This window comes from Aotus nancymaae, unplaced genomic scaffold (genome assembly GCF_030222135.1).
Source record: "Aotus nancymaae isolate 86718 unplaced genomic scaffold, 86718_ANA_hifiasm-v0.15.2.pri h1tg000028l, whole genome shotgun sequence".
Classification (NCBI taxonomy): Eukaryota; Metazoa; Chordata; class Mammalia; order Primates; family Aotidae; genus Aotus; species Aotus nancymaae.
Window position 1 is genome coordinate 8,984,310 of NW_026988441.1, and position 70,954 is coordinate 9,055,263.

At 50.0% G+C, this 70,954-nt stretch overlaps 2 protein-coding genes across 3 annotated transcripts; both read left to right on the forward strand.

Annotated features, from left to right (window-relative positions):
• The first annotated feature begins 6,994 nt into the window (after window positions 1-6,994).
• NOVA2 (NOVA alternative splicing regulator 2) lies at window positions 6,995-41,478 on the forward strand. Of its 2 annotated transcripts, none has more exons than XM_021668527.2 (4): window positions 6,995-7,585; window positions 19,824-19,967; window positions 26,412-26,578; window positions 40,046-41,478. In XM_021668527.2, exons 1-4 carry the CDS (start codon window positions 7,309-7,311, stop codon window positions 41,126-41,128), a joined length of 1,671 nt encoding a protein of 556 aa, XP_021524202.2. In that variant the 5' UTR covers window positions 6,995-7,308; the 3' UTR covers window positions 41,129-41,478. The 2 variants fall into 2 exon arrangements, with proteins under 2 accessions (XP_021524202.2, XP_064237214.1); XM_064381144.1 differs by lacking the exon at window positions 6,995-7,585 and adding an exon at window positions 8,121-8,532.
• A 25,237-nt stretch (window positions 41,479-66,715) lies between these two features.
• NANOS2 (nanos C2HC-type zinc finger 2) lies at window positions 66,716-68,241 on the forward strand. Its single transcript, XM_064380676.1, has one exon. The coding sequence runs from the start codon at window positions 66,800-66,802 to the stop codon at window positions 67,211-67,213; it is 414 nt and encodes a 137-aa protein (XP_064236746.1). The 5' UTR covers window positions 66,716-66,799; the 3' UTR covers window positions 67,214-68,241.
• Window positions 68,242-70,954: the final 2,713 nt, after the last annotated feature.

Here is a 70,954-nt window from a genome sequence, read left to right on the forward strand (position 1 = left end):
CAGGTGCAAGACACTGTGTGTGGCTGAATTTTTTTTTTTTAAGAGATGTGTTCTCACTGTGTTGCCCAGGCTGGTCTTGAACTCCTGACCTCACACAAGCCTCCTGCCTCTGCCCCAAAGTGCTGGGATTATAGGCATGAGCCATTGTGCCTGGCCAGAAATCCCATTTTTATTTCTTTCAGATACAACACAGGGTGTGATCTGACTCACCTTTGAAAAGGATGACTCTGAGCCAGGTGCAGTGGCGCACGCCTCTAGCCCCAGCCCTTTGGGAGGCCAAGGTGGGCAGATCATTTAAGGTCAGGAGTTTGAGACCAGCCTGGCCAGCATGGTGAAACCCCATCTCTACTAAACATACAAAAATTAGCCAGGTGTGGTGGCACACCTGTTGTCCCAGCTACTCTGGAGGCTGAGGCAGAAGAATCACTTGAACCCAGGAGGCTGCAGTGAGCTGTGATTGAGCTGCTGCACTCTGGCCTTGGCAAGAGAGCAAGACTCCGTTTCAATAAAAAAAAAAAAAAAAAGTCGGTGGGGGGGCCAGGAACAGTGGCTCACGCCTGTAATCCCAGCACTTTGGGAGGCCAAGGCGGGCAGATCTTGAGGTCAGGACTTCGAGACTGGCCTGGCTAACATAGTGAAACCCTGTCTCCACTAAAAATACAACAAATTAGCCAGGCGTGGGGGCACACACCTGTAATCCAAGCTACTTGGGAGGCTGAGGCAGGAGAATCATGTAAACCTGGGAGGCAGAGGTTGCAGTGAGCTGAGATCACACCATTGCACTCCAGCCCAGGTGACAATGTGAGACTCTGATTCAAAAAAAGAAAAAAAAAAAAAAGGATGACTCTGGTTGCCGGTGGGAAAGGGTAGGCCTGTGTGGAAGTTGGGGGCTGAGGGAGGAGGCTCCTGCGAGAGTCCATGTGGGAGTTAGTGGATCCCCCACTCGGTGGTGCTGTTGGAGGTAGGGAGATGGAGTGAGATTTGGAACTCGAGGTAGAGCAGAAAGGGTTTGCTGATGGAGTGGATGTGGTTGTGAGGAAGAAACGAGTGTCAAGGGCAACTGCAAGGTTTTGGCCTGAGCAACCGGGAGAGTTTGGAATTTCTCCCAGAGGCAGCAGGGAGTCATAGGAAGATGTTGAGGCTGGAGCGGGGGAGGGGACTCAGTCAGTTGCCAAAATCACCAAGGTAGCAGCCAGGACGGAGAACACAGGGCTGAGAAACAGGAGGCTGGGATGGATTTCTAGCCCTGGCTCAGCCCCCAACTCACGGCGGGCTCCTGGGCAAGCTAACACCCCTCACTGGACTTCAATCTTCCCCTACTACAGTGAGGCTATTAGGAAGAAAAAGCCCTGACTCGAATATCCCCAGGATCAGATAAACACACAGTCAGCACACAAGATTAAATCTCTTCTCCTTATCCTTCTCCCCAAAGCCCACCTGTGCACTACTGGGCAAGGTACAGAAGCACCCTGATCCAGGAGCCTCGAGGATAAAATTAGTGACAATGGGCCGGGCATGGTGGCTCACACCTGTAATCCCAGCACTTTGGGAGGCCAAGGCAGGCATGAGTTTCAGACCAGCCTGGCCAAAATGGCGAACCCCCGTCTCTATTAAAAATACAAAAATTAGCCAGGCATGGTGGCGCACACCTGTAATTCCAGCTACTGGGGAGGCTGAGGCAGGGGAATCGCTTGAACCGGGGAGGCTGAGGTTGTAGTGAACCGAGATCGCATCATAGCACATTAGCCTGGGCAACAGAGGGAGACTCCTTCTCAAGAACAATAACAAAAAAATTAGTGACAATGGCAGTCAGCACTTGTGCCAGGCACTATTCACACTCAGTGAAATTAAGACCATGCAGGAGCCCTGTGAGGTGGGAGCTTTATTATCATCTTCATCTGTAAATAGGGAAACAGGCTCTGAAAAGACTTGCCCAGAGTCACAGGGGAGAACTGGGATTCCAAGACATCTTCCTACCAGCACTGCTATCTCACATCCTGGTCCAACCACCAGCACCTCTCACCTGGATGGTCCAAGTCACCTCCTATTGGACTCCTTACTTCTGCCTGATACTATGTTCTTCATACACAGCCAGGATTCCTCCCGCTGCATTTTTTATTTATTTTTATTTTTTTGAGACAGAGTCTTACTCTTGTCATCCAGACTGGATGCAGATGGATCACCTGAGGTCAGGAGTTCCAGACCAGCCTGACCAACATGGTGAAACCCCATCTCTACAAAAATACAAAAATTAGCTGGGCATGATGGCAGGTGCCTGTAATCCCAGCTCGCTTTAACGTGGTAGGTTGAGGTTGCAGTGAGCCGAGATTGCACCATTGCACTCCAGCCTGGACAACTGAGCAAGACTCCGTGTCAAAAAAAAAAAAAAAAAAAAAAGAATAGATCAGAGTCTGTTCATGTAGTGTCGACATAATGTAGACTAAGATAGGCATGAAGCGTGGCTTCATGAAACTTTTATTTCAGTTGTATTGGGTTGGTGCAAATGTAACTGTGGTTTTTGCCGTTGCCTTAGATGACAAAAACCGCAATGAATTTTGCACCAACCTAATACACGCATTGCATCATGATGTAAGTATATTTCTCACTGTGAGTCAACAAAGTTTGCAAAAACCCTGCAAGATAGTTTGCAGTCCTGCCTCTCCTAAATCCTATATACTGAGTGGTTGGATGATATTAATAGCAGCTCAGATTTATCTCTTTGCTGAGATCCATGCCAAGTGGTTTTGCCTGCTTGGCTCACGGACTCCTTGTCACACCCTGAGTATGGTCATGGTTCCCATTTGACAGATGATGAGACTGAGGCTTAAGCTGGAGACAGCCCATGCCTGAGATCACCAGGCTGGGAAAGCTGAGCTTGAGCCAAAGCGAGCCTCCCTCCTGAGCCTGCACAGGTAATGCTTGCCCATTTGCCCACTCGCTCGGCCCCTTCTGATCTGCGCTGCACCTACAAAGGCATCAGGGGCGCCAGCCCATCCTCAGAGCCCAACAGATGCAAACTGCTTCATCGATCCTCCCGATACGCCAGTCAGCAGTATCATTTCAACCTCCATTCTGCAGGCTAGAAGACTGAGGCCTTTTATCCCAGAAAACAAAAGCTAGAAAGTATCTCCAAGGATCCACCATTCCATCACCCCTCTCCAAACTGCCCTCTTTGCCAAATTAAAGAACTTTGAACTTTGCATGTATTCTTATTTCAGTCTTATTCAGAGTCTCTCTCTGTTGCCTAGGCTGGAGTGTAGTGACGCAATCTCAGCTCACTGCAACCTCCACCTCCTAGGTTCAAGTGATTCTTGTACCTCAGCCTCCTGAGTAGCTGGGATTACAGGCATGCACCATGACCCCTGGCTAATTTTTGTATTTTTAGTAGAGATGGGTTTCCCCCTGTTGGCCAGGCTGGTCTTGAACTCCTGGCCTCAAGTGATCTTCCTACCTTGGCCTCCCATCCTTCTAAACTTTGTAGCTATGTGACACTAGGCAAGCTCTTTGGGTGTCAGTTTCCTTTTCTGAAAGATGGGTATGAGAATAGTAATCTACCCATAAAGCCATGTTTAAGACTGAAATAAGTTGGAATACATGCAAAGTTCTTAGGACAGTGGCCATACCCCTTGGCTAGGGAATCTTTCCAGCAGCCCAATGTAGTTGGACTATTTACTCATGAGACTTGTCAAAGAGAGGGGAAGGCCCTTGCCTGAGTTCACATGGCTAAGTGGGAAAGCCAGAATCTGGAGGTACATCTGCCTGGACTTTTAACCACCAAATCATAACAGTCATTTAAAAGGGGTATTGGCCAGGCTGGAGGCTCACGCCTGTAATCCTAGCATTTTGCGAGGCTGAGGTGGGTGGACCACCTGAGGTCAAGAGTCTGAGACCCACCTAGCCAACGTGGTGAAACCCTGTCTCTACTAAAAATACCAAAAAATGAAAATAAAAATAAAGGGGGTATTAACAGCAACATTTTCCAAACTAAAGAATTTGTTTGGAAATTCAGGGCGAGACTCAGAGAGGGTAAGGACAGCCCAAGTCACACAGCATGTAAGTGGCAGAGCCAGAACTCAAACCCAGGCTTGTGCAGGCTGACCTTCACTCTGCCGAGCCCCTCCATACAGCTCCTGCCAGGGTTGAAGGAAAAGGCAAGTTCAGGGATGCCCCTACCCCAGCTTGGTCTGAGTCTCTGTTGTTCCTGACTCTGGCCCCTGTCCAGACTAGGGTGACTGCTCCCCTGAAAGCTCTGGGGTGGGGACGCAGAGGTGGCACGGATGATGGCAAGGGTGCAACAGCCCCCTCTGCCAGCCTCTGATTGGGGCCCTGCAGTCCCCCAGGATTTGGTGCTTGGAAAGCTGACGTTGGGTTGCTATGGTGATGGGTTTGGGGCGGTTGCCATGGCAGCAGAACTAGCCTGGGTTTAAAAATATCTAGCAGGAGGTTTGTGTTTGTGTGTGAGTGTGAGTGCGTGACCGACCGTGCTGTTGCGTGTGTCCAAACGGGAGGGCTCGATGGGGAAGCGGAGGGTTGGGGCTGCAGGCATGACTCGGAGGTGGGGGCTGAGCGGCACACAGCATTCCATGTGTGTTGTGCGTGTCACTGAGTGGCCCGTGAAGTCCGGTTATTATGTGTGTTAGCCTATGTGGGCCGTGTATCTAAATGTGTGTGTTTACCCAATTTGTGTGCAAGGCATGACTGAGTCTGTTCATCAGTCTATACATCACATGTTGCTGATATGTCTTATGTAACATAGGCCGTGGATGTCCTGTGGCTTTGATCATGGATTTGTAACTTTTCAGCATGTGCGGGGCCAAGTGTGGAGCTGTCATGGCTCTGAATATGAGCACCTGGGGCGTACCTGCATATTAGATGTGTGTGTGTCTATTTGTGCATGAGAGCCTGTGTTGTGGCTTTGCATCTGCGTGATTGAATGTGCATTAGAGATGAGTATGTATGAGTGTGTGTGTGTATGTGCCTATCCTCTGTGAGTGTGTCTATGAAACTGTGTTGAGACGGTGCACCTGTGTACCTGCAGCAGGGCCAGTGTGACTCTGTGTGTGGCACACAGAAGGGGAAACTTCACAGCTAACTTCATGGATGTTGGGATATGTACCTGTGTGGTGTGAGGCTATTTAACTCAAAGGGACTAAGGTGTGGAACTCAGCCTGACCCCCGTATGTCCCTACATCCCTCTTGTCTCTTCCTTGTCTCCATGGCAACCAGCTCCTCCGCTCCCTCCAGGAAGATGGAGGGGGAGGATCCAGACTGCAGTGGACCACAGCCCCTTCCCATCCCCCTTGTCTCTGGGGACAATGAGGGGGAGGGGACAGATGGGTAGCCACCCCATCCACCCCAGGCCATCTGCTACCCCCCTCATCCTGGGGACCTGAGAGCATGGCAAGGGAGGAGCAGGGAGCGGGTTAGAGCCGATCCCCCTCCCACAGATCCCACAGTGGCCACAATTACCCACATCCAGACCCCCTCAGAGCCTAATCTTGCCTCTGACCAACCCAGGAAGGAAAGATTCCTTGGAGATTAGGAATCCAGGAAGAAGAAAATTATTATATCAAGGAACACAGAATATTAGCAATGGTCCATTCCAAAGAAAGGCCCCTAGTTGTGATCACTTCGGGCTCTGAAATTGGACTTGTCCTGCATTCAAATCCCAGTTTCTCTCTCTCAAGCTGTGTGCCCTTGGACAAGCCATACTCAATGTTCCCAGGCCTCCACTTTGTCATCTGAAAACTAATTTTTCTTAATGACATGAGTAGTAATACTGTACAAGGGCCAAGGCTGTTTTGTTCCTTGTTGTATAGCAGCATCAGGGACAGTACCTGGCGCTTAGTAGGTAGGCTCTAAGGGCTGTTGATTGAATGGAGAGCCAGGTGTGCCCCAGGCTTGGTGCTGCACGCTTCAACTTCAGCTCAGTGAATTCAGTCCTCTGAGCCCTTTCAGCATCATGGTGCGGATTCTTCAAAGGATGGATGAAAGATCTGAAGGGGAATTTCCCAGCTGAAAGGATTGAAAGAGAGTGAAGCGAAATATTTTTCTTTCTCTCTATTTCTTTCTTCTTTCTTTCTTTTCTTTTCTCTTTCTTTCTTTCTCTTTCTTTCTCTCTTTCTCTCTCTTTCTTTCTTTTTGACAAGGTCTTGCTCTGTCTCCCAGGTTTGAATCCACTGGCTTGATTATGGCTGACTGAAGCCTCAAACTCCTCGGCTCAAGCAATCCTCCCACCTCAGCCTCCAGAGTATCTGGAACTACAAGCTTGTGCTATCACGCCCAGCTAATTAAAAAGCTTTTTTTTTTTTTTTTTTTTTTTTTTTTTGTAGAGATGGGGTCTCACTATGTTGTTGCCCAGCGGGTATCAAACTCCTGGGCTCAAGCGATTCTTACGCCTCAGCATCCCAAAGTGCTGGGATGACAGGCATGAACCACCGCACCCAGCCAAAATTTCTTATCTTGACCGAGTGAACTCAAGTAAGTTCCCGAAGCTGTTTCCTCATCTGTTAAACAGGGATAATAAGTGTACCTCACAGAGCTGGTCGCTCTGGGGATTAAATGCGATAACGTCTGTGACGTGCTTGCTTGGAACCGGACCTGGCACACAGTAAGTGCTCAATAAACGTTCATTCAAGGTGGCGGCTTGGAGGGGTCCGGGTTCCTCCCAGCAGCCTGGGGGAGTCCGGTCCAGATCTCTGCCGCCGGGAGGGGCGTGGCCAACTCCGAGAGACTTGGTCCAGGCTTCAAGGCTGGACCAATGGGGGCGCCGAAGGGCGTGGCCCTACCCGGCATGGGCGTGACCTCGCGGGGTAGGAGGGGCCAGGCGCTGTGGGAGCCTCCGGGAAGAAGATGCTCGGGCCAGCAGCCACCGCCAGCCCCGTCGCTGCCGCCGACCGCGCCCGCCGCCCCCCGGGCCCCCACTAGCGGCCGCCTCCACTTCCCACCTCCAGCCACGCTCCTCCGGCCCCCCACCCCGAGAAGGGTTTGGGGGGCTCGGTCCTCTTGCCCCGGGGAGCCAAGAAGAGAGGGGGTTCCCGTCCCCCCAGTGGCGCGTCCAGTCCCCAGCCTCTGTGGTCCCAGGAGAGACCCCACCCCTCAGTTCTCTCCCGGCCCTTTCGGAGACCCCCCCGGGCCCTGCCATCCTGCTCACAGCCGCTCTCCAGGCTCTGTCAGCCCCCCGAGAACCGGCTCCCCCCCACCCCCGCCTTCCCTCTCCGGGGCTCCCCCTCCCCCACCCCTCCACCTCCCCCTCCCACCTCCCCTCCCCTCCCCCGCCCCCGCCCCCCGCCCCCCGCCCCCCCCACCATGAGGATGATGGCCGCCGGCGCGGTGCACGGCCTCTTCACGGCCTCCGCGGCCCCGCAGCCGCCGCCGCCCCCGCCGCCGCCGCCGCCGCAACCCCAGCCTCCCCAGCAGCCGTCGCCGCCGCCACAGCAGCCACCGCCGCCGCCGCCGCAGCCGCCGCAGCAGCAGCAGCCGCCGCCCCAGGCCCCCCCCATGGAGCCCGAGGCCCCGGATTCCCGCAAGAGGCCCCTCGAAACGCCCCCCGAGGTGGTCTGCACCAAGCGCAGCAACACGGGAGGTGAGAAAAGGCTGCGGCTCGGGGCGGGGGAGCGGGCTGGGGACCTCGCCTTTCTCCATCCTTCCCCCCCTTCGCGTGGCAGGTGCAAGGGCTCTGGGGAGGGGAGAGACACCCCTCCCCGAGGCTGGGGACATAGCGGGGAGTTGAGGAGGGGGCCGGACCTCCTCCTCCTCTCGCCGAGGCCCGGGGCTGGGAGCTTTGTCTGCGAGGAGAGAAGTTGGGGGGGAGGGGGTGATAAGTGTCCTTGGGGGGCGCAGAGGATGGGGGGCGTGGGAGCCTCAGGGTGGGTGTCTGTGTGTCCTTGAGGGGTGTGTGATGTGACCCTTTCGGGACAGGGGTGTTCCTGGGGCTCGCATGTCCTAGCTGGGGGAGGGGAAGGAGTAGAGGCCTGTGGACCGGGAGCTTCCCAGCCTCCCTCCCTGGGGATGTCCTGAACATGGGTTGTCCCGGAGGGAGGCTTGTGTGGCCCTGGCAGGATCGTGCGTGGGGACCGGCTGGGTGGGTGTGTGTGGTGAAATGGAGGAAAGGGTGGGTGTGTAAAGCTAGGTGGGAGAATGTGAGGCTAGGACAGGTGTGTGTGTGTTTGCGTGTGTGTGTGTGTGCCCTCTACGGCCTGGATGTTTGACATTAGGGATCAGGAATATGACAGCGTAGAGGAGGTGTGTGAGAGAGACAGGGGCAAGAGGACAGGGGCTGGGCTCCGTGTTTGAGACCCTCCAGCGGGTACGTGTGACAAGGGAAGGTGTGTGCTTGTCACCCCCTAGGGGGCTGTGGCAGAGAGTGTGACACATGAGTGAGAGGGTGTGTTAGATGCAAGGAGGTGTGTGGGGGATGCCGAATGGGCTGGCCCTGGGCGTGAGCCAGAAGAGGCCGTGTGGCTCAGAGGAAAGGGGTTCAGTGTGTGTGACACAGGCGTGGCTGGGGCAGGATGGGACCTGAAGAAGCTGGTGAGGGGCTGTGACAAAAAAAGGGTGTGGGTGTGACTCCAGAGAGGCTGTGGCTGGGTGTGACACATGGAGGTGTGCAACAGTGACATCAGAGGGGGTGTGTGCAATAGGGAAGGTGGGTGTATGACGAGGGAAAGGCCGGGGCTTGTGGGTGAAATGCACGAGGGTGTGTAAAAGGGAGAAGGAAGGATGGGTCCCCATGTGACAGGGCACGTGTGTGTATGACACCAAGCTCTGTGTATGGGTGTAACAAGGAGAGGTGTGTGTGTGTGAAATGGCTGTGTGTGACACCAGAGATGTGGGGACGATTCTGCCTGTGTTTGACAAGGGAGGGTGTGTGTGTCCATGTGTGTACTGGAGATTGCCGAATGTTTGACACCACAGAAGGCGGTGTGAGGGACAAGAGGGGACCTCCCTGGGTGTGTGACCGAAGGAGGTGTGCGTACCAGAGAAGAAAAAGCCCAGCTGGGAACTCTAGGTTCATGTCCTAGAGTTCATGGGGGGCTCAGGAAGAGATGGGGTTTGTTGGGGTCCTCAGAGCCCAGCCCTCTAGCTCCCTGGTAGGAGGGAGACCCCAGAGCAGACAAGCCCCTCCCCGCGGTCACCTTGCCAAAATCTCCACTTCCTCTGGCCTTTTCCTCCGGATGGGAGAGGGATGGCTTCAGGCAGAGTGCACCCTTTCCTCTCCACCAGGCCTAGTAGTGGGTGGGGTGGGGGCCTCCCACCTCCTGCCTGCAATTGAATACAAGTCGACTTTCTTCCTCCCATCCTAGCCTTCCCCCACCTACATCCAGGTGGGACAGGAATCAGGGACCCCCTGGATGCCCATGTGGGTGTCCGGCAGAAATTGGAGGAAAGGGAAGTTGGGGGAGGGGATGGGAGGGAGTTTCCTGTCCTTCTGCTCCCCCACCACCAGCACACACATGAATATGTCCCCGACTTCCTTCCCTCCTTCCTGCCTCACTGCCGTTCCCAGTCCTGGAGAGATCAGGGACCCAGGAGGTCCCTGAGCCCAGCTAGACTGTCTAGCCCTCCACCCACCGGCCTCCAGAGGGTAGGGGGTTCCCACCTTTCTCTTAAAGGGGCTGAGATGCTCAAAATCTGATCACTTCAAAGCACAACTTAACACTGACGCCACTGCTGCTAATAACAGTCACACCTGCCTACTTGGCAACTACTATTCTGAGATATGGGTTATAGACTAGACCCCTGGGAGGGATGATTTGAGCATCTTTTAACAGATGAGGAAAACTAAGGCTCAGCAAAATGAAACCACTTGCCCAAGGTCACACGGTTTCTAAGTGATGGAGCTAGAATTTATCCAAGCCTGGGCTGCCTGGTTCTGGAGCTCCTGGATGTAACCACTGTGCTATCCTGCCTCCCTCCACAGCAGGGAAACTAGGACAAGCCTTTAGGGACTGTCTCCTCCAGACTGTCTCCCACCCCACTTCTGTTTACCCATGGGAAAACTGAGGCCGGGAGATGCAGAGGGATGGGCCTCCACTGACAGAAACACACTCAGGGGCAGGGCTGGGCAAGGGTCCAAAATTGAGGGCTCCTTTTGATAATATACATTCATAGCTGGGGAATGCTAGGTCAACCCATTCCCTTTCCTGAGCCTCAGTGTCCTCATCTGCCATATGGGCACATAAAAATGACCACAAGGGGCCGGGTGCAGTGGCTCTTGTCTGCAATCTCAGCACTTTGGGAGGCTGAGACAGGTGGATCATTTGAGGTCAGGAGTTCGAGACCAGCTTGGCCAATATGGGGAGACCCCCATGTCTACTAAAAATACAAAAATTAGCAGGACATGGTGTCAGGCACCTGTAGTCCCATCTACTCAGGAGGCTGAGGCAGGAGAATCGCTTGAACCTAGGAGGCAGAGGTTGCAGTGAGCCAAGATCACACCACTGCACTCCAGCCTAGGTGACAGAGCAAGACTCTGCCTCAAAAAAAATGACCACAAGGAAAATAGTAACAATAGCTACTTATATTATTGTTTCATGCCTTACATGCAATTTCATATCATTCTCCCAACATGCAATGGTGGAATAATAATAATCAGTTGTAATCGTGGCTAGCACATATGATACTACAATACACCTTGAATTATTATGGGAACTGCTTGACATGGATCAGTTTCTTAATCCTTACAATTCTATCTTGTTAACCCATGTTACGGATGAAAAACTGAGGCACAGAGAGGTTAAGTCACTTGCCCAATGTCACTCAGCTGATAAGCAGCAGAACCATGAGGTGAATGCAGGCAGCTGTCTCCATTGTGTGGGTAGACACTAGAATGGACCCTATTTTCAGATGGGGAAACTGAGGCTGAGAGGGGTGAGGGCTTTTCCTGGGCGTCCCAGCAAGCAGTGGCAGACTGGACAGATGAGATCCTTGCCCCTCCTGCCTGCTTCTGGGAGCAGATGGGAGAAGTGGAGGAGACGCTGGCGGTTCACACTCGCTTCTGGGCACCGTGAGTGGCTGGCAGATGCTGCTGGGAGGAAAACAAGGCACCAAAGGCAGGAAGACTTGGGTGAAGAGGTTGGATGGAAACTCCAGTCAGCGACTCTGCAGAAATAAATGACCCCAGTCTGGCGGGACAATAACAAACAGTGCCCCCTTGATACAGATCCTAACTTTTACGCTGCCACTGTGACCCCTGTACTCCTGACTGTATGCCCGCCTCTGTCAACCCTCCGAAAATAAAAACCCATATGCAGACACACATAACATATCTCACACCCTCAGCATAGCTTACACCAGACAGATCTTGCTCCTAACATCCCTCTTATTTTTGTTTTTTGTTGTTTTTTTTTTGAGACAGGGTCTCACTCTGTCACCCAGGCTTGGAGTGCAGTAGTGCGATCATGGCTGACTGCAACCTTGACATCTCCGGCTCAGGTGATGCTCCCACCTCAACTTCCCCAGGAGCTGGAACTACAGGTGTGCACCACCACGCCCACTAATTCTTTGTATTTTTTTGTAGAGACAGGGTCTTGCTATGTTGCCCAGGCTGGTCTCAAATTCCTGAGCTCAAGCGACCCACCCACCTCAGCCTCCCAAGGTGCTGGGATGACAGGTGTGAGCCACCATTCCCAGCCACATCCCTCATTCTTTTTGTTGTTGTTGTTTGTTTTGTTTTGTTTTTTGAGACAGTTTCGCTGTGTCTCCCAGGCTGGAGTGCAATTTAGCTATCTCGGCTCACTGCAACCTCTGCCTCCTGGGTTATTAAAGCGATTCTTGTATCTCAGCCTCCCGAGTAGCTGGGGTTGCAGGCATGCACCACCACACCTGGCTAATTTTTTTATTTTTAGTAGAGACTGAGTTTCACGATGTTGGTCAGGCTGATCTTGAACTCCTGACCTCAGGTGATCCACCCGCCTTAGCCTCCCAAATTGCTAGGATTACAGGTGTGAACCAGCACGCCCAGCCACATTCTTTATCACAAAGTCAACATCACCAGGGTTAAGAGCCCCCTCCTAGAATGAGATCTTTCAAGATTCGCATCTCGCCACTGTCATGTGCTTGGTGTAGAATCCTCAGGTGAGTTATTTCACTGCTCTGAGCCTCAGCCTGCTTGTCTGGAATATGGAGGCAGAAAGATCCACCTCTCTGGGTTGTGTGTGTTAGATGAGATTGCGTATGTGAAGCACATAGCGTAAGGCCTGATAGATGGTAAGTGCTCAGTAAACAGTCGCTATCATTTGCATTATTATTATTATTATTAGTGCCACTGAGAATGTCATTTTCCCTTTCACCATCCAAGGGTGATTCACTCCAAGAAATCCGTGGCCCATCTGCCTTTCTCTCACTCAGAGACAGTCACAACTCAAGGCAGCATCACACCTTTCAGCATCTCATCCCTACAGAAGCACACTCTGGTTGTATTGCATTTCACACCAAATAGGCAACACCGCCATTCACAGAAACACATCACACACCTGAAGTCCCGCCCCTCCTCAGCGGCACTGCTCCCACCCCACACCCTCACCATCCTCTGCCAGCAGCATCCCTACAGGCTCCCGATGACAATACCAATGTCAAACCCCAGCCTCCTCGGACCCCCAAAGAACATGCCAGCTCTCCCATCCCAGCCCCCAAACAAAACCGTGAGGTGCCGTGATGGCAATGCCACAACATCAATGTTGTCTTCAGACAGACGAACACCAAAAACAACACCTCGACAACCCACACCCCTTCAGCTTTCCTTTTGTCATTCATCACCCCCAAATCAAAGCCGCCTTACAGGGTGAACTCTCTGACACTAAAATAGGCCACTCTTATAACACCCCAAATCTCTTGGGTAGGTAACTATTATTTATGGAAGGGGGAAGGGAGTACTGGCTGATTATTTTTTTCATTTTTGAGATGGAGTCTTGCTGTGCGGCCCAGGCTGGAGTGCAGTGGCACAGTCTGAGCTCATTGCAGCCTCTGCCTCCCGGGTTCAAGCAATCCTCCTGCCTCAGCCTCCCAAGTAGCTGAGATTGCAGTTGTACACCACCATGCCTGGCTAATTTTTGTATTTTCAGTAGAGACAGGGCTTCACCTTGTCTGCCAGGCTGGTCTCAAACTCCTGACCTCAAGTGATCCGCCTGCCTCAGGCTCCCAAAGTGCTAGGATTTTTGAAAGCCTTCAGAAGCATCCCTGAGGGGGTGGATACAGAAGGGGCAAGGGCAGAGACTCAGAGACTAGAAGGGGAAAGATGGCACCTTTCCAAGGTGGAAATGTTTGAAATTCCTCCAGGAAATTAATCAGGAGACCTGAACTTGCTCTCTTCAGTTCTTCAGACTCTGCCATTGGGTAGAGGGAGCTGCCTGGACACAAGGGAAGCGCGAAGAGTGGGGTGGGAACAGGTGGGTGCAGAGTTCTGGCACGTATATTCTGCCTCACTAGAAGGAAGAACTTTCTCACAAGCAGTGCCTTGGTTGTTCAAACAGGGTAGGCGTGCGTGGTGGCTGAGGGCTCCGAGTTCGGCTTAGATCACGTGTCTGCCCTTGCCTCAAGGAGGGCTGGTCAATAGAGACCTGGTTTCTTTCTGGGGAGGTAGGATTCACGTGGTGGGGAACTCCCCCAAACAGAAAAGATGTGCAGAGCATTCTGGGAAGGGCCAGCACAGACTGATGCTGACAGTGAGGGCTCCTGGGGATTCAAGTGCTGAGTATCTACAGGTGGGACGTGTTAGCCAATCGGTGTCCGTAGGAGACTCACTTGAAGAGGGAGTTCAGGGGCCAGATTTGCACTGGTCTGATACAGGGACCACCAAGCCACCCACAAGATGATTTAAGGTGGTCCTTAGACAAACTATTTTTTTCATTTGTGGACATTTTATGTTTATATTAATGTATGTTAGGGAGAACAAAAATGTAACCAGCGCTTCAAGCTCCAATTATTAGCAATGATTTTTTAATTTCTTATTTATTTTTGAGACCGAGTTTCGCTCTTGTTGCCCAGGCTGGAGTGCAATGGCCCAATTTCACCTCACTGCAACTTCCACCTCCCAGGTTCAAGCAATTCTCTCCGACTTCAGCCTCCCAAGTAGCTGGGATTACAGGCATGTACCACCACACCCGGCTAATTTTTTGTACTTAGTAGAGACGGGGTTTCGCCATGTTGGTCAGGCTGGTGTCAAACTTCTGACCTCAGGTGATCCACTCGCTTTGGCCTCCCAAAGTGCTGAGATTACTGGTATGAGCCTCCGTGCCCGGCCTAATTTCTTCCTTAAATTGATGCATTTAGGCTGGGTGCAGTGGCTCACACCTATTATCTCAGCTCTTCGGGAGGCCGAGGCGGGGCGGATTCCTTGAGCCCACAAGTTCAAGACCACCCTGGGCAATATGGTGAAACCCCACTCTACTAAAAATATGATAAATAAATAAGTAAAGAAGTGGAAATTTAAAAGGAATTCAAAAGAAAGAGATCTTGTATGTGAGGTTCCCTGCTATATTCCCAGCACCTGAAGCAAGGACTGGAAGGTCATGCGTGCTCAGGAAGGATTTGTTGGAGGAAGAAAGTGAAGAAGGAGAGAAGAAAGAATAATTGCAGCACAGAAGGACATAAAAAGGGCAGAATTCTAGACAGTGGCATAAGAAAGACAGGAATTAGAGAGAGAGGCTGAGGGTGGAGAATGGAAACAAGGTCTCGGTTGTATCAGTGAGAGAACATTTCTCCTCCAAGAAGCAGGAAAATGTTTGGGACAGCCTGCTAGGGGGATGGGTGATTAAGGAAGTGAGATCGCCCCTCCTTCTCCTACCTCTCAACCCAACCCCCAAGCCCCGAGTATTGGGAGCTTGCTGTGTGTCTGATGCTGTGATAAGCACTGAACTTGTGTTCATGGTGTGGGCAATACTGATAATGATGATAGCTAACATTTCTCAAATGCTCTATGTTCCTGGGACCGTCCCCAGTACCTTTCTTTACATTTTGTCATTTAATTAATCACAATAACCCCATGAGGTAGCACTATCATGATTCCCATTTTATAGATGAGGAAAACTGAGGCCCAAAGAGGTAAGGTGACTTGCCCAAGGCCATAGAGCCCATCCGTGGCAAAATTCACTCCTTTTTTTTTTTTTTGAAACGGAGTTTCACTCTGTCATCCAGGCTGGAATGCAATGGCACAATCTTGGCTCACTGCAACCTCTGTCTCCCGGGCTGAAGTGATTCTCCTGCCACAGCCTCCCGAGTACCTGGGAGTACAGGCGCACACCACCACGCCCAGCTAAATTTTGTAGTTTTAGTAGAGACGGGGTTTCACCATGTTGGCCAGGCTGGTCTCGAACTCCTGACCTCAAGTGATCCACCCACCTCAGTCTTGCAAAGTGCTAGGATTACAGGCGTGAGCCACCATGGCCAGCCACAAATGTCATTCCTAGTCTAGGGTTGTTTCTGCTGTTTCATACAAAAATTCTCAGGCACAGTTTGAAGAAGTACAAGAGAGAGGGGGCAGAAAATGGGGAAGAGGGTGACACCAGTTTTCTTCAGAGAAGATGAATAACCTTCCACCCTTAGAGGGAAGCGAGGGAAGATGCTCTGGCTCGAGAGAAGATGGGGAGTGAAATTGAAGAAGCAGAGAGAGGATGGAGTCTTAGGGATTAGTGAGAATTACCTATGCACCTTTCTGAGCCTTCCAGAGATAAAGGACCCCGTATCTGTGACAAGTTTAGGGTCGGGGTGGGGAACAGGACATCTCCGTGAATCCGTGGAAGAGAATGAATTCAGTAGGGGTCAGAATGATTGGTAGGAAGGCACCAGAGAGGGGTTAATTAGCTAATAGGCTTATGGTCTGATTAAGCAAGTTTAAGAGGATTGCCTTGGTTTCAGGCAAAGTCCTTCATTCTGGACCCTTCCCCATGCCTGCAAAGCCACGTCTAGCCCCTCTTACCACAACCCCATCTTAAACACATAAGGGAATGTAGAACTTTCATCTTAAGAGACCAGGCAGAGGCCAGGTGCAGTGATTCTCGCCTATAATCCCAACACTTTGGGAGGCCGAGGCAGGCAGATCCCTTGAGCTCAGGAGTTTGAGACCAGCCTGGGCAACACAGAAAAACTCTATCTCTACAAAACATTTTCAAATTACCTAGGAGTGGTGGCATGAGCCTGTAGTCCCAGCAACTTGGGAGGTGGAAGCAGGAGGATCACTTGAGCCCAGGAGGTTGAGGCCTCAGTGAGCCGTGATGGCAACACTGCACTCCAGCCTGAGTGACAGAGAGAGAGAGAGAGATGAGGGAGGGATAGAGCGGTTTCTCTTTTATCTGCTCTATATGTAGAGGGTTTTGTTTTTGTTTTTTGGAAACAAAGTCTCACTCTGTCGTACAAGCTGAAGTATAGTGGCAAAAGTGGTGAAATCTCGGCTCACTGCAACCTCCCCCTCCCAGGTTCAGAGTCTCCTGGCTCAGCCTCCTGAGTAGCTGGGACTACAGGCATATACTACTGCACCTGGCTAATTTTTGTGTTTTTAGTAAAGATGGGGTTTCACTGTGTTGGCCAGGCTGGTCTTGAACTCCTGACCTCATGATCCACCCACCTTAGCCTCCCAAAGTGCTAGGATTACAGGCATGAGCCACCACGCTTGGCCACTGTATGTTGAGGTTTTACATAAGACATTGAAAATAGGCTTCTTGCCCACGTGCTGTGGCTTACCCCTGTAATCTCAGCACTTTGGGAGGCCACAGCGGGCAGATCACCTGAGGTCAGGAGTTCAAGACCGGCCTGGCCAACATGGTGAAACCCCCATCTCTACTAAAAACACACCAAAAAAATTAGCTGGGCATGGTGGCAGTCACCTGTAATCTCAGCTACTCGGGAGGCTGAGGCAGGAGAATCGTTTGAACTTAGGAAGCGGAGGTTACAGTGAGCTGAGATCGCGTCATTGCACTCCAGCCTGGGTGACAAGAGTGAGACTCCGTCTCAAAAAAAAAGAAAAGGGAAAGAATAAATAGTCTTCCTTTGCTTAAAAGAAAAAGTTGAAAAACCATTGGGGGATGGTTTAAGACCTTAAGATTTGGAAGCAGGATGGCCTGACTCCTCCCTTTCTTTTCCCAGTGCTTATTGCAAACCTGCTATGTGCTGTTCAAGTTTCTGGGACACTGTTCAAGTCCCTGGGACATGGCCGAGCTCTACGGTTGTGGTCCACAGTGGACCTCTGTGATCAGTTACTCTGAAAGCGTGAAACAGGAGGATTCATCCCATCTTTGGGGTTCAAGGAAATCTTCCAAGAAGAAGCAACATTTCAGTGGGGACCTAAAGGACAAAAGAAATTGACTGGGGAAGGGAGGCTGCCAGGCACAGAGCGAGCATGCACCAAGGCCCTGAGGTGGGAGGAAGCAGGGAACATTTAAGGAACAAAAAGTGCACTGAGGCCGGTGGCTCACACCTGTAATCCCAGCACTTTGGGAGGCCAAGGCGGGTGGATCACCTGAGGTCAGGTGTTCAAGATGAGCCTGACCAACTTGGTGAAACCCCGTCTCTACTAAATACAAAAAATTAGCCAGGTGTGGTGGCACATGCCTGTAATCCCAGCTACTCAGGAGGCTGAGGCAGGAGAATTGCTTGAACCTGGGAGGTGGAAGTTATAGTGAGCTGAAATTGCGCCATTGCACTCCAGCCTGGCGACAGAGTGAGACTCCATTGCAAAAAAAAATTTTTTTTTAGTAGAGATGAGTCTCCCTATGTTGCCCAGGCTGGTCTTGAGCTCCTGGGATCAAGTGATGCTCCTGCCTCAGCCTCCCAAAGTGCTGGGATTACAGGTGTGAGCCACTGAGCCTTGCCAGTTATAAACTAGTTTTCTTGACCATGTGTAAAGCATTTTGTTAATGTAGACTCGAGGCAAGTATCTAGCCGGTGAATTTTTGCATTTTTAGTAGAGACGGGGTTTCACCGTGTTGGCTGGGATGGTCTCTATCTCCTGATCTTGTGATCCGCCCACTTTGGCCTCCCAAATGCTGGGATTACAGGTGTGAGCCACCACACCCGGCTAAAAACATTTTTTTTTTATTAGCTGAACACAGCAGCTGGGTGCGGTAGCTCAGGGCTGTAATCCCAGCACTTTGGGAGGCTGAGGCGGGTGGATCACTTCGGATCACTTCAAATCAGGAGTTCCAGACCAGCCTGACAAAAATGGTGAAAACCTATCTCTACTAAAAATACAAAAATTAGGTGGGTATGGTGGCGAGCGCCTGTAGTCCCAGCTACTCGGGGGCCTGAGGCAGGGAAATCACTTGAACCCAGGAGGCAGAGGCTGCAGTGAGTCGAGATTATGCCACTGCACTCCAGCCTGGCAATAGAGCAAGATCCCATATCAGGAAAAAAGAAAAGGAAAATTGGCCTATAACAAAGAATGGCCAAAACTCCACAGGCCGCCACTGGTACTGCATCTGGGTTTTCGAGGCTGTCCGTCATCGTGTTGGTCTCCCGGAGTGAAAGGTGTCAAGCAACGAGGGGAGGAGACTGAATGAGAATTGGATTTGAGTCAGAACCCAGCAGCTGTGTTAGCGTCCTTGGGCCAGTGGTGACAGTGGGCTGGTGCCTTCGCTTCTCTGTGCCCCTCTGTACCTCCGTTTCTTCTTGTGTAAAAATGGAGCTCATTCTACCCACCTCACCCCGGAGGTTGTGAGGAACGGACAAGATCAAGCTCATAAAGCACTCAGCACAGCGCCCGGTCAAAAGTGAGTGTTGGGAGCATCTCCAGCGTCCAGCCTTCCTCCACCTCCCCTGTCACCGTTTCCACCGGTCAGACCTCCATCACCTTTGCAGTTGCCACCTCCCTGGGCCCCCAGCTCTCCCACTGCTGCTTCTCACAGTTGGCTCCCCTCATGGGCATCAGAGGAATCCTCCTAAAACCTAAGTCAGGTCACATCCGTCCCATAGCTCCCATCCCACTTGGAGTAAAAGTTAAGGACCTCACTGTGGCCTGCGAGCCCTATCACCCCTCCCCACCAGCGCCCCTCTCTGTCCCCAGCTCCTCTCATTCTTCCCCTTTCTCATTCAGCCCCAGGCACAGGGTCCTCCTCATTCCCCCTGGAACATGCCAGGCACTGTCCCACCCCAGGGCCTTTGCGCTCGCCAGTCCTTCACATAGCCACGTGGTTCCGTTCCTTCCTCCATAGCCTGGTGATCATAATAGTTCAGAGCATGGACTCTGGAGCCAGGTTGGCTTCAAATCTCTCAGCTCTGCTGCGTACAAGTGCCCTTGGGTGATTTCCTCACCTTTGTTTCCTCATCTGTATAATGGGTTCCTTCATAGGATAAGTGTGAAAATTAAAAGGACTAGTATTTGGAAAGTACCGTGAACAGTGTAGCGCCTATCAGGTGCTGCAGAATTGTGTGATGATGAGTAAAGCATTCCACATTCTCAGCAAAAGCTTCCCGGGGCTCTCTCTCTGACACTGCAGCCTCCCACCCTCCCTGACCCCCTTTTCCTGCCTTTTTTTGTGTCATTAGGAGTCCCACCATCTGACATGAAATATACTGTCTTCCCCACCTAGAAGAATGTAGCTAGCTGTATGAGGTCTTGGCTGAATCACTAAAAGTCTTTCAGCCTTATTTGCCTCATTGCCCACAAATCGGGGAGCTTTGTCTATTTTCTTCTTGGCTGTTTCCCTAGACAGGTGCCAGGCACGGAGCAGGTGCTCAGTAACTATTTGTTGAATGAATGAATGAGTGAATTAAGATCATTATTTGTATTATTCTCCATACTGCTACTGTGACCCCTGGGGTGTCCTCTGCCCCCTCCACAAAGGTGAAGGTCCCTCCCACACTGACTCCCTCCACCCTGTGTGCCCCCACAGAGGAAGGCGAATACTTCCTGAAGGTGCTGATCCCCAGCTACGCGGCGGGCTCCATCATTGGCAAGGGCGGGCAGACCATCGTGCAGCTGCAGAAGGAGACGGGAGCCACCATCAAGCTCTCCAAGTCCAAAGACTTCTACCCCGGTGAGCCCCGGTCCAGGTCTCTGCCCTAGGCCTCTCCGCCCTTTCTCCCTTTCTCCCTCCCACCTGGGCCCTAGATGAGGGGGAAGGGCTGCCCTAGGGACAGTGACAGTGGTTGGGAGGGGGCCTCCCCTCCCCCTAAGGGGACAGAGCTGCCCCCAGCCCGAGGGGCCTGGCCGAGCAGATGGGGGGTGGGGGGCAGGGCAAGACAATGGGCCTGCTGCATATTCATGAGCTCATTTGCATGATGCGCTGGCAGATGTATCTCTTCCCACACACCTGCCCCCTCTGGTCAGTTGGAGGAGCGAGGGTGGGGAGGGAGGCAGGTGTCAGGGCGTCCCTCGGGACTTAGGGGCCCGGCCAGCCATGTTCCACACACGTGCCCCCCCTCAGATTTCTGTCACCCCCTCCTGCCCAGTCTCACTGGTTTTCTCTGTCTCGGTGTCATTCTGTATGTGTCTCCTTCTCGTTCTGTTTCCGACTTGCCATCGCTTGCTCCCCTCCGCCTCTCTCTGCCTCTTGCCCCTCTGTCTGCCTCTCCGTCCATCTCTCCTGTTCTGTTTGGATATCCCCCATCTCTTGTCCTCTCCCTCTGTCCTCTGCTTTCCCTCTACCTCACCTCCTCTTTCCCCCTTTTGTCTTCTGTCTCTCTCCCCATCCTTTCCTTCCCTCCACCTCTTACAGTGTCACCTTTTTTCTTTCCTCCTCACTCTGAACCCTGTTCAGTCATCTATTCAACCAATACCTACTAGTCCCCTCTCACTGGGGTCCCAAGAAGCTTCGACATCTAGGACTCCAGGAAAGGCCTCCTGAATTGCATCTTTGGCCGAGTGCTGGTTCTAGTTCATCCTTAATCCCCTTGGATTTTTTAGGTCAAACACCAGAGCTGGAGCCCAGGGTCAGTACACGCTCATTCTCTCTCTCTCTCTCTCTCTCTCTCTCTCTGCTCTCTCTCTCTCTCCTTTCCTCCTCTCTCTCTCTCTCTCTCTCCACCACGCATCCCCCTCCCCAGCCTCCCATCTCACTAAGCAGCTTTGGCAAGAGGTTTAGAGAAAAATCGAGTGAACCAGGCACACCTCCTCCTTTTCTCTTCCACCCTGGCCCAGTTTTCCCCACTCCCCTGTAGCCCACAAGATAGGGATAAGACCTCTGTTTGGAACGTTCCTCTGAGGACACTTGGTTCCTTGCTCCTGGATCACACTCTGTGCCATGAGACATGTTGTCCCCTCAACCCAATGACACACCCCACAGGCAGCCAGGAGACCCAGAAGGTGGGACAGACATTGGTCCTACCAGGTCAAGCAGTATTCAGACAAGCAGCAGGAACCAGTGTCTCTCCTCAGCCCCTGGACACATAGTCAGCCCCCATCCCCGCTCCTGGTGTGGAACTTCCAGATCACAGAGCATGAGCTGGCAGCTGACTCAGAGATACAGGACACAGCCCCCTCCATCCTAGCCCTGTCCCCAGGACTTCCCAGGACCCCACAGGAATGCAGGGAATGGAAGCACTATTGCAGGAGACAAAAAACATTTCCCTCCACTCCTGGCTTGACACCCTTTCATCCATTCATTCATTCATTCATTCAACACACATTCTCTGAGCACTTCCTCTGTGCTGGCCCTGTGCTGGACAGAGATGGGGACAGTAGCAGTGGCTGAAATGTCCCAGCCTTGTTTCCTCAGTTCTCACATCCCAGTCAGGGAGGCCGACCTCACACCAGTGATGACCCAGAGTGCTCAGGTCTGGGACAGGGAAGTCCAGAGGGTGGTGGTGGCTGGAGCCCAGGTAGCACAAAGGACCCAGCCCGGAGAGGTCAGGAAGAGCTCCCTAGAAGAGACTACTGGAGCAGTAAGGAAGAATGAACGAGGCAAAGTGCAGAGAAGTGTGCTCCAGGAAGACAAAACGGCAGACTCAGAGGCCACTAGGTAGCGTGGGCAGTGTAGCCAAAGCAGAGAGGATGTGTAAGAAATGACCATGGAGAAACTGAAAGAGTGCTCTGGGCATAGTAGGTTCACATGCACGTGCACGCACACACACTCTTTCACACACATACACTCATATACATTCATACATACATTCACACACACATCACACACACTTGCACTCACACATGCACACATACATACACTCACACTGACACACACACATCCTCACATTCACACACTCATATACATGCACACACACCCACACTTTCACACACCCACACTCACACACACTCATACTGGCATACACACATTGGCACACCACTCACACACACACGCTCACACATACACACTCACTCACACAAACATACACTCACACTCACACATACACCTACACACACATTCACTCACACACACATATACACACACACTGCACTTGTGTGTCTACTACATGACATAAAAACCTACCTGGCACTTAGCCCCAAGGGAAGGGCAGAGCACACAGAGGGCCTCCCCTCCTTGGTGATGGATCCCCAAGCCCTAGATTCAATCCATCCAGGTCATACATGGAGCAACTAAGATGCAGAAAAAGGCAGCTACCTTGACAAGGGCCACACAGACTCCAGTGTGCCAGCCTAGGGATAGAAAACGCCCTCTGATGTTGAATGTCTGCATGAAGCTTTGGACCCTAACTGCTGAAGAAAAGCACAGACACACACACACTTTTTATTTTTATTTATTTATTTTGGGACAGGATCTTGCTCTGTCACCAAGGCCAGAGTGCTCTGTTGCCCAGGCTGGAGTGCAGTGGCATGATCGTGGCTTGCTGCAACCTCGACCTCCTGGGCTCAGGTGATTCTCCCACCTCAGCCTCCTGAGTAGCTGGAACTACAGGTGTGCACCACCAGGCCCGGCTAATTTTGGGGGGGTTGTTTTTTGTTTTGGGGGGTTTTTTGAGACAGAGTTTCATTCTTATTGCCAAGGCTGATGTGCAATGGTGCAATCTCAGCTGACCGCAACCTCCATCTCCTGGGTTCAAGCAATTCTCCTGCCTCAGCCTCCTGAGTAGCTGGGATTACAGGTGTCCGTCACCATGCCTGGCTAATTTTTTGTATTTTTAGTAGAGACGGGGTTTTGCTATGTTAGCCATGCTGGTCTCAAACTCCTGACCTCAGGTGATCCACCCGCCTCGGCCTCCCAAAGTGCTGGGAGGTGAGCCACCACACCCGACCTGTATATTTTTTCTGTAGAGATGGGGTCTCGCTATGTTGCCCAGGCGGGTCTTGAACTCCTGAGCTCAAGCCATCTGCCCCGGCTTCCTAAAGTGATGGGATTGCAGGCATGAGCCACTGTGCCCACCACACACACTTTTAAAAACGTGTATATATTTATAACATACTTGTATCAAAGTCCAAACTCTTGAATGACTACTTAATACATTCATACAGATTCTTTTTTAGTATCAAAAATACGAAAACAAAACTGTTGTCATTTTATGCCTCCCTCCAAGACACACACATAGAGCTGATCACTCCATGCACCCCAAATTTAGCAGAATGCACAGACTCTGAAGCCAGACACCTGGGTTCAAAACCCTGAATATTCACTACCATCTGAGTGAACTTGAACAAATCTTGAGCCCTCTCTTGCTTCAGTGTCCTTAGCAGAGAATCAGGGACTGTATGAAGTAGAAATATTGCCTACTTCATATATTAAGTGAACACGTATATATAAAGTGCTTTAGCCAGGCATGGTGGCTCACATCTGTAATTCCAATACTTTGGGAGGCCGAGATGGGTGTATCACTTGAGGCCAGCCTGGCCAACATGGTGAAACCCCATCTATACAAAAAATACAAAAATTAGACGGGTGTGGTGGTGCACACCTGTAATCCCAGCTACTCAGGAGGCTGAAGCAGGAGAATCACTTGAACTGGGAGGCGGAGGTTGCAATGATCCAAGATTGCACCACTGCCCTGCAGCCTGGGTGACAGAGCCGAGACTCTTGTCTCAGAAAAATAAAAATAAAAAAGTACTTAGAATGGTCTCTGACACTTGGGTTGTATAAGGGTCAGCTGTTATTATTAGATACTTTCGAGGCTTAACCGAACCCCCCTCAAAGTCCCTGTGGGTCCCCATATAAGAACTACGAGGGGATGAGAGGTCAAAGACTTCTGAGTTGGAAGGAAGCTTCAGAGATGCAAACCCGCGGCCAGCTCTTCCTGGGGCATCCACCTCTCTCTACCCCTCCTCCCAGTTCCCACCCCAACCCACACCCTTTCCTATTTACACCAGACGGAGGCAGACTGCAGGCTGACTCACCCTTGGCTCAGACCAAGCCATTGTTCTGGGGTGGCGGGGAATTAAGAGTGAGGAACATGACCCAAAGCGGGTGGGGGATGTCAGCTACACAAGTGACCCACAGACAGTGACGCCCAGACACATGGCGAGGCTGGCCTGCCAGACTGGGAAACGGCAGCTGAGGAGTCAGGGTGGTGGCACCGGCGTGCTGCACTGAAGTGCCACTGGACACTGACACACACCCCAGGTATCCCAGACACACAGGCACGCGGCACACACTCAAGACCCCTTTTTTTTTTTTGAGATGGAATCTTGTTCTGTCACCAGGCTGGAGTGCAGTGGCATGATCTTAGCTCACTGCAACCTCTGCCTCCCGGGTTCGAGCGATTCTGCTGCCCTAGCCTCCTGAGTAGCTGGGACTACAGGTGCGCACCACCATGCCCAGCTAATTTTTGTATTTTTAGTAGAGACGGGGTTTCACCATGTTGGCCAGGATGATCTCAATCTCTTGACCTTGTGATCTGCCCGCCTCAGCCTCCAAAAGTGCTGGGATTACAGGCTTGAGCCACTGTACCCGGCCACACTCAAGATCTTTTGCCTTCTCAGGGGCAGGATCCCCTTCAGGGAGAGAGAGACACACACTCACACTCCACACATCGCACATATCCTGGCTCACCCAAGCATACACATTCTCACACAGACCGGTCAAGTTTTCTTTGTCTCACTGTAATTAATTCACATGCTCAGACACACACATACACAAACACACCAGTCATCCAAAAAGTCCTACAATCCAACACCTGAGTCTATCTGTCTGTCTCTTTCTCTCCTTCTCATGTTCACACACACCAATCCTAGGATTTTGCCTGTCTCCTATACATACACACACACACACGTCATCCAAATAGTCTTAGAAACATCCAGAAGTGTGTCCATCTCTTTCACTTTCACAAACACACGTAAACACACAGATGCAGACACACACACACACTGCCATCCAGTCTCAAAGTGGTATGTATTTATTGTGCAGCCTCAATGCCACTTTGTGAGATTCTTTTGTTTCTTTCTCTCAAACTCTCACACACACTCAGCTCTGTCTCACAAAGAGTCTACATAACCTTGATCATCAAAGTGACACCAAAGTCTGTCCCACACCCAAGGGCACACACAAACATCTTCACCGGAATCACTGTGTTACATGGTCTGTTTATAAGGCAGTCTCACACTTTATCTTCTACAAACACAGATTAGGATCATCTAGCCAGTCCTGCCCAAATACACACACACACACACACACACACACACACCACTCACCAAACAGCCTCGCAGACACACACTAGTCACAGTGTCACCCAGAGTCTCTCCCACGCACATATCTCAACACCCTCCAGTTTCTCTCTTCCCCATTCCCTCCGCTACCCAACACACTCATGCAGAAATGAGAAGGATGCCCAGGACAGAGCCTTAGCCAGTATCTGGAGAATCTCCAGGAAAGACACCCACCCACCTCCCTCCCCAGTTCCTTGGTCCCTACTCCTTCAAGAGTAGTCTTTGACCCTGCTCTCCCCTGTCCACACCCCTGCCCTCCCCGACCCCTCAGCCCTCCATCTGGTGGGCTCAGACAGGCACTCAGGCCTCTCCTCTGCCTCCCCCATCCCCCAGCTCTTCCCCCATCCTCTCCAAAAAGCCCAGAGGCCGACGCTGCAGGCTTTCAGGGGTTGCCATGACAACCGGGCCTCGTCCCTCGTCCCCCTGGGGGTGGGCTGAGGACCCGGCCAGCCAGACCGATAAGGGGGTTCCAGTTACTGTGGCAACCGTTGCAGGCCTGAGCTCTCTGCTTCCAGAAGGGGAGGGGAGCGGAGTGAGTGAATGGTTGCCAAAGCAACCGGAGAGCCGCAAGAACTGAGAAGAGGCAGCTGAGCCCTGTCTCCCCTGCCCCGGGCTGCTGTGGGCATCGCAAAACACTTAAGCATCATTCTTCCATCCCTAGAGGTTGTTTTAGGGGAGGGAGATGAAATGCAGATTTTAAAACAGGATTCCACTCATTCTCCCAGCTACCCATCATGGCCTGGGAGCCCATGCCCACTCCCCCAGCCTCACCGTGTGATAAGTCAGGTCCACTCTCTGGACCTCAGCTTTGCCCTTCCATTAAATGGAGCCCGTCTCTCAGGAATGCCCCCATTCCTGTCTGATGAGTGCACCCTCTCTCTCCCTTGCTCAACAGGAACCACAGAGCGGGTATGCCTAGTCCAGGGCACGGCAGAGGCCTTGAATGCTGTGCACAGCTTTATTGCCGAGAAGGTCCGAGAAATCCCACAAGCGATGACCAAGCCTGAGGTGGTCAACATCCTTCAACCCCAAACCACGATGAACCCCGACAGAGCCAAGCAGGTCAGCTGGGGCAGAGACTGGGTTACTGTAAAGCTGGTGATATTTACGAAGAAACATTCCTCCCACACCACTGCATTACTATGAGGTTCAATGGGACAAAGCTGATAAAAACCTCATTAGTCAAAGACCACACGGCAGTGGTTAATATTATTCTTAGAGAGGCAGCTCTAATAGTATAGAAAAAACTCCAGACCACTTGGAATGGGCTCGATTCAGAGAGGCAGTGAAGATCTGGGAGAATGTGACCTGATCCCCTACTGATTGATCCTTCCTTCCTAGGATTCTCTAGTTCCTCTTCTCCCTTCCACCTCATCCCATTGTCTCTCTGAACGACCTGCCTCCCACTTCCTGTTATCACCGGAAGTTACCTCAGTGACAGCTCAGCCACATCCAGAAGAGTGTAATTACAAATGGCCTCTCATCCTCCTTCCCTCCATAATTAACGTATGGGGGTAGAGGTGGTGTTTCATTAGCGAGAGAGGAGGCGGGTCCCTCTTCTACACAGCCCTCTCCAGGAAGGAATGGAAGAGGGAGGGTAGCGCCCCTCCGTTGCCTCAGTTGCAGGGAAGCGGTGGCCTAGGGGAGTGGCAGGGAGTGGCCAATCGCTTCCCGGGCCTCTCCGGTTGCCATGACGACGGTGCGCACCGGGCAGGTGGGTGCCCCTCAAAGCCCCGGGCCGCGAGGTCTGGACCCGGAAGTGCGTAAGGGAACGGGAAAGCGGGGCTCGTTCCCATTTTCTCTCCCGTCCCCACTCCCCTGTGCTTGCATACTCCGTGCAATGGGGCGAAAACCCCTAGGCTGGCCGGAGGGCCCCTTGCGAGGGCTCCTTAACGTCTACCTAGAGGCAAAGACAGGAGAGAGGGCGTCGTTAAAAGGAATCTGGAATTCTTGAGTCCTGACTTTGCCCTGAGGTGAAGCAGACCACGGGCCTGAGTTTCCTCAACCTCTTGGGGAAACAGTGGGCGAAGAACCCCGGAGGAGCGTTGCAGGGTGGAGCGCTCCCCCAAAAAAAGACAGCGGATTTGGGGCGTGGAGCGCGGCCGCTGTCCTTGGTGCTGAAGCGACTCCGCTCCTCGCTCTCCGCCAGGTTTCTCCCGAATCCCTTCCCACCAGCAGGGCACAAGTTATCCACAGTTTACAGGGAGGTGAGGGCATTGCCTCTTCCCTCTGCCTTGGTCGTGGCCACAAGGGACTCAGGGTTCATCAGGAGTTTGTGAATGTTGCAGGGAAAATGGGGTCAGCACCATCTGTGCCTGAGCCTTCCACCGCCTCCCGCCTAATCCACAGGAGCTTTGAAACAGTGGAGTCTAAAGGTTATAGAACCAGGATTTATCTTCTGCCTTGTTACTCGAGTGTTCCAAAGACTGTGATCACAGCTGAAGACTCAGGCTCGGGGCTCTGCTGCTGAGTTGAATGCTTCTCCGTACAGTACTTTCTTCCTGTGTGACCTTGAGCAAGTGACTTTGATTTCTCCATGCCTCGTTTTTCTCATCTGTAAAATGAGATTCATTATGGTGCCTCCTTAAGTAAGGGTGGTGGTTAGTGTTCGTTGATGTTTGAAAAGCACATAGCTTGTGTGTGTAATGTATAGAAAGTAAGCCCAAAGAATGTTCTGTTGTTATTGTTATGAGATTTTTGAGTCAGGAAACAGGTCTACTTTTCTGCCTTGGACTTGCTGTGTTACTCAGAGCCCCTTTCCTTCTCTAGGCCTCAGTTTCTCTTTTATTACAGTACAGCAGCTGGACTAAACCAGGGATTACAAATTACAAATTAAATAACTAAAGTATTCAAAAAGGGAACAGAATGCTTGAGGATTGTTACTCTCTGGAAAGGGTATGCCTTCTTTAAAGGGAGAGGCTGCCACTCAACTCCACCCAATTCTTGTACTTTGGGAACATGGACATAGTGCTAACCACATCTTCTAAATTTTTCAAAAGAAGCCAGACATTTTTTAGATCACCTCACTTTAAAATGTTGACTCTGGTTTTTTCATTTATTAATATATATTTGTCTGAGACAGAGTCTCATTCTGTCATCAGGCTGGGGTACATGGTGTGATGTAGGCTCACTGCAGCCTCGACCTCCCAGGATCAAGTGATCATCCCACCTCACTGCCTCAGTCCACTGAATAGCTGGGACTACAGGTGCGCACGACCATGCCTGGCTGATTTTTGTGTTGATTTTTTTTTTTTTTTTTTTTTTTTTTAGATGGAGTTCCGCTCTTGTTGCCTAGGATGGAGTACAATGGCGTGGTCTTGGCACACTGCAGCCTCCGCCTCCTGGGCTCAAATTATTCTCCTGCCTTAGCCTCCCAAGTAGCTGGGATTACAGGCTTCTGTTACTATGCCTGGCTAATTTTTTGTGTTTTTAGTAGAGACGGGGTTTGACCATGTTGGCTAGGCTGGTCTTGAACTCCTGAACATAGGTGATCTGCCTGCCTCGGCCTCCCAAACTGCTGGGATTACAGATGCGAGCCACTGCGCCCATCCCTTAGCTAATTTTTGTATTTTTTGTAGAGACAAGGTTTTTTTTTTTTTTTTGAGACGGAGTTTTGCTCTTGTTACCCAGGCTGGAGTGCAATGGCGCAATCTCGGCTCACTGCAACCTCCGCCTCCTGGGTTCAGGCAATTCTCCTGCCTCAGCCTCCTGAGTAGCTGGGATTACAGGCACGCGCCACCATGCCCAGCTAATTTTTTGTATTAGTAGAGACGGGGTTTCACCATGTTGACCAGGATGGTCTCGATCTCTTGACCTCGTGATCCACCCGCCTCGGCCTCCCAAAGTGCTGGGATTACAGGCTTGAGCCACCGCGCCCGGCCGAGACAAGGTTTTACCATGTTGCCCAGGCTCGTGTCAAACTCCTGGACTCAAGCAATCCACCCACCTCGGCTTCCCAAAGGGCTGGGATTACAGGCATGAGCCATTGGGCTAGGCCAACTCTGTTTTAAAACACTATGAAGGTCGAAAAAAAAAAATACAGCTGCAGCCTGACTGGGGCCTGAGGATCACCAGATTGCCACCTCTGGGTTATACAAGTGGTTCTCAGCCCTAGTTGATATCTGAGTCATCTGGGTAGCTTAAAATGCAGATTCATGGGTCCTAGCCCAGAACCACTGAATCAATATTTCTGGTAAGGGTTAGGAATCTGAGCATGGACTCTGGCCTGGGATCAGATCCTGACTCTACTGCTCACTACCTGTGAAAGAACTTATACAAGTTCTTTCTTTGTGCCTCTATTTCCCAATCTAGAAAATGGGGTAATAATAACACCTTTATTAGGGTTGTGGTAGAACCTAGATAAGTTACTGTATTAAACTGTGTTAGCTGTTGGTGCTGCTTTTGTTGTTATTATTGGTGCTAGTAATCGTAGTGGTAGCAGTAGTAGTAGTTGAAAATTTCCATGGGCTTGCAAATCACTGGGGCAGATGGTCTGTGGTCTTTCTGGCTCTAAAACTTCAACAATTCTATGGCTCTGTGATTCCAAGATTCTAAGCATGTATTATCTAAGATTCTACTGTTCTGATGTCCTGGGATTCCAACATTCTGCGAGTCTGCACCTGCAGATCTTTCTAAGATGCTGTGGTTCTACAATTCAGGGTCTACTATGAAGGCAGCTGCCATTGTCTTAGGGCTTCCCATGTGCCACGCACTGGGCATCACTTTAGTCATTGAAAGTTTCCAATAACAGGCCGGGAGGAGTAGCTCACACCTGTAATCCCAACACTTTGAAAGGCCGAGGTGGATGGATCACCTGAGGTCAGGAGTTCAAGTCCAGCAGGGCCAACATGGCAAAACCCCTTCTCTACTAAAAATACAAAAAAATTGCTTGTTCTACCACAACTCTAAGAAAGGTGTTATTATTACCCTATTTTCTAGAAAAATTGCTGGGCATGGTGGTGCACGCCTGTAGTCTCAGCTACTTAGGAGGCTGAGGCAAGAGAATCCCTTGATCCCGGGAGGCAGAGGTTGCTGCGAGCGGAGATCATGCCACTACACTGATCATGCCTGGGTGACAGAGCAAGACTCTGTCTAAAAAAAAAAAGAGGAAGAAGAAGGTTTCCAATAATAATATAGGGTAGGTGTGGTTATGCTAATGCTGGAGATGAGGAGGCACAGAGAGGTGAAGACATTTGCCTAAGGTCACACAGTTACTAAAGAACAAATTAGGAGGCTGGATGTAATGGTTCACACCTGTCATCCCAGCACCTTGGGAGGCCGAGGTGGGTGTCTCACTTGAGGCCAGGAATTCAAGACCAGTTTGGCCAACCTGGTGAAACCCCATCTCTACTAAAAATACAAAAATTAGCTGGGCATGGTAGCAGGCACCTGTAATCCCAGCTACTCCAGAGGCTGAGGCAGGAGAACCACTTGAACTTGGGAGGTGGAGGTTGCAGTGAGCCAAGATCACACCACTGCACTCCAGCCTGGTTGACAGAGCAAGATTTTGTCTCAAAAAAAAAAAAAGCCAAAAACAAAAACCTAGGACTTGGACCTTGCTGTGTTGTAAAAGCAGCAACCCTGCTAACTGAGTGACTACCAGAGAGCAGGCTGCCAGTGTCTCACTGAATATTTGCAGATTGTTTGGATCAGGAATAGTATGCCCATTTTACAGATATGGAAAAAGAGGCTCTGAGATGTAAAGGGACTTTTATAGGCTGCCAACTAGGAGATGGAAGAGGTAGGAATTTCTTAAAACCGAACTTTGCTGGGCACGGTGGCTCATGCCTGTAATCCCAGCAATTTGGGAGGCCAAGGCGGGCAGATCACCTGAGGTCAGGAGTTCAAGACCAGCCTGACAAACATGGAGAAACCCCATCTCTATTAAAAAATAAAATAAATAAAAATTTTTTAAAAAAACCTAACTTTATTTTTCCCATATGATTAACCCCTTGTACTCAAACCTTTTCTTGGCTAATCTATCCTTCCTTCACTGCTCTAAAATACTGTGTCACAGACGAAATACCATATTACTCCTGGTTCTGGCTGTGAACATGCTGTTCCATCCCTTTGATTTGTCAGGCTGTTGGTTTTTCCTGGTGATTAAAAAAAAAAAACAAAAAAAAAACACAGCTCTGTTGAGATTTAATTTACATACTATAAACTTTACTGTTTAGAAGTATACAGTTCAGTAGTTTTGTTGTATGTTCACAGAGTTGTACATCAATTACCATCTAATTCCAGAACATTTTCATCATGCCAAAAAGAAACCCTGTGCCCATCAGCAGTCAGTCACCATTCCCCCAGATCCTAATATCAGCCTCTTCCAGCTACTAATCTACTTTTGGTCTCTGTGGATTTGCCTATTCTGGATCTTTTATATAAATAGAATCATATAATATATGGTCTTTTGTGTCTGGCTTTCTTCACTTAACATAATGCTTTCGAGATTTATCTATATTGTAGCATGTGTCAAAACATTACTCCTTTTTATAGCCAAATAATGTTTCATTGTATGGATAGACCACATTTTGCTTGTCTGTTCATCAGTTGATAGACATTTGGGTTGTTTCTCCCTTTGCTTTTTTGTTGTTGTTGTTGTTTGTTTGTTTGAGACAGAGTCTCGCTCTATCACTCAAGCTGGAGTACAGTAGCGCAATCTCAGCTCACTGCAACCTCTGCCTCCCGGGTTCAAGCAGTTCTCTGCCTCACCCTCCCAAATAGTTGGGATTACAGGCACCTACCACCACACCCGGCTAATTGTATTTTTAGTAGAGACAGGGTTTCACCATCTTGGCCAGGCTGGTCTTGAACTCCTGACCTCATGATCCACCCACCTCGGCCTCCCAAAATACTGGGATTACAGGCGTGAGCCACCGTGCCCGGCTGTTTCTATTTTAGCTATGATGAGTAATGCTTCTGAACATTCATGTACAAGTTTTTTTGTAGATATATATTTCCAGCTCTCTTGGGTAGATACCTAGGGTGGAATTGTTGGGACATATGATAAATCTAAGTTTGACTTTTTGAAGGACTGCCAGACTATTTGCCATAATAGCTGTACCACACATGTGGGATTTAGGTCCAGCTCCATCCATGGGGATAACAATGACAGTAATCATTTATTGAGTGCTTCTATGGACATATATTAATTGCACACATGCATGATGCCCTATGCTTGGCACACAGTACTCAGCACATGTTGCTTATTTGAATGAATGGATGATGACATCGCCCACAGAGCCAAGCAGAAACATGAGGACTGAGGTGTAATCTGTCAGTGGTAGCAGTTGTGAGTCACCTGAAGGACACAGCTCACACTCAGTTCCAGCTACTTGTGGTTGTGCTTGGATTTCAAGCTCACCATTTCATGCATAAGCTCAGTTAAGCCTCATAATAGTCCTATGGAGGAAGTCTGAATATCCCTGTTTTACAAATGAGAAAACTGATTCTCAAAGAGGTTAGGTCCCTTGCCCAGCATCAGTGGGAGAGCCAGGATTTAAACCCAAGCAGGTGACTCCAGAGTCTAAGGCAGCTCTTTGGGGATTTGTATGCACAGACTTCAAATGGGTAGCCTGACTCGTACATTGCATTGTTTATACTACACAGTGGTCCTTAGACATTTGAAGAGGTTGCCAACATTTAAAAACTAGGATGCTTCACATTTTACAAATCAGCATTTCCAACTCATCTAGAAAATGCCCGTCAGTCTGAGTTTGGCGGCCCAATTGCACAGTACTCTACCACTCCCCACGGCCACCAGGTGAGATACACCTGCTGCCTCCACCCATTCCCCTTCCTGCTTGGGCCTCTGGGCATGTCATCCTTCAGTCTTCATGCATCTATTTATTCCCCCACCCTTTGCTGAGTATCTACTGTGTCCCAGGCACTGTTCTAGGCACTGAAAACCCAGTAGTAACAATGCAGACAAAATCTCTAACTTCGTGGATTTGAAATTCTTTTACAGAGAAACACAAAATAACAGGGAGATAAGTAAAATATAGAGGATGTTAGAGAGTGAAAAATACTATGAAGGGAAAAAAAGCAGAGAAGAGGAAAAGGGAATGTTAGGGCATAGATTTTTTTTCCTGTTTATTTTGAAAACATTTAAGGATAGTCCCTATACACTGTGCTTAGATTCACCAGTTAACATTTGTGCATGCATGAACACATGCATATGCATGTGTGTGTACACACACACACACACACAATTTTTGTCTTGATTTGTTTTTCTGATCCATCTGAAAATAAGTTGTAGACCTCATGACTCTGTTTTTTTGAGTGGAGTGCAGAGGCGCAATCTCGGCTCACTGCACCCTCTGCCTCCCGAGTTCAAGCGATTCTCCTGCCTCAGCCTACCAAGTAACTGGGAATGTAGAGGTGCGTGCCGCCACGCCTGGCCAATTTTTTTATTTTTAGCAGAGACAGGGTTTCACCATGTTGGCGAGGTTGGTCTCAAACTCCTGAGCTCAAGTGATCTGCACACCTGGGCCTCCCAAAGTGCTGAGATTACAGGCATGAGCCACCATGCCCGGATTTTTTTTTTTTTTTTTTTTTACTCCTAAGTTCTTTAACAAGTATCTTCCAAGGACAGTCTCCTACATTATTGTATTACCAGCATCACACCTAAGAACAAAAACAAAAATGCTAATTCTATACTATTATCTCATTGGAAAGTCCATATTCAAATTGCCCTAAATATCTTTTATAGCTATAGAGGATTTTTCAATCCGAGATTCAGTCAACATTCATGCTTTGTATTTAGCTGTTACACCTCATTAGTCTCTTTTACCCTAAAATAGAGGAAGAATTTTTTTTTCTTATACTTCCAAACACTTACAAACCAGAAGATTCTTTTCCCTTTTCCTTTTTTCTTTTGAGAAAAGGTCTGGCTCTATTACCCAGGCTGAAGTACAGTGATGCCATTTTGGCTCACTGCAACCTCCGCCTCCTGGGCTCGGGCCACCCTCCCACCTCAGCCTCCCGAGTAGCTGGGACTACAGGCATGCACCACCATGCCCAGTTAATTTTTGTACTTTTTATAGAGACCAGGTTTTGCCATGTTGCCCAGGTGGTCTCAAACTTGCAATCTGACCCCTTCAGAGTCTCAAAATGCTGGGATTACAGGCATGAGCTACCATGCCTGGATTTTTTTTTTTTTTTTTTTTTTGAGATGGAGTCTCACTCTGTTACCCAGGTTGGAGTGCAGTTGAACAATCTCGAGTCAGTTGAGAATTGCTTGAACATGGGAGATGGGGGTTGCAGTGAGCCAAGATGGTGCCACTGAACAGCCTGGGAGACAGAGTGAGACTGTGTCAAATCAATCAATCAATCAATCAAAATAAAGTCAGGGAGACCAACAGGGAACAGAACATGGACAGCTCTGTCACAGCAATACCCACTTTCTCCTACAAATATTTTGTCATGTCCACTTTACTCTCTGAAACACTATTGATATATACATATATAGACATGCCTACACTCATATGACTTTTTGACAGCTTTATTGAGATATAATTCACATACATACAACTCACCCATTTAAAGTATATGGCTCTAGGCCTAGTATGGGGGCTCATGCCTGTAATCCCAGCACTTTAGGAGGCCGAGGCAGGAGGATCACTTGAGCCCAGGAGTACAAGGCTGCAGTGAGCTCTGACTGCACCACTGCACTCCAGCCTGGGTATCAGAGCACGACCCTGTCTATTAAAAAAAATGAAACATAAAATATATAATAAGTAAAGTGTACAGCTCAATGGCTTTTATTATATTCACATAGTACACCTGTTGCCATAATCTGTTTTGGAATGTTTGCATTGCCTCCAAAATAAATCCTTTTTTTCTTTCTTTGTTTAGAGGTAGGGTCTTGCACTGTCACCCAGGCTGGAGTGCAGTGTCACCTATTATAGCTCACTGCAGCCTCGAACTCCTGGGCTCAAGTGATCCCTTAGCCTCCTGAGTAGCTGAGACTACAGGTGCACACCACTGCATCCACTTAATTTATTTTTATTTTTTGTAGAATGGGGTTTCAGCATCTTTCCCAGGCTGATCTCTAACTCCTGGGCTCAAGCAATCCTCCGGCTTCTGCCTCCCAAAATGCTAGGATTACAGGCATCAGCCACCAAGCCTGGCCTCCAAAAGAAATCTTGATCGCCTTAGCTATGACCCCTCAATCCCTCATCTCAACTCATCCTCTCCCTATCCCCAGGCCACCACAAATAAACTTTCTGTGTCTATAGATTTGCCTATTCCGGACATTTCTGTAAAAGGAATCATACAGTATTTGGTCAACCATCAACACTATCTAATTCCAGAACTTTTTACCCCAAAAGAAACCCTATACCTGTAGGCAGTCACCCCCAGTCCCCCTCCTCCCATTCCCTGGCAACCACAAATCTACTTTTTGGCTCTGTGGATTTGCATATTCTGGACATTTATGTAAATGAACTCAGATGTAGTCTTTTGTAACTGGCTTCTTTCACTTAGTATAATGTTTTCTGGATTCATCCATGCTATGGCATGTATCAGTATTTTGTTCATTCAATTTATTGCCAAATATTTCATTGTATGGATATACTGTGTTTTATTTATCCCATGAGACATTTTAAAGTAAAGAAGAAATAAAAGGAAGGTGATTTGTTATAAAACAAGATGAATTTTATTTTATTTTTTTGTTTGTTGTTGTTTTTGAGACAGGGTCTGCTCAGTTGCCCAGACTGGAGTACAGTGACATAGTCACAGCTCACTACAGCCTCAACCTCCTGGGCTCAGGTGATCCTGTCACCTCAGCCTCTCAAGTAGCTGGGACCACAGGCTGATGCCACCACACCTGGCTAATTCTTGTATTTTTACTAGAGACAGGGTTTCGTTATGAGGCCCAGGCTGGTCTTGAACTCCTGGGCTCAAGTGATCCACCCTGCCTCAGAGTCCCAAAGTGCTGGATTAGGTGTGAGTCACTGTGCCTGGCCAAGGTGAATTTTAATATATAAATAAATACTTGGTCGGGACCACAATAGAAGAAATAATGAATTAGGCAGCTGCTTACACCTAAGCATGGCTAAGTGAGACAACTACAGATGTAAAGTGATCCAGAGTGTAATACTGGAGACTAAGTTTTCTAAAATGATGAAAACTCTTAGTAAAGTGCAGAGTAAAACAAAGCACAGTCCACTCTTGATTTACTGTAGTTGCATTCCTGGGAATTTCAGTAGCTCTTAAAACCGTGCAAACAATACTTGGTACCTTGGTACTTACATGTATCATGGGGTTGGGCTCTGAGCTCAGAGTTTTTGTTTGTTTGTTTGGTTTTTGGTTTTTGGGGTTTTTGTTTGTTTTTTGTTTTTTTGAAATAGTGTCTCATTGTGTCAGTTGGGTTCTGGGCTCAGAGATTTTTTTTTTTCTTTGAGACAGGATCTCATTGTGTTGCCCAAGTTGAAGTGCAGTGGTACAATTATGGCTCACTACAACCTCCACCTCCCAGGCTCAAGTGATCCTCCCACCTCAGCCTCCTGAGTAGCAGGGACTACAGGCATGTGCCACCACACCAGCTAATGCTTTTATTTTTTATTTTTGTAGAGATGGGGTCGTGCCATGCTGCCTAGGCTGCTCTCCAACTCTTGGGCTCAAGTGATCCTCCCACCTTGGCCTCCCAAGGTGCTGGAATTATAGGTGTGAGCCACTGTGCCCAGACGAGGGCTCAGAGATTTTAAAACAGGCTATTCATCAGCATGACTGTCCAGCAGGACATTCATATAGCAGCTGGGCACAGTGGCTTACGCCTGTAATCCCAACATTTTGGGAGGCCGAGGTGGCTGGATGACTTGAGGCCAGAAGTTCAAGATCAGCTTGGCCAACAGGGTGAAACCTTCTCTACTAAAAATACAAAAAAGTTAGCCAGCCGTGGTGGTGGGCACCTGTAATCCCAGCTACTAGGGAGGATGAGTTAGGAGAATCACTTGAACCCAGGAGGTAGAAATTGCATTGAGCTGAGATCGAGCCACTCCCCTCCAGCCTGGCTCAGATCTGTAATCCCAACAAACAAACACACACACAAAAGTTACCACTCTTCCTTGTGAGGGACTGACTCTCAATTGTGGGATACAGACACCTGTGGTCCTGCCCACTGATAGTCCCCATCCGCCCGCTAGTCCTTCAACAACCAAAAACCACCACCGCATGAATTTCCTAAACACCTCCAGGGTTTAAGGGGACACGGGAATGATTTTTGAGAGGGAAGAATTTATGTGTAGAAATACTCTTGAAGGTGCAAAAGGAGATGACCGGTTTTGAAATGTCCCCACTGGAATTAAGATTGATCCGACTTGCAGATGCTTGGGACAGACAGGTGGTTGAAGGATGGGCTGCTCTCCAACTGAGAAGAGGGAAATCACCATATTCAAATGACCAACTTCTTCATCCTGGAGAGTTCTCCTCCCTGGAGTTAGAAGGAGACTGAAATCTAAGTACTTGGATTCCTGATCCAGTGTGTGACATCCAAGACGTCCACGTATGTCTGCCTTCTCAGACACAAGCCTTGTGTTATCTTCATTTCACAGATTAGTAAATTTCATTCTACAGATTAGATCTAGACAACTAGATTAGTTTGCTAGGGCTGCCGTAACAAAGCGCCAGAGACTGGGTGGTCTAAACAACACATATTTATAATCTCATGATTCTGGAGGCCAGAAGTCCAAGACCAAGGTGTTAGCAGGGTTGGTTTCTTCTGAGGCCTCGCTCCTTGGTTTCTAAATGGTTGGTTTCTTCTGAGGCTTCTTCCCTTGGCCTTCTTCTCCCTGTGTTTTCACATAGTCTTCTCTCTGTGTGCCTCTGTGTCCTAATCTCCTCTGCTTATATGGACACCTGTCAGTAAATTAGGGCCTACCCTAATGACCCCATTTTACCTTAATTACCTTTTTAAAAACCCCATCTCCAAATATAGTCACGTTCTAAAGTACTGAGAGTTAGGGCTTCCACATATGAACTTGGAGGGGACACAATTTCAGCCCATAACAACAGAGTTAAATGAGAAGACCATGTCTAGGGGAGCACAAGGGATCTGGAACCCAAGAGCCTAGATTTTAGCTCCATCACTAACTGGGGAAGCTTAAGGCAAGTCCTTTCACCGCTGAGGCCTCAAGAGGCTCATCTATAAATTAGTGAGATTTAACAAAGGCTTTTCCAGGGCTGGAAGTCAGAGTACTTAATACTAGAAGGCATGGGTGGGCCACAGTGCAAGCTTGGAGTGGGATCCTGGGGGGCCCCACTGGATCGGCCATTAGGCCTTTAGATGCTGGACATAGGGGAGGTATTAAGAGTCCCAGGTACACGGGACAGGATGGTTGAGGGGCTACTGAGGGGACCTCGAATACTGGCTATTCATTTACCAACCATTGTGGATATATGTCAAATTTTTTAAAACACTTAATGTTGGCCGGGCGCGGTGGCTCAAGCCTGTAATCCCAGCACTTTGGGAGGCCGAGGCGGGTGGATCACGAGGTCAAGAGATCGAGACCATCCTGGTCGACATGGTGAAACCCCGTCTCTACTAATACAAAAAATTAGCTGGGCACGGTGGCGCGTGCCTGTAATCCCAGCTACTCAGGAGGCTGAGGTAGGAGAATTGCCTGAACCCAGGAGGCGGAGGTTGCGGTGAGCCGAGATTGCGCCATTGCACTCCAGCCTGGGTATCAAGAGCGAAACTCCGTCTCAAAAAAAAAAAAAAAAAAAAAAAAAAAAACACTTAATGTTAGAGGCAAGATCTCGCTGTGTTGCCCAGCCTGGTCTCAAACTGCTAGGCTCAAGCAATCCTCCCATCTCAGCCTGTCAAACTGCTGGGATTATAGGCATGAGCCATAGCATCTGACCCGAAATATTTTAATATTTTAAACAACCAGTTGGACCATACTGGTGCCTATCAAAGGACCATGCTGAGCCTGATTTTGGATGCTGGAGAGGAGGGATGGGGAATGACCTCTCAGTCTCTAGCCACCGTAAAGACCCTCCCTTCACCAACTTGGTGGCTCAGATCTGTAATCCCAACGCTTTAGGAGACTAAGGCAGGAGGATCACTTGAGGCCAGGAGTTCAAGACCAGACTAGGCAACATAGCCAGGCCCTGTTTCTACTTAAAATATATTTATTTATTTTATTTTATTTTATTTTATTTTATTTTATTTTATTTTATTTTATTTTGAGACAGAGTCTCCCTCTGTCACCCAGGCTGGAGTACAATGGTGTGTTCTCAGCTCACTGGATCCTCTGCTTCCTGGGTTCAAGTGATTCTCCTGCCTCAGCCTCCTGAGTAGCTGGGATTACAGGCATGTGCCAACACACCGGGCGGCTAATTTTTGGATGTTTAGTAGAGACGGAGTTTCACCATGTTGGCCTTCTAGTCTGAAACTCCTGACCTCAAGTAATCTCCCCGCCTCAGCCTCCCAAAGTGCTGGGATTACAGGCGAGAGCCACCGTGCCCGGCCTAATTTAATTTTTAAAAAAATAAAATTAAAGACCCTCCTTTTTGCTCCCCACGCAGGCCAAGCTGATCGTCCCCAACAGCACAGCGGGCTTGATCATCGGCAAGGGGGGCGCCACGGTGAAAGCCGTGATGGAACAGTCAGGGGCATGGGTGCAGTTGTCCCAGAAGCCAGAGGGCATCAACCTGCAGGAGCGCGTGGTGACAGTCAGCGGCGAGCCCGAGCAGGTGCACAAGGCCGTGAGCGCCATCGTGCAGAAGGTACAAGAAGACCCCCAGAGCAGCAGCTGCCTCAACATCAGCTACGCCAACGTGGCTGGCCCGGTGGCCAACTCCAACCCCACCGGCTCTCCGTACGCCAGCCCCGCGGATGTGCTGCCCGCCGCGGCCGCAGCCTCGGCCGCCGCCGCCTCCGGCCTGCTGGGCCCCGCCGGGCTGGCGGGCGTGGGGGCCTTTCCCGCCGCGCTGCCCGCCTTCTCGGGCACCGACCTGCTGGCCATCAGCACGGCGCTTAACACGCTGGCCAGTTACGGCTACAACACCAACTCCCTGGGCCTGGGCCTCAACTCTGCCGCGGCCTCCGGCGTCCTGGCCGCCGTGGCGGCTGGGGCCAACCCTGCGGCCGCCGCCGCCGCCAACCTCCTGGCATCCTACGCGGGCGAGGCCGGGGCCGGGCCGGCCGGAGGAGCCGCCCCGCCGCCGCCCCCACCTCCCGGAGCCCTGGGATCCTTTGCGTTGGCCGCGGCCGCCAATGGCTACCTCGGGGCCGGGGCGGGCGGCGGGGCGGGCGGAGGGGGCGGCCCGCTGGTGGCCGCTGCAGCCGCGGCCGGGGCGGCCGGGGGCTTCCTGACGGCGGAGAAGCTGGCGGCTGAGAGTGCCAAGGAGCTAGTGGAGATTGCGGTGCCTGAGAACCTGGTGGGAGCCATCCTGGGGAAGGGGGGCAAGACGTTGGTGGAGTACCAGGAGCTGACGGGCGCCCGCATCCAGATCTCCAAGAAGGGCGAGTTCCTGCCAGGCACGCGGAACCGGCGGGTCACCATCACGGGCAGCCCCGCGGCCACGCAAGCCGCTCAATACCTCATCAGTCAGCGGGTCACCTACGAGCAGGGAGTGAGGGCCTCAAACCCCCAGAAAGTGGGATGAGGCCTGTGGTGTGTGCTCCCACCCTTCTCCCTCCTCCCACCTCCTCCTCCTCCCTCTCCTCCTTCTCCCCAACTCCTGACCTCAGCTTGGTGTAGTCCTGCTCCTCTTGGGATGGGGCTGGGGTAGGCCCGACTGCACCCTCCCCTTCTGGTAGTCATAGGCAGGATTGAGTGACGGTTGGGAGAGGGGCTCAGAAGCCCCCTCCCCAGCCCGGAACTGACCCCTCCTTCCTCCCTCCCTGTGCTTGGCTGGGCCTGACCCTTCCCGTCCCAGGGCCCAGGTCTGTGTGATATCTGTATATATTGCATTTTGTTGATTTTAATAGAAAACAAAGCGTTATTTTCTCTTTCTTTCCCTCCTTTTTTTTTCTTTTTTTGATAAGGATTTTTCCCCCCTTATAAGTTTTTGTTTCCACATGGGAGGAGGGGAGGGAGCCTCTGGGTCACCCAGAATGAGGGGCCTCCCCAAAACACAACACCCCACCTCTCTGCTTTCAGTTCTAGATCCGAGGGAAGCCATGGGAGTAGAGGTAGCAGAGGCGTCTGAGCTGAAATGGGGCATCTGGAGCAGGGACCCCAGAGTTCCCAGATCTTCTCAGCTACTCTCCTCCCACTGGAGTTGTCCCTCCTAGGTGGGAATGTTCACTCTTTTGTTGTCAGGTTGTATGGGGGGCAGGGATGGTGCTGCTGGGAAGGATGCCAGCTTTGGGATTGGGCCTGTCCTGTGGGCAAGACTCGTGAGAGGCTGGATGAACTTGTTGTGGCATCTCTGATGGCTTTTCCTAGAGTAATGGCAATGAGGGTCTCTATTGTGATGTCACTGAGTACTTTCTGGGGTGCTTCTGGGTGCTCCTTATGATGTCACAGGAAGCAGTTCCTCAGAGGTTACTTCCTGTGAACATAAGAGGGCAGCTACTTCCTGTGATGTCTCAATGAGCTAGCTCTTCCTTGAAGGTCACTTCGGTGATATCACGGGAAGATGTACTTTGGGTGGTGTCTAGAGGTCACTTCCTGTGATGTCATTAGGCTGAAGCATGTACTTCCTGTATTGGACAGTGACCGGTCTCTGACCTGCCTTCTCCCTCCACGCCCCTCTTTGGTGGGTATTGGCCTAGGGGGTCTTCCTTGGAAGAGAATAAAGCATGGGACTTGGATCCAATCTGGAGGACTCTAAGGGAAAAAACCCAATATTGTCAGGGTCATCTCCATTCAAACATGCCAAGTCTGTGAACTCACCCTGGAGGAAGGGATGGGAGATGGACCTAGTGCAAACTACTGTTAAAGCGCCCCCTTCCCACCCCCGCCTTTTGTGTGCATGCCTGTGTCTGCGTGGCTTTGTTTCATTGAATTGGGTGAGCCAAATGTGTGGTGGTGGCTCTGTCAGGCCAGTGTGGCCCGGTATAGAGTTCAGTGAGCCGTGGTAGGGTCCCTTGGGCCGGAATGCTTCGTGTGGTCTGATACATTAGATTGGTTTGGTAGCTTCCAGCAAGCTGGCATACTTTGGTGATGTCTGATGGATCAGAATGTTTTGGTGTGCTCACCAGGGGCTCTGGAGAACTAGAATGTTCTGATGGAGGCTGACAAGCCAGGTGGCCTTGAGAGTTCGTTTGAGAGTGACTCCCTGAGTGCTGTGGCTGTGGTCAGCTCTAAGGACCTATTGGCAGACTGAGATTTCAGGGCCTGACAACCCTATAGACTAGGATAGCTGAGACCTCCCTCTACCCCACCCATCTCCCCCTCCCCCTTGGAGACCACCTCCACTTTCTCCAACCCAAAGCAGGGCATCCAGTGCCCTGGTTCCATCATCAGCATCTCTGGGGGAGGGGCACCCCATGCCCACCCTCTCCCCCATTTGTCCCCCTCCTAGGTCTTCCAGACCCTTCTCTTCTCCATGGCTTTGGGGGAAATCCAGCCTCCTCGTCTCTCTCCTAAGAAAGGAGGGAAGAAAAGCCACAGAGACAATTCCTGCCCCTAAAGCCTAGGAGATCCCTCCCCCTTGCTAGAGAGCCACCCCTAAATCAAAATGTGAAAATCCCTAGAAAGCAATAGCCTTCAAGGTACCTTGCACTGAATTTCCCACCCCGGCCCTTCCACCTGATGGGGGCTGGAGCTTGGGCACTGGGGTGACTTTTTCCATGCCCTGTCATCTCTAGGGTGGGGGGCAGGCCCCACTTCCTCCTTCCCTGTCCCCCACTTCCCATCATTGTCGCCCCACCCCTAATCTCCAGACTGAACCCAGATGGAGATCTGAGTGCCAAAACAATTCCTGATGTAACTTTGTACATATCTTCTACTACCATTGGGGGCTCTTGGGGTTAGAGGTGGGGGTGGCTCCATGGGCCATTGCTCCCCTCCACCTCTGAAAAGACCTTACAGTATTTCACAGTATCTCTACCCGCACGCGAATATTACAGCATCTAGCTAGAGTATCCCCCTGTGGCCCCCCAGGCCCCTATGAGGAGGGAAAGGAGCCAGGGAGAGGTGAAGTAAGGTCTGGGAGTGGGGAGGTGGGATCTGAATGAGCTCATTTGCATATCATTTGCATCCTCTGCTTGGCAGCCGCTTTCTACAAACCCATTCGCTGGAGTCTGGGTCCCAATCAGCCGGGTCCAGGACTCCTCTCACACAGACATGTATCTGGAGGCTGGGCCTCCTGAAAAGTGTTTGCTTGGGGTGTCTGTGTAACAACCCCTCCCTGTTCATATTTCTTGGGGACCCCCTACCCAGCCAGCCAGGGCTATCTGAAAGGTATAGTTTGCTAGCTCAGTGAGCTAGTTCGCTCACCATGTTGGTGAGTGGAGAGCCACACACCTTTCCCTATTTTACCTTCACTCCACCATCTTTGCCATCCCTTGAAAGTCCCTTCTGCAATCTGACCTCAATCTTTTGTGCTGCAGTTTGTTCAGGGGGACACAGATGTGGAGCCAGGGATGGGAATCATTGAAAAACCCATCACCTCTTCTTTTTTTCCTCTCTCCCTATTAGCCAATCAGATTTCAGAGTCCCTGAGTGGCCTCCTTGCACCCTGCTCTTCAGCACCCAGTAGGTGCTTAGTAAGTGTTGGCTGCATTGAATTGTCTCCCGATTCCTTCTCATTTGCCCTTTAGCTTCCCATACCTTCCCCAGGTGTTTTCCTCACTTTGTCTGGCTCCCTATGACTTTCTGAAAATCTTTTTTCTCTATATGGTTCCCATTGTTTTCTGTCCTGTCTCTATCTTTGTCTCTGTCTGTCTTCCTCCTCTCCTCAACTGTCTCAACTCTCTCTCCCCAGTTTCCCCATTTAAAAAAAAAAAAGTGCCAAAATTCCTTGGAACTGAGCCGCTCTGGGGGGAGAGGACCTTGGATACAGGGGAGGAAATGGGACCATTTCTCTTTGAGGAGGTCCCTAAGAGGCACCGAAAAAGTGTGGACATGGAGCTAAATTGGGTCCCCCTTCCACAGCCCTCCGACCCTGAGTTTTTCTTAGAATCTTTGTAAGAAAAAAAAAAAGAGAAAAAAGCTCTCCTTTTCAGCTTACCCTTATCCTTTTGGATCCCCCGAATTCCACCAGCCAAGGAGAATCCCACTTGCCAACTTCCTGACAAATCTATGGAAACTGGGGGGGGAGGAGGCAAGCTCAACTCCTCCTCTGCCAGCCCAGGGGGCGGTGCCAACTGGATTCAAGAGAAACACCTCAAAGCACCTATGAGAAGAGGGGGTTCAATGTGCCAAATTAACTTCCTTTATCCCCCATCTCAGGGGGCTCTGAGCCAACCTGCCTGGCCACCTTCTTTTGCTCTGTCCCAGCCATCCCTACCCTACATGGGCAAGGAGGCTTCACTGCAATAATTAGTAGGGGTGGTGATCAGAAGGCAATGATTTTTGCCATCTTTATCTGCCCTAACACCTGCCCTGGACTTGTAGGTGGGAATTATGGGTATCCCAAGTGGATCTTGATACAAGCCCACTTATAGATGGCTGGGGACCTCTACTTGGAACAGCAGGGTACTGCTTACCTCCTAGTGGTATTCCCTCTCCCCTCTGGACCACCAAACCCCTCAGTATCCCCTCGTTCTGTTTCTCCTCCTTGTTCCTCCTTTCCCACATCCTCCTTCTTACTTTGTTTTGTTTGGTGGCCAATTGTCTGGAAAATGAGAGGAGTCCCCCTGAGTGGATGATTGCTGTTTTAAGACCAGGATTAGAGGCTGTGATAAACTGTGCAGTGGCAAAAGTATCAACAAGAGTGGCGATGAGGATGGCAGCTGGGGCGTCCAGGCTGCTGACTGAGTGCACTCTGTCAGGACAGCCAGGCAGGCCTTTGCCTGGCACCTGCCCCCTTCGTCTGGAACCCGGGCTGGCTGTCGTGAAAGCCTGAACTGGATGTCACGATGAGGGGAATGGGATCGCGATACCCAAGTTGGGGCACAGGCGGGCCAGGGGCACTGGTCTACTGGGGTGACAACACCCAGCCTTGCTATCGTGATCCCTTTGCACTGCGGTCAGCTGTCTCCACGCCGTGGTTGGAGGGGCTTCTCTCCTGGCGCCGCTGCTGGTGTGTGTGGTCGGTCTTAGTGTCCCCTGCAAGTCACATTGGAGATTGCTGGGTGGCAGGGAGGGAAATGGGAAAAGAATCTGTCGGGTTATGGTGGTGAAGGCTGCTGGGTTTTAATCCCTTCTCAACCAGTCCAGGACACTTTTGTCTCCCAGAGATAACTTGGGGGGACTGCCTAACCCCCATTCGCCCACCCCTTTCCCTATCCCACCTCTCCCCCCAAAACCACCAACCTCTCATCTTCTAAGTGACTCCATCACCACCGGCCACCGGGACCTGCGGCCTCATTGCTCCAGCCCGCCCCACTCGACCGTCAGACTCGCTCATCGAACTCTTTTTGATTAACCCTTTCTGTGTTCATCCCACGGAAAACTGTGTGTCCGGCAGGGGGGAGGGGGGAGGCTAGGGGCAGTTGCTGCCTTTCCTCCATCTCCTCCCACCGCCCATGCCTCCCCACCTGCACCCCATCCCATGCCCCACTCCCATCCCTCACCCTTAGGGTCCGCCCCACCCTGGGGCTCGAGATCCCTATAAGTATCTATGCTGTTTGGCTTTGTCCCTTTAAAAGGCGGGTCCAGGGGCGTGGCCTCCCTCAAATGGAGCGCTCACTCTGACCCCCTCCTTCCTGTGCCCCCCACATGCTCCCCACGCCTTCATTGTAAATAGTCACTTTTGTACTGGGTTTGAGCCAGGGGACGTGGGGAGTCATTTTTTTTTATTTACGTTGGCATCTCAGGCCACTGGAGGCATGGCCCACATCCCGGGTCGATTTGGGAGAATCTCAAGGTGTATCCTCTCACCTGTCCCCATCGCTAAGGATTTCAAGCTATCAGTATTACTCTAGAGGGATGGGATGCATAGATTCCCTGGCAGGAGGTGGGAGAGGTGTGGAAATGTGTAGTCTGACAGGATGCCTCCGTTTTCCCCTTCTGTGAAACGGATTCATCCTCCAATTTCCCTGAGGAGCCTCAATGAGATCATGGTGGAGTCAGAGGAGCTAGGACCTCTCTTCCCCCTTTCTCTGTTGGAAACAGGGTAGGAGAAGGAGAAGTCGGGGGCGGGGAAGGCTGTAGGGCCGTCTTGGGAGAACCGATTGCTAAATCCTTCTTAGGACCTTAAGCTAGGCTGCTCTCCAGATTTGTTCTCTTTCTCAGAACATGGGGAGGACTGGAGGACCTCTAAGGGTCCTTGGTTCTCCCCAGTCCTTAGATGAAAAGGCCCAGGTCCCAGGCTGGCGCCCTGCCTGCTGTCCCACTCCCTCATTCCATTTCGTGGAGTGTGGCCATGCCTCCAGTGCCTCCATTCAGCCCCCTCTAACTGATTCCTTCCATCCTCTGCGACCAGAGACGCCGCCCGCCTCCTCCCCACCACCTCCAGAAGCTCCTGGCTGGGGCCCGCTGCCGTCTCCTCCCCATCCCCCCATTGCCATGCCTGGGCCACGCCCACCCCACCCACTCACCCACCCCCAGTGTCCGTTGTGTGACCTAGTGCACCATGTATTAGCTTCCATGGCCCCCACCCCAGCCCCCACCACACCCCCTTTCCCCACCCCTTCCCCCTCGGCGACTTCACCTTTTTTTGCCGCGATAAACGCCATCTCAGCATCTGTGTCTAATGTTGTCTTTTTTGCTTGACATCACACACTCCTTCTTAACCCATCCCCTTCCCTCTCCCTCCCTGCACCTCCACCCTCATCCTAAATTCTTTCCCCCTTTCCCCCAGGGCTCTGGGCATTTAGGGGAAGAGGGTGGGGGGACCCCTGAGGATGGTCCCAGATGGGGGAGGATGGGAGGGGGGACTGTTCTCTCTGGACTGGGTGAGCATCTGGAGCAATTGTTGAGGGAAGCAGGTGCTCAAGTTTAGCTTCCAGGGGCCGGGCGTGGTGGCTCACGCCTGTAATCCCAGCACTTTGGGAGGCTGAGGCAGGCAGATCACCTGAGCTCAGGAGTTCGAAACCAGCCTGGCCAACATGATGAAACCCCATCTCTACTAAAATACAAAAAATTAGCCAGGTGTTGTGTCATGTGCCTGTAGTCCCAGCTACTTGGGAGGCTGAGGCAGAAGAATCGCTTGAACCTGAGAGGTAGAGGTTGCAGTGAGCCGGGATTGTACCACTGCACTCCAGCCTGGGCAACAAAGTGAGACTGTCTCAAAAAAAAAAAAAAAAAAAATCCAGGGCCTCTATGTCCAATCAGGAGAACCACTACACACATACGAAGAGCCATGGTCTCACAGACAGGCTCCTGGACACACATCCTCACACACAGCCCTGCAAATACACAACGCCAGGTAGAATCAGGATAGGCCAGGGTTGAGGTTTTCGAGTCAGGTGAGTTCTGGGTTTAGAGCCCAGTGCTGCTGTGTTACCCTGAGTCCTTTGCTCCTCTGAGCCTTCATGTCCCCATCTGTAAAATGGGGATTTTTTTTTTAAATTGTTATTTCTACATCACATGGTTTATGCTTGGATCAATACACCATTCACTTTTTAAAAAATGATTACTGAACACCTATGAGGCATAAGGCACTGTTCTAGGTGCTGGAGATAAAGCAATGAGCAAAACAGACCCAGGCATCTCTGGCTTTTTGGAGCACACAGTCTACTGGAATCTGGAAATTCTTCTCGGCACAAAACCTGGTGCATGGGACTAAAATTCATTCAGAGGTTGCAGACCATTAGCCAACAGGCAGGTGCGGTACCCATAATTTTATTTGACCAGAACAGTGTTTTGTGTGGATTTGTTGCCAGCATTTAAACATTGGGAGACTTCTGAAAACATGGGTTTCAAGACCCTCTTGAGAAATGCCATGTGACAGCGTTGGTTGCAATTGCTACCTACCTGCCCGTAATGGGCTGGCCTGGGGCAGCCACTGCCACTCACCCAGAGCAGAGAGGCTTAGCCTCTTCCCGACCTGCACTGCTCGTTTATGTCACATGCCTAGGCTCTGGAAGTTTGCAGCCCCTGGGCAAATATTTAAAATTACTAGCCTGGCCAGGTGTGTTGGCTCACACCTGTAATCCCAGCACTTTGGGAGGCCAAGGCAGGTGGATCAGTTGAGGTCAGGAGCTCGAGACCAGCTTGGCCAACATGGTGAAAACATATCTCTACTAAATATACAAAAATTAGCCGGAAGTGGTGGTGTGTGCCTGTAATCCCAGCTACTGAGGAGGCTGAGGCAGGAGAATCACTGGAACCCAGGAGACAGAGGCTGCAGTGAGCCAAGATCGCACCGTTGCACTCCAGCCTGGGCAACAGAGCAAGACTCCATCTTAAAAAAAAAAAAAATTAGTAGCCTGGCCAGGTGCAGTGGCTCACACCTGTAATCCAAGCACTTTGGGAAGCCGAGGCAGGAGAATCACTTAAGCCCAGGAGTTTGAGACTCTGTCTCTGCAAAAAATTTAAAAATTAGCCAAGTATGGTGGTCTACGCCTGTAGTCACAGCTACTCAGGACGCTGAGGCAGGAGGATCACTTGAGCCTGAGAGATTGAGGCTACAGTGAGCTGTGATTGCACCACTGCACTCCAGACTGGGCAACAGAGCAAGACACCGTCTCAAAAAAGAAAAAAAAAAGATAAGTAATTGCCTTATATTTTGGAGATGTCAAAGATGCAGCTGGGCAGATAATGACAAACAAGAGACCAAGGCCAAGGAGGCTGGGTGGGGTAAGGCCAGATGCTCGAATTCTGGTGTGACCCAAGGCACTTGGCTTCCTTTCCCTGGCTTTCAATCTCCACATCTGGAAAACACCCTAGAAAGCTGCACTTACCTTCTGGACTATTCCAGAAGGATTCTATATGTGAATCACCCCTTTAATACCTGACATGGAGAAAATGCTACCAGAGACCCCTCCAGCTGAAAAAATCATAACGTGACTCCAGAGAAGAACAAGCCCAAGAGAGGGGGATGGAAGAAGGGGGATTCAGGCTAGGATAAAGTAACAGGGATAGGGATGAAGAGAAGGAGGGCAGATATAGAGATGAGGCTTCAACTCCTGGGGGTATGTCCATTCATTCATTCATTCATTCAACAGATTTATTGAACACCTACTGTGTTCTGGGCCTAGGGATATGGTGATGCTCAGGAGACATTACTGTTCTTCCATTTACAGCCCACAGGCCATATCCCTCACTCTGAGCACGTAGTAGGTGCTCAAAAGTCTACCATCCCAGGAGCCACAGGCACCTCTGGTCCTGGCCTGTGACCCTCTAGCATTGCCCGGTATTCAGAAACATTGCCAAGCCAAGCCATTTTCAGGAAGAGTAGAGGAATTTTCCACCAAGAAGCTGAGAAGTTGGAAGGGATTTGGAGGGAGAGAGTGGGTGTTTCTGTTTTGCTGTGTGGCTTTGAAAAACCCTCATGACCTCTCTGGCCCAGGAAATGGAAAGGAAAGGAGATGAGGTCAGGCTGAAGGTGAGTAATAAGAGATTCCTAGCTACCTCAGAGCCCTCAAGCCTTTTCCCCTGGGCAGGGGTGAGTGGGGTGTAGAGTGAATTGCAAAGGTGGGGGACCTCAGTGAGAAGAGAGATGAAGAAAGAAGACAGAGTAGTTGCCTGGAGCGGAGAGACAGCCCTAGGAAGAGGGCTGGGAGGGGGGAAGGAGGGAGAAGAAGGTCTAGCCAGGGACCTGATGGAGGTGTCTCAGGAGGGGTAGCTGCACATCCGAGGTCTCAGATCATTAAGAGAGGAAGGAGAAGCTGGGCGCGGTGGCTGCTGCCTGTAATCCCAGCACTTTGAGAGAAAGTGATGGGAGAATCTCGTGAGCCCAGGAGTTTGAGGCTGGCCTGGGCAACATGGCGAAACCTTATCTCTACAGAAAACACAAATGTTAGCCAGGTGTGGTGGTGCGTGTCTGTAGTCCCAGCTACTCGGGAGGCTGAGGTGGGAGGATCGTTTGATCCCTAGAGGCAGAGATTGCAGCGAGCCGATAACCAGCCGTTGCGCTGCAGTCTGGCGACAGAGTGAGACTTTGTCTCAAAAAATAACATAAAAATAAAAAACAGAGGAAGGAGAATAGAGAAGATGGAGATGAACTAGAAGAGAGGGAGAGGCAGGCATGCACAAACAGAAAATGGAAAAGAGGCAGAAACTGGACAGTGATGGAGATAAGGTTGCCAAGATTTAGCAAATAAAAATACTGTATGTCTAGTGGCATCCGAATTTCAGATTAAAAAAAAAATTTAAGTTGGGTGCGGTGGCTCATGCCTATAATCCCAGCAATTTGGGAGGCCGAGGAGGGCAGATCACCTTAGGTCAGGAGTTCAAGACCAGCCTCGCCAACATGGCGAATCTCCCATCTCTACTAAAAATACAAAAACTAGCCAGGTGTGGTCGCTGGTGCCTGTAGTCCCAACTACTTGGGAGGCTGAGGCAGGAGAATTGCTTGAACCCGGGAAGCAGAGGTTGCAATGAGCCGAGATCACACCACTGCACTCCAGCCTGGGTGACAGAGTGAAACTCCATCTCAAAAAAACTTTTTAAAAGTGTAACTATGTCCCATGCAATATTTGGGCGATATGTATGCTACAGTATGAGTTGTTGCTTATCTAAAATTCAAATGAAACTGGGCATCCTGTATTTTACCTGGCAACCTTAGGAGGAGGAGAACAAAAAGAAATTGGAGGGGCAACAAAAAAGCCAGAACTGGTTAAAGTAGCCAGAGTGCCCACCATCTGGAATCCCCACTGGGGCATGCCCAGCTTACTGCCCATAACTTGACCCTCTCTGCCCTTCTGTCCCCCCCTCTGTCCCTCTGTCCACCCCTTTCTCTATCCATCTGTCCCCTCATCCGTCTGTCCCCCGTCTCCCTCTCTGTCCCCTCTCTTCATCCTCCCTCCCTCTGTCCCCCGTGTCCCTCTGTCTCCATCTCTCTGTCCCCTCTATTCATTCTCCCTCTTTCTGTCCATCTGCCCCCCCTTGTTCTGTGCCTGTCTCTCCTCTCTGTCCCTCTGTCCCCCACCTCTGTCTCCTCTCTGTCCCCTCTGTCTCAGCCCCTGGATCCCTCCCTCTCTCTACCCCTAGTTTCTCTACCTGTGGCCCTCAGTCTCTGCTCTCTCTTCCTCACACTCTCCCTGCTTTCTATCCCTGCATTTCCCTCTTTTTCCCTTGGTCTCTCCTTTTTGCAGTCCTCTGTCCCTCCAGCCCCACCCCCAAACCCTCTTAGTTCCTCAGTCAGCCACTACTCCTGGAATCTGCATCAGACAAAAAAGCAATTGAGTCACTATTCTCACTCCTACCAAGCTATCAAGTGGAGGCTGATTTTGGGGGGACAAGGCCTGAGGGGCAAGGATGGAGATTGGGAAACACATTCAGGGCTACTACCCCCTCCGCAGTCAGAGATGACAAAGTTCGGAGCTGGAAATAGGCACTGGGACAAAGACACGTTCCGCCAGATGAATGCTCCATCTGCCACCAAACTCGGAGAGTCTGGCAAGTCAGAGAGCTCTCCAAAGTCCCCTCCATTCACCTGCCTTCAACTGCCATGCCTTCTGAGAAGTCTAGTCTCTAAAGAGGCCTCTCAGGCTGGGTGCTGTGGCTCACACCTGTAATCCTGGCACTTTGGGAGGCCAAGACAGGATGACAACTTGAGGTTCAAGATCAGTCTGGCCAACATGGTGAAACCCCGTCTCTACTAATAATACAAAAATTAGTCTGGCGTGGTGGCAGGAGCCTGTAATCCCAGCTACTCGGGAGGCTGAGGCAGGAGAATCACTGAACCCGGGAGGTGGAGGATGCAGTGAGGGGAGATGGTACCACCGCACTCCAGCCTGGGCGACAGAGCCAGACTCCATCCCAAAAATAAATAAATAAATACAAATTTAAAATGAGGCCTCTCAAGCAACACCTTCGCGCCAGCATTCTGGTAAGATCTCCATGTCCCTGTTTCTGGCCCACCTGCCCTTGTCTCTCCTCTCTGCCTGTTACCTTCTGTATTTCTCTGGGCGTCTATCTAACCAGGTCTTCCTCCTCCCACCGATTTTTTTCCCTGCATCTCCATCCCACCTCTGCAGAATTGTCTTTCTCCTTTTCTCTTCGGAGGGATGGGGTCTCTGTGTGTCTCCCTGAATCACTTCCCCTGTCTCTGCCCATGTCTGCATCTACTTCTCCCTGTCTGTGTGTCCTTTGTGGCTCAGGGGCAGCGAGCGGAATTCACTCAGGACAGTGTAAGCAGAAAGGGACTTACTAAGGGACACAGAGTCTCTCAGGAGAATTAGACTCTAGGCTGAGCCTGGAAGCCATTCTCAAATCCAGCGCCCATAAAGTTCCGACCAGGAACCGCCGCTTCCCCTGCGCGATCAGGAAGCCGGCAGCCGGCTCCTCCACCGCAGCGTCTCGCCGGCATCTGCACTGGCCTTCGGGATGCCTCTCGCCCAGCTTACTTCGGTAAGAAATTCAAGCTTCCCGCGGAGGCACCTGATTGGTGGAACTTAACCTTCGTCCATATGCGCAGCCACAAGGCATTCCGGGAAATGTAGTTTTGAGCCATCCAGCCGCTGCGGTCACCGGAAGGTGCCCTAGGAGAGTGGAATAGATGTTGAGGGGGCCACACTTTCTCCCTGTGGTTGCACGCCCCCCCCGTCCATCTCTGTTTTTATGTGCATGTATATCTCACTTCCTGTTTTTGTGTGTGTTCTGTCTCCTTGGGTTTTTTTTTTTTATCTTTTTCACTATCCAAGTTTTGTTTTTGTTTTTATTTTTGTTTTGTTTGAGACAGAGGCTCGCTCTGTTACCCAGGCTAGAGTGAGATGGCGCCTATCTTGGCTCACTGCAACCTCCGCCTCCCTAGTTTAAGCGATTATCCTACCTCAGCCTCCCGAGTAGCTGGGACTACATGCATGCACCACTATGCCCAGCTAATTTTTGTATTTTTAGTGGAGATGGGGTTTTGCCACGTTGACCAGGCTGGTCTCGAACTCCTGAGCTCAGGCGATCCACCTGCCTCAGCCTCCCAAAGTGCTGGGATTACAGGTGTGAGCCACCGCACCTGGCCCCCAGGCTCCAGTTTTATTTCAATTATTCCATCTCTGTGGCCTTCTCTATCCTTTTTCTTGGTCGCTGCTTGTATGACCAGTGCCAATCCTCACAGCCCCCCACCTCACCATTATCCTTATCCTTAGTTCCAGCTCTGTTATCAGGGATCTCTCCTTTGAACTTCACCCCATTCTCAGCTGAACCAGAGGCTCAGAGCCCTAAGGAAGAAGAGGAGGGAGAGGGAAGATATGGGTGTCCCTTAGTTCCATGGACAAGCCAGGAGCAGGACCCATGCTTTGCCATTTCTCAACTGCTCTCCCTGCAGGTGGAAAGATCTAGCACCTGCAGGTAGGCAACATGAACCAAATGAGACTGGTGAGTTACCGGCTAGAGTTGGTGTGACCACAAGGGAGAATGGCTTGAGCCTGGGAGGCGGTGGTTGCAGGGAGCCGAGATTGTGCCACTGCACTCCAGCCTAGGTGACAGAGTGAGACTATGCAAGTGTGTAGACTTATCCTGATTCTATGCAATCAACTTCGGTTACATTTGATTAACTGAAGATCGAGCTACTACATTCTAGCCTGGGCGACAGAGTCCCTCTCAAAAAATAATAATAATTCTCAAAAAGTAACAAAGGCACACTATGCACAGGAAGGCACACACCCCGACTGAATGATCCTCTCCCCATACCTGCTTCCAAGTTGTGGGACCCCAACCCGTTCCCTTCCAGCCAAGCCTGACCCAGCAGTGACGGGCTCGGTTTTGCCCATCTTTCCTGGCAGAGCTAGGGTCAAGTAAGACTTGACCTCAGAGGGGACCCAGGCTCAGCGTCACTTGCTCTCCTTGCCTCTCAACTCCAACCCCACCTTACTCCTATTCCCACCCCTTCTCTCTAACTTCTCTGCCTATCATACACACCAAACTGTTTTGCTTCATGTATCTTTTCTTTTCGTTTTTCTTTTGAGAAGAAGATACACACTTTTTAAAAGTTCTTTTTTTTTGAGACAGAGTTTCACTCTGTCACCCAGGCTGAAGTACAGAGGCATGGTCTTGGCTCACTACAACCTCCACCTCCAGGGTTCAAGCGATTCTCCTGCCTCAGCCTCCCAAGAATCTGGGACTACAGGTGCCCGCCACCATGCCAGGCTAATTTTTCTATTAGTAGAGGGGTTTCACTAAGTTGGCCAGGCTGGTCTTGAACTACTTACCTCTGATAATCCACCCTCCTCAGTCTCCCAAAGTGCTGGGATTACAGGAGTGAGCCACTGCACCTGGCCTCTTTTCTTATTATTATTTTTTTTTTAATATTTCTGGTTTATTTTAAATTAGAAATTGGGTCTCCCTATGTTGCCCAGGCTAGATTCAAACTCAGGCGATCCTTCCTCCTCAGTCTCTTGAGTAGCTGGAACTAGCCAGACAACCTCAGGAACTTGTTACATTTAAGACATCCGTAATCACAGAGGTGTTTCCTGAACATGTCAGCTAAAATGACCACACCCCACCTCTGAGTCTTTTCTTTTCTTTTTTTTTTTTTTTTTGAGACAGAGTCTTACTCTGTCACACAGGCTGGAGCGCAGTGGCACCATCTCGGCTCACTGCAACCTCTGCCTCCCAGGTTCAAGCAATTCTCCTGCCTCAGCCTCCTGAGTAGCTGGGATTACAGGCGTGATGGTCATGCCTGTAACCCTAACACTTTGGGAGGTCAAGGCAAGAGGATGCTTGAGTCAAGGAGTTTGAGACCAGCCTGGGCCACATAGCAAGATCCTGTCTCTATTAAAAATTAAATTAGGCCGGGTGTCATGGCTCATCCCTTCTCAGCACTTTCAGATGCTGAGGTGGGTGGATCATTTGAGGTCAGGAGTTCAAGACCAGCCTGGTCAACATAGTGAAACCCCGTCTTATCTACAGATATGAAAATTGGCTGGGAGTGGTGGCAGGCACCTGTAATCCCTGCTACTCTGGAGGCTGAGGCAGGAGAATCACTTGAACCCAGGAGGCGGAGGTTGCAGTGAGCCGAGACTGCACCACTACTCTCCGTCCTAAGTGACAGAGTGAGATGCCGTCTCAAAAAACAAAAAATGAAAACAGTGATTGCTCAAGTTGATTAGATTCCTATAATTCCTGGAGGCCCTCCCTGTCTGCTTTTATCTCTCTCCCCTCTCCCTCCCATCTTGTGGGGCAGGTAGAGGTGAGCATTGGCTGAAGCCCTAGAAAGCCCAGATCCTGCTGATGTGATCTATACAGGTCAGCACCCAGGACAGAGAGCGCTGGGAAGAGAAAGGCAAAAGTGGATCTGCAGGGGCGAATGGAAGCTACCCAGCAGGAAGCTGAGGGGCTGGATGCTATCAGGGTGTCAAATTCATGTGTAAATGTAAAGAGAGATGACTGGCCGTCATGGTGGGTGGTTCACACCTGTCATCCCAACACTTTGGGAACCTGAAGACACAGGAATTCAAGACCAGCCTAGGCAGCATAGCAAGACCCTACAGAGACCCCGCTGCTACAGAAAATACAAAAATTATCTGAGCATGGTGGCATACACCTGTAGTCCCAGCAACTCAGGAGGCAGAGGTGGGAGGATTGCTGGATCCCAGGAGGCCAAAGCTGCAGTGAGCCATGATCACACCACTGCACTCTAGCCTGGGTTTCAAAGAGAGACTCTATCACAAATAAACAAATGACAGAGTGAGACTCCACCTCAAAAAAAAAGTTTCAATATCTTTTGTTGGGAAATGAATTACATTCCATAGAACTAAATACACACACACACACACACACACACGAGAACAGATGAGTGTAAAATCTCACGGAATTGTACCGATGTCTATATCCTGCTGTGGTATCGTACTATACTAGTGGAAGATGTTACCATCAAGGAAAACTGAGTAAAGGACACAAAGGATCTCCATTATTTATTACGACAACTTGCGACTTTACAGTTCTCTACAAATGAAAGATAAACGCAAGCACTGACAAAACGAAAAGACGGGACGTAACACCTGTGAAATGCACGGTGTAAACAGGCTAAAAGAACACACAAAAGGCGGTTGTATCATCAACGGTGTTTGCTGGGAGCACACAACTGGATGTCAGTACTGTGGCCTCCAGGGCCTGGCCTAGACAGAAAGTGCAAAGAAAGACCCTCCTTCCACTAAGCTGGGACCCCAAAGTGCTTTCCGCTGAGCGAGGGCAAGCCAGACGTAAACCTGTCCCTGTCCCAACTCCAAAGGCAACAGCATGAACACTGAGCAGGCCAGGCGTGGTGGTTCCTGTCTATATCCCAACACTTTGGGAGGCCGAGGCGGGTGGATCACCTGAGGTCAGGAGTTCGAGACCAGCCTGGCCAACATGGTGAAACCATCTCTCCTAAAAAATACAAAAATTAGCTGGGTGTGGTGGTGGTGTGCGCCTGCAATCCCAGCTACTCCAGAGGGTGAGGCAGGAGAATCGCTTGAACCCGGAAGGCGGAGGTTGCAGTGAGCTGAGATCGTGCCACTGCACTCCAGCCTAGGTGACAGAGCGAGACTCCGTCTCAAAAACAAAACGAAATGAAACAAGAAACAGAACGGGAGAAGAAGGAAGAAAAAAAAAGTTCCTGAGAAGTTGTGGCCTCAGAATGAGCCAAGAACAGATTGACATCCCCGGAGTAGATAACTGGATGAGTCAAGGAATAAGAAGCCAGAACCCGTTCGGGAGAGGCTGTAACTGGAAGTGTCTGCAGGGCGCCTAACCAAAGCAAACACAGGCCCTGGAGTCCACGCACCCCAGTCAGGCCCAGGGGAAATCCCCCAGTCAAATGTAAACGTCAGGCTGGGCGCGGTGGCTCACGCCTGTAATCCCAGCACTCTAGAAGGCCAAGACAGGTGGATAACTTGAGGTTGGGAGATCAAGACCATCCTGGCCAACATGGTAAAACCTTCATCTCTACTAAAAATACAAAAATTAGCCAGGTGTAGTGGCGGGCACCTGTAATCCCAGCTACTTTGGAGGCTGAGGCAGGAGAATCGCTTGAATCCGGGATGTGGAGGTTGCGGTGAGCCGAGATCATGCTACTGCACTCCCGCCTGAGCTAAAGAGGAAGACTCTGCTTCAAAAACCAAAATGCAAAGGTCAGTAACCATCAGGCCAAGATAATCAGGTCACAGGGAAATATGACACCAATAAGAATCAAAAGAACAGAAAAGGTGTGGCTCAGACTTAAGATGCTGAGAAATCAGACATCAATATTAAAACAGTCACGCAGCCAGGCATGGTGGCTCAGGCCTGTGATCCCAGCATGTTGAGAGGCTTGAGTCTAGGAGTTTGAGACCAGCCTGGGCAACATGGCGAAACCTCATCTCCACTAAAAATAAACAAAACTTAGCCAGGCGTGGTGGCTCACACCTGTAGTCCCAGCTACTCGGGAGTATAAGGTGGGAGAATTCCTTGGGCCTAGGGAGGTCGAGGCTGCAGTGAGTGGTGATTGCACCTGTCTCAAAAAAAAAAAAAAAAAAATCCAGCTTCCTGTGTTGAAATAAAGACACAACAAACTTGAAAACATCTTCTGAAAATAGGAAACTCTAAAGGCAACATCATTTTGAACCAAACATAACTTCTAGAAATGAAAAAATAGGCCAGGCGTGGTGGCTTATGCCTGTAATCCCAACACTTTAGGAGGCCAAGCGGGGCAGATCACTTGAGGTTAGGAATTCGAGACCACCCTGGCCAACATGCCAAAACTCCGTCTCTATTAATAATACAAAAATTAGCTGGGCGTGTAATCCCAGCCACCCAGGAGGCTGAGGCACAAGTATCACTGGAACCCAGGAGGTGGAGGTTGCAGTGAGCCGAAATCGCGCCACTGCACTCCAGCCTGGACGACAGAGTGAAACTGTGTCTAAAAAAAATAACAGCCAGGCGCGGTGGCTCACGCCTGTAATCCCAGCACTTTGGGAGGCCGAGGCGGGTGGATTACGAGGTCAAGAGATTGAGACCATCCCGGTCAACATGGTGAAACCCCGTCTCTACTAAAAATACAAAAAATTAGCTGGGCACGGTGGTGCGTGCCTGTAATCCCAGCTACTCAGGAGGCTGAGGCAGGAGAATTGCCAGAACCCAGGAGGCGGAGGTTGCAGTGAGCCGAGATCGCGCCATTGCACTCCAGCCTGGGTAACAACAGTGAAACTCCGTCTCCAAAAAAAAATAAAAATAAAAATAACAAAAAACGAAAAGAAAAAGAAAAAAAAATCACTAAATTGTACAACTTGATAGATGTGTTTGGCCCGTCTCAGCCTCCCAAAGTGCGGAGATTACAGGCATGAGCCACCAGCCCGGCAATACTGCAAATTTTTTTTTTAATATTTTTAGGTCAAGCACAGCGGCTCACACCTTTAGTCCCAGCACTTTGGGAGGCTGATGCAGGTGGATCACTTGAGGCCACGAGTTCAAGAGCAGACTGGCCAACATAGTGAAATCCCATCTCTACTAAAAATACAAAACTGAGTTGGGCATGGTGGCGGGCACCTGTAATCCCAGTTACTCTGGAGGTTAAGGCAGGAGAATCACTTGAACCCGGGAGGCGGAGGTTGCAGTGAGCACTACAGCCTGGGCCACAGAGAGAGACTCCGTCTCAGAAAAAAAAAAAGAGAGAGAGAGAAAGAGAGAAATGACACCCTGTGTGGCTGCAGAGGAGTGAGCAACTGCAGCAGAATGCAGTAGAAAATGCGATCATGGCCGGACTCGGTGGCTCACGCCTGTAATCACAGCACTTTGAGATGCCAAGGAGGGCAGATCACAAAGTCAGGAGTTCGAGACCCACCTGGCCAACACAGGGAAACCCTGTCTCCACTAAAAAAAAAAAATTACAAAAATTAGCTGGGTGTGGTCGCATGCGCCTGTAATCCCAGCTACTTGGGAGGCTGAGGCAGGAGAATCGCTTGAACCCAGGAGGCAGAGGTTGCACTGAGCCGAGATTGCCCTGCTGCACTCCAACCTGGGCAACAGAGCAAGACTCCATCCCCCTGCCAAAAAAAGAGGAAGATGGGAAGAGGGGACATATATCACGTAGGGACCTGTAGGCCACAGTAACATTTTGGGACTTTAATTCTGAAGTTAAAAGAGAGTCAGAATAAGTTTGAAGCTGGAGGAGTGGCACGATCTGATTTATATTTTAGAAATCTCATTCTACTGCTATGCGGTCATCAACACCCAGCCACTTCTTGACACTGTCTCTCTGCCTTCCCGTTGGTCCGACCACCATCACTTCTTGCCTTGACCTCACAGGACTCCCAGCTTCTGCCCTCAACTCCCACCGTCTGTCCCCAACAGGGCAGATAGAGAGATCTTGCTAGATCTTGAATCAAATCATTCCCTTCTGCTGCTCAGACCCCCCCATGACTCCCACCTCACTCAAAGCAAAAGCCAACATCACTACTGTGGCCCACCGGGTCCTGCATTCTCGCTCACCTCCTCCCATTCTCCCTCTCAATCCGTCCGAGCCACACTGGCCTCCTTGAACTCCCCAGTCATGGTCCAATCTCACGGCCTTTGCGCTGGCTGCTCCCTCTGTCTGGCTGCACTTCTCCACATATGGACAAGGCTCCCTCCTCCACATTCTTGAAGACTTTTCTCAAATGGTACCTCCTCCAAAAGGCCACTCCTGACCACTGCCCCCTTTATTTTTTCTCTATAGCACATAGCCCAACCTGAAAAATATACATAACATATATTATTATTTAGTCTATGTATATAGTAATTATCATCTTATATATAATTACATACATAATTTTATTTTTTTTTAATTTGTTTTTTGAGACAAAGTCTTGCTCTGTTGCCCATGCTGGAATGCGGTAGTGCAATCTCGGCTCACTGCAACCTCCACCTCCCAGGTTCAAGAGATTCTTGTGCCTCAGCCTCCCGAGTAGCTGGTATTACAGGCGCCTGCCACCACACCCAGCTAATTTTTGTATTTTTAGTAGACACAGAGTTTCACCATGTTGACCAGGTTAGTCTCAAACTCCCAACTTCAGGTGATCTGACTGCCTCAGCCTCCCAAAGTGCTGGGAATACAGGCATGAACCACTGCACCCAGCTAATTATATATATAATTTTAGTATACATTATCATATTTATATTCTACAAAATATAAACAAATATAAATGTATATTTATATTTTTATATTACATATAACTATATATATAATATATTATATATAAATGTATATTGTATATTATATATAGATTTTTATATAATATATAAAGTTATAATATATAAGTGAAATATAAATATATATTTATATATTATGTATAATACATAAATATAAATTTACAAAATACATAAAAACATATAAATATATTAATTATATATAAGTATATATATAAAATATAGATTTTATATAAATATGTGATATAAATTAACAAATATATACTTTAATAAATGTTTATCTGTTTTAATATTAATAAGCATATCTATTTATAAAATATATAAATTTATGTATTTTTTAAATGTATAAATATATGAAAAATACATATACCTTTATATATAAGTACATATATACCTTTTATATATTTACAACATACTTGTTATAAATATATAATTATAAATATATTATTAATCATTAGTGTTATCTTGTAAACGCAAACATATTTATAAATGTATATTATTGCTATATTAATATTTATATATACTATGTATAATATATAAATTAAATATATTTGCATGTGTAAATATATTGTTAAATATAAAATATTATAATTCTATAAATATATTAAATCATACATAACTATATATTATATACAAGATATAATTTTAACACAAATATATATATCCTTTTTTTTTAGAGACAGGCTCTTGCTCTGTCTGTCCAGACTGGAGTGTTGTGGCACAGTCACTGCTTGACATCCTGGGCTCAAGCAGTCTGCCCACCTCAGCCTTCTGGGTAGCTCCGACTATAGGCATGCCTCCACGTCCAGCTAATTTTTAACTTTTTTTAGAGAAGGGGGTCTCACTATATTGCCAGGTCTGGCCTAAAACTCCTGGGCTCAAGCGACCCTCTTGCTTGTCCTCCCCAAGTACTGGGATTACAGGGGGAGCCAACGCGCCCAGACCCAGATCTGGACTTCAGTCCAGCCTGACTGGATCATATCCCTCAGAGATGTCACCTCCAAGCCTGTTCCCTGTTCTGTGAGATGAGGGCGTTAGAAGATACTTGACAAGGCAGTCTGGGGACTTAATGAGATGACACAGGCAAGCACGCAGTAGAGGCCATGAGGACGATGATGATGATGGTGACCTCGCTGGCCCTCGGGGTCTCTTACCCCCGGTCTTCATCTCCCCTGTCCTGGTCCATGCATGAGCAGGTCCCTTGGTCTCTCTGGGAGTCACTGCTGCCCGTCTATGTGTTTCTCCCCATGCTTTCTCGCGGCTTCTAACTCTTGCCCCTCCCCACCCTTCTCTGGACCCCCCGGCAAGAGCTTTTTTCTGCCAGGCTTCAGGTAGAGACGGAAACTCACAAATAAACAGGGCACCTTGGCGTCAGGTTAGCAGGCAGTGGTCCTGGTCTTGCGGTGGGGGCGGAGGTAAGGGCGTAGTAAACACCCGGGCTGATGAATTTCTCGTCAGTATCATTCATCTCCCCGTTTCCTTAATGCAGCAACCACGCCAGGGAAAGAGGGGACTTGTCTGAAGAAGGATAAGGGGTATCTTTCAATCAACTCATCCATCCAATAAAATTGGAATAGGGGGTGCAAAGCAGCCAGGGCCCAAATAACAGAATCCTAGAAGAAAACAATTAGGGAGAAAATAACAAGGGGGAAAAAACACACACACTCCTAAGCAGCAGTATCTGGGATTCTCCAAACAATAGGTGCAATTGTTAAGGAGAGTAGTGGAGCCTCAGAACTGCGTCTCCTTACATCATTCTCAGACATCCTGTAGATACCACAGTTGTAACCACTGACGCTGGGTTACTGGGTCCAGGCCCTGCACACACAGGGAACTCACACCTCCCGCTGTGACTTTGCACTCAGCACTCAGCACAGAGACCCCGGTGCCCATCATGGTGCCTCCTCGGGACCCTTGTTCCTGCATTCCGCAGACCAGGGTCTCTTCTGCTCACGAGTATGGTCGTCGATGGCTGACAGGTCTCATCTGCTCTGTGTCTGAAAAGCTACCTGGCTCACATACCCCCATCCTTCCTGACTTCCCACCTCAATCTGTCGCTACACCGGCAAGACTCCCAAGCTACGCTGCTTTCCCTTGACCGCTTAGGCAGGCTCTTGACTCACAGAGGGCGTGTGTGCTCCTTCACAGCGGGTAGGAGGATGTCCGAGGTCCGCGTCAGTCTTGGGTTTCAGCTCCAGAGTAACACTTTTTTTTAAAAAACATTATTCTTACTTTTAATTTTTTTTTTTTTTGAGACAGAGTCTTGCTCTGTCACCCAAACTGGAGCGCAGCAGCGCGATCTGGGCTCACTGCAACCTCTACTTCCTGGATCCAAGCGATTCTCCTGCCTCACTCTCCCAAGTAGCTGGGATTACAGGCAGGTGACCACGCCCAGCTAATTTTTGTATTTTTAGTAGAGACGGGGTTTTACCATGTTGGCCAGGCTGGTCTCTAACTCCTGACCATAAGTGATCTGCTCGCCTCGGCTTCCCAAAGTACTGGATGACAGGCATGAACCACTGTGCCTGCCCCAGACTAAGACTTACTGTTCATATGACTTTGGACAAGCTCCTGAGCCCCTCTGAGTCTCCCATTTGCTCATCTGTAAAATAGGACTATTAACAGACTCTGTTTGACAGGACCTGGAAGGATTTAAACGTGACACAGGTAGAGCCCTGACCATGTATATTATTGCCAAATAAATCCTCAAAGATGCTCAGTAATGAGTCTGCCTATGATTATTGCCACAATTATTGTATCTTCATTATCATAGATGACTTTTTTTTTTTTTTGAGATGGGGTCTCACTCCCTCACCCAGGCTGGAGTGCAGTGACACGAACACAGCTCACTGAAGTCTCAACCTCCTGGGTTCAAGCAACCCTCCTGTCTCAGCCTCCTGAGTAGCTGGGACTACAGGCATGCACCACCAGTTAATATTTTTGTACTTTTGTTTTTGAGACAAAGTCTCGCTCTGTCATCCAAGCTGGAATGCAGTGGCACGATCTCGTCACCCAGGTTCAGTCGATTCTCCTGCCTCAGTCTCCTGAGTAGCTGGGACTACAGGTGGAAGCCACCATGCCCGGCTAATTTTTGTATTTTTAGTAGAGATGGGGTTTCACCATATTGGCCAGACTGGTCTCAAACTCCTGACCTCGTGATCCACCTGCCTCGGCCTCCCAAAGTGCTGGGATTACAGGTGTGAGACAGCACGCCCGGCCTTTTTTCGTACTTTTTATAGAGACTAGGTCTCACTATACTACCCAGGCTGGTCTCAACCTCCTGGGCTGAAGTGATCCTCCTGCCTTATCCTCCCAAGTACTGGGATTACAGGCATGAGAATTTGGGACAATGGATGGGGTCAAGAGAGGACCCCCAACACCATAGATAACATTTTGAAATTCTCCTTTAGGATCTTGAAAATTAAACTCATAGGTAATATAGCCCACCAACATACAAATTTTATTTATTTATTTTTTATTTTTTTATTTTTTCCTGAGATGGAGTCTCGCTCTGTCACCCAGGCTGGAGTGCAGTGGTGCTATCTCAGCTCACTGCAACCTCCACTTCCTGGGTTCAAGCAATTCTCCTGCCTCAGCCTCCCAAGTAGCTGGGATTGCAGGTGCATGCCACCACGTCTGGCTAATTTTTGAATTTTTAGTAGAGGCAGGGTTTTGCCATGTTGGCCAGGCTGGTCTTGAACTCCTGACCTCAAGTGATCCTCCTGCCTCAGCCTCCCAGAGTGCTGGGATTACAGGCGTGAGCCACCGCACCCAGCCACACATTTTATTTTCAAAAATGGACATCGTGTCCTAACTAAAATACAAAGGGAAAATATAAAGACAGTAATTTATAATAAAATAATGTCTGTTTAAGTGTATAAATCTCAGGCATAGACACTCTAAAAATCATCTGAGCGGGCAGACACTAGCCTCTCTGTGTAGATTCACCATGAATGAGATACAAACAAATGGTACGTTGTTTGGGGACAGATACCACAAGCAGCATTGCCTTAAGTGTGTTGGCTTCTAGAATTGGTGAATAACTGAATAAAGTTCTCAGAAAAACCACTGAAGGCCAGAATGAACACAGTAGTTGCATTCCAGGAAAAATTAGTGTTATCTTAAAATATTGCAAAAAGCACTTAGCACTGGCCCGGTGTGGTGGCTCATGCCTGTAATACCAGCACTTTGGGAGCCCGAGGCAGGCGGATCATGAGGTTAGCAGTTCGAGACCAGCCTGATCAACATGGTGAAACCCCATCTCTACCAAAAATACAAAAATTAGCTGGGCGTAGTGGCACACGCCTGTAGTCCCAGCTACTCTGGAGGCTAAGGCAGGAGGATCACTTGAACCCGGGAGGCGGGGGTTGCAGTAAGCCGAGATCACGCCACTGCACTCCAGCCTGGTGACAGAGCAAGACTCCATTTAAAAAAAAAAAAAAGCACTTAGTGCTTATGTATAAAACATACATATATATAACATAGCCAGGTTCTGAATGTGGATAATTATAAATGGGTTTTTCTACCTAGATGGGTATTCAGTGGGACGCTGGAAAGTTAACTGGGTCCAGAACAGTTCTTCATGATGTGAACTGCCATCCCTTGTCCCCACCTACTAAATCCAGCCACACCCCCAATCAGTGTGACAAACTCAAAACATCCCCACCAATTCCAAAACATGCCCTAAGGGAGATGTTCAGAGTCTGAGGGTGTCCAGCCCCTGCAAACCATGCTGGCTTCATTTTGGGACCTTCCCTCCATTCTAGCCACTCCAGCCCCCATGCTGTTCTCAAATTTCAGGATCATCTTTTTTTTTTTTTTTTTTTTTGAGATGGAGTCTCGCTCTGTCACGCAGGCTGGAGTGCAGCAGTGCGATATCGGCTCACTGAAACCTCTGCCTCATGGGTTCAAGTGATTCTCTAGCCTCAGCCTCCCAAAGTATTAGGATTACAGGTATGACCCACCATGTCCAGCGCAAGAGGGGGCATTCTAAGTGAGATTGTCCCATACCAAGGTCCTCTGCCACTTCTAACATCAATTCCCAGTTCCCAGAGTGAGTATGAAACCTGGCTCTGCCATTTCCCTGCTGTGTCACCTTGGATACATTCCTTAACCTCTCCAAGCTTCCTAGCTTTCTCTGTAAAATGAAAATAATAGGCCAGGAGCAGTGGCTCATGCCTGTAATCCCACACTTTGGGAGGCTGAGGCAGGTGGATCACCTGAGGTCAGGAGTTCAAGACCAGCCTGGCCAATATGGTGAAACCCCGTCTCTACTAAAAATTCAAAAAAAAAAAAAAAATAGCTGGGCTTGGTGGCCGGCACCTGTAATCCCAGCTACTCTGTAGGCTGAGGTAGGAGAATTACTTGAACCCAGGAGGCGGAGGTTACAGTGAGCCGAGATCGTACCATTGCACTCCAGCCTGGATGACGGAGCGAGACAGTGTCTCAAATAAATAAAAGAAATCAGATCATGTTATTATTTTTGTCTTTTTATTTTTTGTAGAGAAGGTCTCGCTATTTTGCCCATGCTGGCCTAGAGGTTCTGGGCTCAAGCCATCTTCCTGCCTCGGCTTCCCAAACTGCCGGGATTAGAGGTGTGAGCCACTGCACCCAACCTGGCTGTTATGATGATTAGGAATAGCTTTGAAGTCTACGAAGGGTGCAGCCACTCCAGCCTAGGGATGGGGGATATTTGCAAACATGGACTTTCTTTGAACAAATAGGGAAACTGAGGCACAGAAAGTGGAACTGTCTTCTCAGAGGACACAGAACACCTTGGTGGCAGAGCAGGGACCAGAGACCAGGGGAATGACTTCCTTCCAGATCTCCATGAAGTACTAAAGTCAGATGGGGGTTATGGGCGGGAGTGGCCCCTTTAAATCCTAAGCTCCACCTTTGCTTAGAAGACTTTCTGGGGATTATAAAAGGGGGTGCAGCTCCTTTCTACTCTGGGAAACGCCTGCTGCTCTTGCCTTTGCCCACAGGCCTGCAGCCCCAGCCCCTGTCCAGCGCCCACCACTCTTGCTTTGGTGCCATGCAGCTGCCACCCTTCGACATGTGGAAGGACTACTTCAACCTGAGCCAGTTGGTATGGGCGCTGATTGAGAGTCGGGGGCAGAAGCTGGAGACCGAAGAGATTGAGGAGCCAAGTCCCAGGCCCCCGCTGGAGGATCAGGGGGTGGGAGGGCCGGGGGCCCCCGGGGGCCTGGGCACTCTCTGTAACTTCTGCAAGCACAACGGGGAGTCCCGCAATGTCTACTCCTCACACCAGCTGAAGACACCAGACGGTGTGGTGGTGTGTCCCATCCTGAGGCACTACGTGTGTCCTGTGTGCGGGGCCACCGGCGGCCAGGCCCACACACTCAAGTACTGCCCGCTCAACGGTGGCCAGCAGTCCCTGTACCGCCGCAGCGGGCGCAACTCGGCTGGACGCAGGGTCAAGCGCTGAGGACCGTGAGATGCCCACCACCCGCACCCCTGACCCTCCTGGTCCATCCTACCCAAGTCCCTCCACTCTCTTCTCCAGTCACCCAGCCCTTTGGAATTTCTGGCCCCGAGAACTCCACCCTGCTGGATCCTGAAACAGGGGAGGCTGCTGGGAGCCAGGCCAGCCCCGCCCCCTTGGACCTGTCAGCCCTCGGAGCTCTGGCCTGTAGGCGTCCGAGGGTCCTTGGTGTGCCGGGAACCCGGCCTGCACAGCCCTGCAGCGCCCTCTGGGCCCCGGTTCGTGGATCTTTTGTCCCCGTGGGGCCTGCTGGTGACAAGAGCCCTGCCACTTCGACTTCTCCGTTCCCCCTGGAGTTCTTGGATCTTCGAACCTCCAGGATTCCTTGGTGCTGTTCCAAGCCAGCCCTCGGGAGACACTGAACAAGGCTGGCTCAGATGTGCCCACCCAAGAACTTCAAGACGGGATGTCGACTTAAGACCAGCCTTCTCCACCTTCAGCCTCCTGCAGAACCGCAGTGTCATCGTGGATCACACCGGTTCATTCCTTCCGTGCCCTCAGCATCCATCCATCAGGACCTCAGTGGGACGCTGGACGGCCCCGTGTCCCTGGAGAGCACCATGTCTTCGCAGACTCACCTGTGGATGGAGAGCAGTGGGGTGAGCTGACCCGTTTCAATGCTCCGTGGTTGCTCTTTTCCTTGTTCAGCCCACTGCACTCGGTACCTGCCCCCATCCCCAGATCACCGACGGGTCCTTTCTTCCAGCGAGCCACACATCACTCCGCCACCTACCATCCGCCCCCACAAATCACGATAGTTGTCTAAAGGACATTTTTTTTTCCTCCTGTGTGTTTCATCCTCCAACGTTTAAGGAGTTTGAGTACCTGGATGGGAAAGGCAACGGCCTAGATTTTATTTTAGGGGCAAAGAAAAGAAGGGCCCCAGTCAGATTTTAAGTTGTTCAGTTTTTGGCTCAGACCCTGAGTATTGAGCGCTGGTGAATAAAACGTTTTTCCAGTCGTCTTTGAAATGGTTCTATCTGTTTCTGTCTTCGGTTTCTTTGTGAGACAGAGTCTTGCGATGTCGCCTCGGCTGGAGTGCAGTGGTGCCATCTCGGCTCACTGCCCGGGTTCAAGTGATTCTCCAGCCTCAGCCTCCCGAGTAGCTGTACCTGGGACTACAGGTGCTCGTCACCCGGATAATTTTTGAGTTTTATTGGTTTTTTGTTTTGTTTGTTTGTTTTTTGACAGAGTTTCGCTCTGTTGCCCAGGCTGGAGTGCAGTGGTGCACTTAATTCACTGCGACCTCTGCCTCCTGGGTTCAAGCGATTCTCCTGCCTCAGTCTCTTTGAGTAGTTGGAACTACAGCCACGTACCACCACACCTGACTAATTATGTATTTTTAGTAGAGACGGGGTGGCAAGTAGCTGAGACTACAGGTGTGTGCCACCACACGCGGTAATTTGGGTTTTGTTTGGTTTTTGTTTGAGACGGAGTTTTGCTCTGTTGCCCAGGCTGGAGTGCAATGGCGGGTCTTGGCTCGCCTCTGGGTTCAAGTGATTCTCTGCCTCAGTCTCCCAAGTAGCTGGGATTACAGGTGTGCGCCACCGTGGCCAGCAAGCTTTTTTTGTATTTTTTACTAGCGACAGGGTTTCACCATTTTGGCCAGGCTGGACTCGAACTCCTGACCTCAGATGATCCACCCGCCTTGGGCTCTCAAAGTGCTGGGATTACAGGCATAAGCCACCGAGCCTGGCCTTTTGTTTTGTTGCTGTTATTGTTGTTTGTTTGTTTGTTTGTTTTTAGATGGAGTGTCGCTCTGTCACCCAGGCTGGAGCGCAGTGGCATCATCGCGGCTCACTGCAACCTCTGCCTCCGAGGTTCAAGCGATTCTCCTGCCTCAACCTCTAGAATGTCCGGTTAAATTTATATATTTATATATATATTTATATATAAAAATATATATTTTTTTAAATAAAAAAAATATATATATATATATATTTTTTTTAAATTAGAGATGGGGTTTAGCCAGGTTGGCCAGGCTGGTCTAAACTCTTGACCTCAGGTGATCTGCCTGCCTCGGCCTCCCAAAGTGCTGGGATTAATTACAGCGTGATCCACTGTGCCCAGCCTTTGTTTCCATCCTCTCATCTGGCTTTGACCTCAGTGGCTGTGCAACCCAACACAGGGGAAGCGGGAGGCAGGACAGGAAGGGGCCTTGGATTCCCCTCCCAGCCTGCCCCCCATACATCCGCCAACCTGTGAACTGGCTCTCAGACTCCTTCCCTGCCTCCAACTTGACCTCCATTCCCTTTTCATGTCCTGTCCGGGTTTCTCTGGACCTGTGAGCCCAAGGGGTCTTTCAGGACTGGCTTTTTGGTAGTTCTTAAACTTTGAGCCCGAAGAGGTGACTCACGCCTGTAATCCCAGCACTTTGGGAGGCTGAGGCGGGCGGATCGTCTGAGGTCTGGAGATAGAGACCATCCTGGCTAACACGGTGAAACCCCATCTCTACTACAAATACAAAAAATTAGCCGGGCGTGGTGGCACATGCCTGTAATCCCAGCTGCTCGGAAGGCTGAGGCAGGAGAATTGCTTGAACCCACAAATTGGAGGTTGCGGGGAGCCGAGATCCTGCCATTGCACTCCAGCTTGGGCAACAGGAGCAAAACTGTGTCTCAAAACAGAACAAACCAAAAACACTTGGAGTCCCCAGACCCCACTGAAGAGGCACTGAAAACTGTGGTCCCTGCCCTGCTCAGTGGCTCATGCCTGTAATCCCAAAACTCGGAGAGGCGGAGGTGGAGAATCACTTGAGGCCAAGAATTTGAGAACAGCCTGGGCAACATAGTGAGACCCAGTTTCTACAAAAAAATAGGCATGCTGGAACTGGCCTGTAGTCCCAGCTACTCATGAGGCTGAGGCGGGAAGATCACTTGAGCCCAGGAGTTAGAGGTTGCAGTGAGATATGACCCTGACGCTGCACTCCTGTTAGGGTGACAAAGTGAGACCCTGTTTCTAAAAATTAAATTAAAAATAGGCTGGGCACAGTGGTTCACACCTGTAACCTCAGCACTTTGGGAGGCCAAGGTGGGCAGATAACCTGAGGTCAGGAGTTTGAGACCAGCCTGGCCAACATGGTGAAACCCCATCTCTACTAAAAATACAAAAATTAGCCAGGCGTGGTGGTGTGTGCCTGTAATCCCAGCTACTTAGTCACCTCATCTCTATTAAAAATACAAACATCAGCCAGGTGTGGTGGCTCGAACCTGTTGTCCCAGCTACTCAGTTACCCCATCTCTACTAAAAATACAAAAATTAGGCCGGGAGCAGTGGCACATGTCTGTAATCCCAGCACCTTGGGAGGCTGAGAAGGGTGGATCATGAGGTCAGGAATTTGAGACCATCCTGAACAACATAGTGAAACCCCATCTCTACTAAAAATACAAAAATAAGCCAGGCGTGGTGGCAAGCACCTGTAATCCCAGCTACTCGGGAGGCTGAGGCAGGAGAATTGCTTGAACCTGGGAGGTAGAGGTCGCAGTGAGCCGAGACTCTGTCTCAAAAAATAAATTAATTAATTTAATTAAATAAATAATATAATAAAATAGAAAAAAGAAAATATGGTCCCCACCCCGGGGAAATGCACACATGCACGAAACGTTATATGTAACATCAGGATTTCTTCTACCTTATTCTTCCACAAATGTTTACTGAGCACCTACTTTGGGCGAGGCACTATTC

Coding starts and splice junctions, on each gene's coding strand:
- NOVA2 (XM_021668527.2), top strand. CDS start 7,309: ATGAGGATGATGGCCGCCGGCGCGGTGCACGGCCTCTTCACGGCCTCC. Junction 7,586..19,823: donor CAAGCGCAGCAACACGGGAG/GTGAGAAAAGGC, acceptor GTGCCCCCACAG/AGGAAGGCGAATACTTCCTG. Junction 19,968..26,411: donor GTCCAAAGACTTCTACCCCG/GTGAGCCCCGGT, acceptor CTTGCTCAACAG/GAACCACAGAGCGGGTATGC.
- NANOS2 (XM_064380676.1), top strand. CDS start 66,800: ATGCAGCTGCCACCCTTCGACATGTGGAAGGACTACTTCAACCTGAGC.